This window comes from Vipera berus (genome assembly GCF_964194415.1).
Source record: "Vipera berus genome assembly, chromosome: Z".
Lineage (NCBI taxonomy): Eukaryota > Metazoa > Chordata > Lepidosauria > Squamata > Viperidae > Vipera > Vipera berus.
Window position 1 is genome coordinate 21,422,592 of NC_138205.1, and position 71,810 is coordinate 21,494,401.

At 42.3% G+C, this 71,810-nt stretch overlaps 2 protein-coding genes across 5 annotated transcripts; both read right to left on the bottom strand.

Annotated features, from left to right (window-relative positions):
- Positions 1-1,742: 1,742 nt before the first annotated feature.
- On the bottom strand, positions 1,743-33,074 carry LOC308678693 (uncharacterized protein). The gene is made up of 16 exons (XM_081345930.1): positions 32,913-33,074; positions 32,153-32,305; positions 27,690-27,815; positions 27,057-27,154; positions 26,776-26,902; positions 26,246-26,340; positions 24,520-24,700; positions 21,288-21,397; positions 17,508-17,586; positions 16,725-16,877; positions 13,251-13,376; positions 11,795-11,892; positions 6,190-6,316; positions 5,743-5,837; positions 4,220-4,400; positions 1,743-1,914 (listed from the first exon to the last, which is right to left on the bottom strand). The coding sequence occupies exons 2-16, from the start codon at positions 32,298-32,300 to the stop codon at positions 1,802-1,804; spliced, it is 1,857 nt and encodes a 618-aa protein (XP_081202056.1). The 5' UTR covers positions 32,301-32,305; positions 32,913-33,074; the 3' UTR covers positions 1,743-1,801.
- A 9,191-nt stretch (positions 33,075-42,265) lies between these two features.
- Positions 42,266-67,425, bottom strand: LOC308678367 (uncharacterized protein). 4 transcript variants are annotated; one of them, XR_014028645.1, is made up of 6 exons: positions 67,168-67,252; positions 59,202-60,470; positions 53,015-53,141; positions 48,217-48,279; positions 43,571-45,818; positions 42,266-42,519 (listed from the first exon to the last, which is right to left on the bottom strand). XR_014028645.1 is itself a non-coding variant. In XM_081345510.1 (5 exons), the coding sequence occupies exons 2-5, from the start codon at positions 60,294-60,296 to the stop codon at positions 44,491-44,493; spliced, it is 2,613 nt and encodes an 870-aa protein (XP_081201636.1). In that variant the 5' UTR covers positions 60,297-60,470; positions 67,325-67,425; the 3' UTR covers positions 43,542-44,490. The 4 variants fall into 4 exon arrangements, 3 of the variants coding, with proteins under 3 accessions (XP_081201636.1, XP_081201635.1, XP_081201637.1); XM_081345510.1 differs by lacking the exons at positions 42,266-42,519; positions 67,168-67,252 and adding an exon at positions 67,325-67,425 and having other exon boundaries at positions 43,542-45,818; XM_081345509.1 differs by lacking the exon at positions 42,266-42,519 and having other exon boundaries at positions 43,542-45,818.
- Positions 67,426-71,810: the final 4,385 nt, after the last annotated feature.

Here is a 71,810-nt window from a genome sequence, read left to right on the forward strand (position 1 = left end):
ACCTACGATGTCTTTAGGGAAACGCCCAAAAGGGAACACTTTTAGCTACTTCTGCTTTCTCCCTTCTTATCTACAGTGTGGGAGACTTACTGGGTGAAATCTTTATCTTATGTGCGTCAGCTTTGCTGGGTGGATTGCTTATGTAATCAGAAAGAATAAATACAAGGATTTCTTGTCATTCGGGGCTTCTCTCTTTTAGAGGGGCCTGTCCTTGTTCAGCTGAATCAAAACGTAAAGCTTAAAGGCAACTTCTGGTTTCCTGTTATTTTTTTTATCAAGCGAAACCTCAGAACCTGCACAGCAAATGTTTTTCACAATGGTGGTGTGTGATGTCCAGAAAATAAGGAAAAGAGACACTTGAGGAGTGGGGGGGTCATCTGCTTGGAGTAGGAAGAGATGCCCTGTTGGAGCTCTACCTGAAGTATGCATTTCCCTAGAAGACTGTGATTACTATGACAAATACCATTTCTTTAGGAGGTGCTAGCAGCTGTGATATTGGGGGTCATAAGCCCTGCTCCAAAGCAGTTGTCCCGTATTTTCAGCATCTCTCTCTCTCTCTCTCTCAACTGTAATGTCCTTTTAACGACCCTGTAATCCCTTAATTCTGGATAGAGTTGGGGCAACTGAATGGAGCTGAGCATTTACTGGCCGGATGCCCTCCCTGACTCCACAGGAAGTTTGTAGCAAGTTTTTTTTTTCTTTGTGCCCTAGGAGATAAATATCTGCCACTACCTAGGATTGGGGTCTCAAACATCCTAGTAGGAGGCAAGCTTCTTCACCACTAGGCCACCATGCTGCTTCCCCCCCCCCTCAACCATCTCGTTTTCTGTTTGAATCCAAAGCACGGCAAATCCCTGCTCTTTACAACGCATGATCAAAACTCCTCACTGTGCAGTATTTCCTTCATAATGGTATTCACTTTTGTATTCCGTCCATATTCATTCAGCACTTATTTACTCTTACTTCAATCATGTTCACAGCCATTTTGTCTTCTTTCAACCAATATATCTTGCTCACAACAAATCACAAGCTACCCAGTACTCTTCTACCAGCGTCTGTCTGAACATTTCTCCATTGGTTTTCCATATATAGTAAGGTAAACCATTTCATTTACTTGCTCTTGTTTTTAACTTCTATCATAGGTTTGGTCAATTAAGACTTTCACTTGATGTGTCTGGCCAAAATGTGCAGCCAAAATTTTTCCAAACGTGCTATTCTCCAAGCATGCTGACAGTGAGAACAGTCAACCATTGGAACAACTTACCCCCAGAAATCATGGGTGCTGCATCGCTGGAAGTGTTTAAAAAGGGACTGGATAATCACCTGTCTGAGATGGTATAGGTCAGGGGTAGGCAACCTCGGCTCTTTTATGACTCATGGACTTCAACTCCCAGAATTCCTGAGTCAGCATAGCTGACTGAGGAATTCTGGGAGTTGAAGTCCATGAGTCTTAAAAGAGCCGAGGTTGCCTACCCCTGGTATAGGTCCTCCTGCTTGAACAGGAGGCTGGAGTAGAAGACCTCCAAGGTCCTATTCTATTCTATTCTATTCTATTCTATTCTATTCTATTCTATTCTATTCTATTCTATTCTATTCTATTCTATTCTATTCTATTCTATTCTATTCTATTCTCTACAATTTAGAGATTACCTTGACAGCCTGTACTGTTGGACATATCTTATTAACTAGGAGGCATGTGCAGTGTGCTGACCTACATTCCAGGCACATATACAAAATGTGTAGGATTATTTTAATTCTGAGTAAGAAAATGGAAAGTCAAGGAGAGGGGGGACAACAACAATCATATATCTGTTCGAAACTGCAATGTAGTTCCTTTCATTTGCATCTTGTAATTCTCGTTGAAATGTTCATTTTGTGCCACTGTGAACTGGTTTTTCCAGTCGCCAGCAACTCCTAAGTTGAGGGGAAAATGATAGTCAACATAACTGTGAGGTCCTTAGTACTTGCTGAGCTTGCTTGCTTGCTTGCAGGTATTTCATCAGTCAACTGGGTAACAGGTTAAACGTAGTGATGTTGCAATAGAAAACAGTATATGGTATGCAACTCACGGTTCAATTGTGGAACCTTTGATGGTCTTTGGCCTTGGTTGTTTGCTTGCAGACCTTTCATTACCCAATTAAATAACATATATTATCTTCCATTTCAACATCACCATATTTAAAACTGGATAAAATAAAGTTGGGTCCGTAACATACAGTATGTTCCCTGGAGAGAAAAATTATCGGAAAATGGGCAGAGGGGGAAATAAAAGGCTGATGTACAACATTACTGTGTATTTGGGAGAATGCAGAAGCTAGCACAAGGCAGGCACAATTACAGTTTCTCTCTCCATATGTTTTTCCCCCCATCTTGATTAGGATTGTTTCCTTCTTGGAGATCCCTGTAGAAGCAGTGAAATCCCAGGAAAAGGATAATAATAATAATAATAATAATAATAATAATAATAATAATAATAATAATAATAATAATAATAGAAGAAGAAGAACCATCTAGTTGCTAAAGACTTCAGCCACAACCTTCTCTGAGAATGGCCCATGTTAATCTTTCCCAAGCCATTGTACTGCATTGTTAATCATGGTCATTCTTGCTGGAAAGTCATGAAGCCCCCCCATATCTGCAGGCTGCCCAGGTTGGTGAAGATTGTTGTACCTGTAACATGTATAAAAAGGACCCTATTTGCCTGCAACAACATTACATTTCCATGCTGCAATTATTGACCTTTATTCCAGCTTCCCTCGGGTGCTGATATTAGAAGCAGAAACTTTGACCCTTGGAGAGCTGTATGCAATGAAATTTCATTTTGTTGTATGCCGATTGGTGTACATTCTAAGTGACAATAAAGTTGTTGTTGTTATTATTATTATTGTTATTATTATTGTTATTATCACTGTTGATCAGGGAATATGGAATTATTATTATTATTATTATTATTATTATTATTATTATTATTATTATTATTATTATTATTATTCTAATAATAATAACAACAAACAATAATAATATTGAGGGGAAAATATTATTGTTTGTTGTAGTAATAATAATAATAATAATAATAATAATAATAATAATAATAATAATAATAATAATAATAATAATTCCATATTCCCTGATCAGCACAGTGATTAGCCCTGATAGCTGGGAATTGTAAATCTAACACATACGGAGCTAGTCAGGCAGGAGAAGGCAGTACTATTATTTAATTTAATTTAATTTAATTTAATAATATTTATATACCGCCCTTCTCCCTGAGGACTCAGGGCGGTTCACAGGGCAGAATAAAATACTAAATACAAACGTTAAAACAAGATTAAATAATTGCCCATATTAAAACAGTTGGAATCAAGTTCTAAAACACCAAGTTAAAATTAAAACACAAGACTAAAAACCCCACCAATCCCCATCAGGCTAGGCCGGCTTGAACAAACAGAAACGTCTTGAGATCGCGACGAAAGGAGCGAAGATCGGGCGCCATCCGGAGCTCTACCGGTAGCTGATTCCACAGCTCCGGAGCGCCCACAGAGAAGGATCTCCCCCTGGGGACCACCAATCGACATTCTCTGATCGGTGGCACCCTGAGGAGGCCCTCTCTGTGGGAACGCACAGGGCGCAGGGAGCTTGATGCCGGCAGCAGATGTTCCCTAAGGTACTCCGGCCCCATGCCATGAAGGGCTTTAAACACTGTTACCAGTACCTTGAATCTCACCCGGAAGACAACTGGCAACCAATGCAGCTCACGGAGCAGCGGTGTAACGTGGGAGTATCGGGAGACTCCCAACACAACTCTCGCGGCTGCATTCTGTACCAGTTGGAGCTTCCGGGTGGTCCTCAAGGGCAGCCCCATGTAGAGAGCGTTGCAGTAGTCTAGACGAGAGGACACGAGCGCATGAGTGACCGTGCACAAATCATCCCGGCTAAGATAGGGCCGCAACTGGCGCACCAGGCGAACCTGGGCGAAGGCCCCCCTAGTCACAGCTCCTATATGGTCTTCCAGGGTGAGCCGTGAATCTAGGAGGACTCCCAAGTTGCGAGCCCTATCTACGGGGGGTAATAGTTCACCCCCCATAGCCAGAGGTGGAACATCCGAATAAACCCGGGATGAAGGTATGCAGAGCCACTCAGTCTTGTCGGGGTTGAGCATTTCCTCCTATGAGCATTAGAAACCTCATCCAACCCCAGTTTGGTTATTTTAAAGGCTTACCTTTCCTCATGAAAGGAGAGATGGTGTGATCCATAAATGAAATGGGAACGCCTGTATAATTAGCCATTGGGTTCTGGCTCATCTCTTTGAAGGAGGTGTGGTGTGCAATTTTCTTGACTAAGTTTTCATCAGCTGGCCTCTCTAGGAACTCCATTATCTTCCGAATCTCTTGTTCTGGATCCTGTGTACAAAGCAATAATCAAGTACTGAAAGCCAGGACTTTTACTACAGGTAAAAGTCTTACAACAGTTCACTTAGTAATCGTTCAAAATTACAACGGCCCTGAAAAAAGTGACATATAACCATTTTTCACACTTATAACAGTTGCACCATCCCCAGGGTCACGTGATTTACATTCGGATGCTTGACAAATGACTTATACTTATGACAGTTGCAGTGTCCCAGGCCCATGCGATCACCTTTTGCAACCTTCTGAGAAGCAAAGTCAATGGGAAAACGAGATTTACTTAACAACCATGTTACTAATTTAACAACTGCAGCGATTCACTTAAGAACTGTGGCAAGAAAAATCATAAAACGGGGTAAAACTCACTTAACAAACGTCTCACTTAGCAACATAACATTTGGGCTCAATTGTGGTTGTAACTTGAGGACTAACTGTATTAGGAAGAATGGTGGAGTACAGGTAGTCCTCGACTTACGACCGCAATTAAGCCCAAAATATCTGTTGCTAAGCGAGACAACCGTTAAATGAATTTTGTCCCTCTCTACAACCTTTCTTGCCACAGTTGTTGAGTGAATCACTGCAGTTAGGTTAGTAACATAGTTTTAAATGAATCTGGCTTCTCCATTGACTTTGCTTGTCCGAAGGTTGCAAAAAGGGAATCACATGATCCCAGCACATGGCAACTGTCATAAATACATGCCAGTTGTCAAGCATTCAAATTTTGATCATGTGACCATGGGGATGCTGCAACAATCGTAAGTGTGAAAAGTGGTCATAAGTCCCTTTTTTCAGTATTGTTATATCTTTGAACAGTCACTAAATGAAGTGTTACAAGTCGAGGATTACCTGTACAGCGAGATTGTAAATGAATTAAAATATGCTATCCTTTGCACAGAAGGCATGTAGTCAAAACCTCACATTATCTCTCATCCAGAAGGGAGTAATCGTAGAGGATATCTTTTTCCTTTCTCATTGTCCCGAAGGCATCTTCTGCCATTTAGCCATAAAGTTGGTTTGGAGATGTAATCAACTTAAGCCTTTCACAATCTTCCGCCTACAAGGCTCTTTTTCCAACTTGCCTGAGCATAACTGGAATTGTTCTCCACATAATTAGAAGGAATTTAGCTCGAGGACAGCTGCCATGGCTGCTATGGCATGTTTTGCAGCATTTTGTGATCGGTCCTCATGTGTATCTTTGATTAATGGAGGTTGAAAATGTATGCAAGACTTAGACTAGGTCTAGACTTCATATCTAATTCTTAAGGTGGGGAGAAGAAGTGGACAGTGGAGTAGCAGAGAATAACAATGTTAATAGAAGGAGCAGAAAGAGTCTTGCCTCTTTCATATCTTCATAAAAGAGGTACAGAATCCTGTATTTTTCCCTGATGTCCCACCAACCTTTGACATGATCGTACCAGGATCCAAAAGACACTGAAAAGAGAAATAATGCTTGTGAATGATGGGAATTTTAGTGCAAGAACATGGAGAAAACTACAGTTTTCTTACTACTTACTTTGGTTCGGTCATCCACTAAAAAGGAATGGGTAAGGAGAAGAAGGCCCAGATCAGACCTTCCCATTCACAGAACTTCAAGCTGTGAAACCCATCAGTAGTAGAAGACCTCAAGCAGCTTCCCCCACAATGGTGCCCTAAGAAGCGTTAAGCCATCCCCATAATTTGCTCTGCTAGCTGCAGGTAATAGGATCGCTATTATATTGTACCTTGAACTGAGGAGGGCTAATATCCAGGCTCAATGCCTTTGAAGGGTTTACTACCCACTTACCATTCCCATCCATAAATTTCTCCAGAAATTCCTCCCATGTTCCAGGCTCCGGGTGCAGTTTTGCCATTTTGTAGAAGTAATAAAACGAGACAGCCACATCTTTTGCATTTCTGGCTACATAGATAATCTGTTGAGAGAGAAGGAGTGTGGATACAGTGAAAGGGGAAATGGACGAGCAACACCAAAATTTATGTGTATGTATTTATTTTATTAAGAGCATCTGATAAATAAGTGTATGTTAATGCTTGATAAAATATTACTGTATATTTGTTGATATGTTTGGGGGAGAGTTGGGAAAATAAAAAATGTGTGTGTGTGTGTGTGTGTGTGTGTGTGTGTGTGTGTGTGTATTCCTTGATGAGATTAAAAATGCGAATCCCAGGCATATTAAAATTAACAAACTAAGCGAACACTGGGATGAAATAAGAAAAACTAAAACAGTTTTTATTGCTAAAAGATCAAGCTTTCGTTGAATGGAAACACTGGGGTGGGGAGATCACGTTTATGCTGTTGGTGTTTGCACTCTGCTCATGGAGTGCGTCACCGGTCTGTTTGTTGAGGTCGGCCGTATTTCTTTTGAGTTGTCACGCATCCGTTTTGGGGGGATGTAGTTGTCTCTGAGTGTCTGTTGTCAAAAGTGGATTGCTGATAGTTCCATGTGTTGTAGCCATAGCTCTAGTCATTGCCCGTGTTCTCATACCAGAAGTTCTAAATAGTTGTTGCTCTTCTTCCCTGTGTTCTACAATGCAGGGTGGTTCTGTGTTTGTGCAATGTTCATTTTGATACACTGAGGCGCTCTGTGAATGCTTGCGCTGTTCGTCTTCATATCGCGCACGTCGTTCCTCTTCCCAATTCCTTAGTGCCTGGTATGCAGGGGGGAGGTCTATGTGCCGGTTGAGAGGAGTGGTTTGAAAACCAAGCTTCCTTAAACAAGCAGCCGCATTTAGAGTTGTCACTGGCAATTGCCTCGGTCCCTGTTAGATTAAAGACGTGGTTGTGTGTAGCCATGTGTGCCCACACCTGTGAATGTTGTTCTTGTCTTCTAATAGCGTGTTTGTGTTCATGCTATTAGAATTTTTCTTGACTAAGGATTTTTCTTCATTGGGGAGTGGTTCTTTAGGGCGCATGACACAAGCTCGTAAAGTCCGATCAGGTCTGTGGGCAACACCGACCTTGTGAGGGGCTAGTATGAGCGCTGTGGCCTCGGATACACTGTGGATATAAGGCAGTGTTATCCATGATGTTAATGTGTTTTCACATTGATGGCGGGTAGGTTCACCTGGCCTGCTGTGTTGTCTAATGAAGTTAGGTGGGTACCCGTTGTTTCTGCAGACACGATTAAAGGCGGGGTCTTTCTTCCCTTTTTGCCTTATTCGTGCTGCAATGCATGTCTATACGTCTAAAGAGGGTCCTAATACAGCTGGCCTTATGGGTTGTGGGGTGATTACTTTCGTAATGAAGTATCCTGTCCGTATGGGTGGATTTACGGTAGACCAATGTGTGTAACGAGCCGTCAGGTTGACGTCTAACCAACATATCTAAAAAGGCCAAAGCCCCATTGGTTTCTTCTTCTGCAGTGAAGCGGATATGACGATAGATGGAATTGAGCTTCCTCATCAACCTGTCCTTGTCCTGCCTTTTGACGATCACAAAGGTGTCGTCCACGTATCTCACCCAAAACTTGGGGCAATACATGGACATCACCCGGGTCTCTAACTGTTGCAGGACTGCCTCTGCAATGAGACCAGAGATGGGGGACCCCATAGGGGTACCCTTCACCTGTTCATAAATGGTGCCTTGAAACGTAAAAAACGTTTTCAGGCATAGGGACATGAGCTGAAGCAGATCTTCGTTGCTAAGTGAAACTTGATGTTGCCCCGCTCCCTGCTGTTGCAAGCGGTCCCCAATTGCAGCAAGTGCTAAGTCTTGTGGAATTGAGGTGAATAGGGAGGTGACATTGTAGGAAACCATGATCTCTTCCTCCTCTATGCTGACAGATCTAATTTTCTCTAAAAAATTCACTAGAGGAGTTCACAGTGGTATCATTGTTCATTACTAGATTTCTTAACCTGCCATATAGCCATTTGGCCAGCCCCGAGGTTGGAGTTCCACTAAATGACACAATGGGTCTTAGGGGAGCTCATTCCTTATGGATCTTGGGGGGTCCATAAAATCTGGCAGTAGGTACGTCTTTGGGGTGCATAGTTCTTAAAGCCTCCTCCCCTGTTTTCCCTTGTCGTTTTAAACTATCCAGTACCTTGGATATTTGGTTCCTGAGGGTTGTCATAGGGTCTTTTTTGACAGTCCGGTAGGCGCTGGTGTCATTGAGCAGTGTGAGGGCTTTGTGGATATAATCAGGTCGGTCCATTACGACCGTTGCTCTGCCTTTGTCAGCTGGGAGGATGACGATGGATGTGTCATCCTGTAATTGCTTTAGGGCCTCTTTTTCAGTAACTGATAATGTTTGGCAGCGTCTGTGAGTCATAAGTAGGCTTGTGATGCGGTGCCTGATAGAGCCCTTGGTCTCTTCATTAATATTCACTTGTTGGATAGCTGATTCAAAGGCTGCCCCAAAGCCCACAGGGCATGCATTCGTTAGGTTGTAACCTGCATCATGTTGTAACAATTTGAGTTGTTTGTAAGAAAGCGTCTTAGATGATAAATTGTGCACCAAACCATTGTTAGAACCAGGGTTGCTTATTGTGCGCAGGCACTGCATTTTGCGATGCAGGACCTCAGTCCTGAGTTGCTTGGTCTTTTCTGTAGCTTCGCTAATATGGCAAACGAGAAGCTGGTAATGCTGGTGTGCAAGGATTTGTTGGTAACATTCCTGGTATTCACGGGCTGCCATCGTCATAGTATGGATGTTTCTATGATGGTCGTTAATCAATGCACGTGTAGTACAGCGTTGGAATCAACGAAAGGCAAGTCAGCACTCCATGGAATCCACAAGCGGTTTCTTCCAGAGCGACCTCGGAGGTAGATCGTTACATAGGCAGTTGTGTAGAAAGGCTAGTTTGCAATAAACGCAAGTAACCTTTCGTGCAAGTCTCTCCCATCTCCTGGCTGTGAGCAATACAGCTCTCAGGTAGTATTCCTTGATAAAATTAAAGTTGCCAAGGTTGAGAAACTCTGGACTATAGGGCACCAACATGCAGAAGCCTACTGTAGCCTGGGAGGCCTCCATGGGTTACAGTGCCCAGCACTGCACAGTAACCTGTTGCAGCTTGGGATGCCAGGGCCTGGTCCCCACCCCACCAATTACAGGAGGCCTCAACTCTTATAGGGCCACCAGTGCAGGCAAATTGCTCCACTTATCTCTGCAATTTTTCTGTAACTGTTGACAGGCATGCCCAGCATCTACAAGAGACAGCCTTCCCACCGAGGAAGCATATGCAAGCATGTGCTATTCTCTCAATATTTTGGAAGGATTCCGAATGATTGCAAAAATGGTGCCTGCCCTCACAGTGTTTTTGGAAGCCTTCTTCTGAGAAGAAGAAACCCAGTAGGAAGACTTCTGCTTTGTAAGGCTTCCAAACCATTGTGAAAATGGCACATACTTGCAAAATGTCACAAGTGACATGGATAGGAAGGCTGTGCCTTGTGGGCATGCCTCTCAATAGCTGCAGAGACATTATAAAGGTAAGTGAGCAAATTTGAATATGCTGGTGGGCACTGTAACTCAGAAGGCTTCCCAAGCCTGATGGGGGCAAGGAGCAGACTAAGGTTTCTAGGACCGTGTCAGTTCTGAATGCACAGTGGAATAGGTGGGGGGCTGAGATGTGCAGAGAGATAGGATACAAAAACAGTAACTGTGAGAGGGATCTTGGACTTCCAGTGGACAATCATTTAAAAATGAGCCAGCAGTGTGCAGCAGCAGGCAAAAAAGCTAACACAATCCTTGGTTGTATAAACAAAAGCACAGAATCAAAAGCACGTGAAGTATTAGTACCGCCTTATAAAGCCTTAGTAAGTCCACACCTGGAATACTGCATCCAGTTTTGGCCATCATGTTATAAAAAAGATGTTGAGACTTTGGGAAAAGTGCAAAGAACAGCAACTAAGATGATTAAGGGCCTGGAGACAAAAATATACAAAGAATGTTGCATGAATTGAGTCTGGCTAGTAAAGAGAAAAGAAAAACTGGGTGACATGATAGCAGTATTCCAGTATTTAAGGGGCTGCCACAAAGAAGAGGGGGTCAACTATGAGAGGGATCTTGGACTTCTAGGGGACAGTCATTTAAAAATGAGCCAGCAGTGTGCAGCAGCAGGCAAAAAAGCTAACACAATCCTTGGTTGTATAAACAGAAGCACAGAATCAAAACCATGTGAAGTATTAGTACTGGTGGCTCAGTGGGTTAGGATGCTGAGCTTGTTGATCAGAAGGTCGGCAGTTTGGCGGGTCGAATACCGAGTGCCGCGTAGCAGAGTGAGCGCCTGTTACTCGTCCCAGCTTCTGCCAACCTAGCAGTTCGAAAGCACATAAAAATGCAAGTAGAAAAATAGGAACCACTACGGTGGGAAGGTAACAGTGTTCCGTGCGCCTTTGGCGTCTAGTCATGCCGGCCACATGACCACGGAGACGTCCTCGGACAAGCGCTGGCTCTTCGGCTTTGAAACGGAGATGAGCACCGGCCCCTAGAGTCGGAAACGACTAGCACGCATGTGCGGGGGAACCTTTACCTTTACCTTTTATAAAGCCTTAGTAAGTCCATACCTGGAATACTGCATCCAGTTTTGGCCATCATATTATAAAAAAGATGTTGAGATTTTGGAAAAAGTGCAAAGAAGAGCAACTAAGATGATTAAGGGCCTGGAGACAAAAATATACGAAGAACGTTGCATGAATTGAGTCTGGGTAGTCTAGAGAAAAGAAGGACATGATAGCAGTATTCCAGTATCTGAGGGGCTGCCACAAAGAGGTGGGGGGGGGGGTCAACTTATTTTCCATTGCACCAGAAGGCAAAACAAGAAACAATGAATGGAAACTAATCAAGGAGAGAAGCAACTTGGAATTAAAGAGAAACTTCCTAACAGAAAGAACAATTAACCAGTGGAACAGCTTGCCTTCAGAAGTTGTGGGTGCTTCATCACTGGAGGTTTTCAAGAAGAGACTGGACAGCCATCTGTCTGAAATGGTATAGGGTCTCCTGCTTGAGCAGGGAATTGGACTAGAACAGGGGTAGGCAACCTGGGCTCTTTTATGAATTGTGGACTTGCAACAGCCAGAATTCCTCAACCAGCCATGTTGACTCAGAAATTCTTGAAGTCCACAAGTCATAAAAGAGCCAAGGTTGCCTGCCCTTGGACTAGAAGACCTCCAAGATCCCTTCCAGTTGTATTCTGATTGATAAGCAAGTTGGGGCATTTGCAGTGTTTCTGCATTTGAAAGATAAGTGGACCACAAGGCCCAAATTTCCATCACATGATCATGGGGTTGCAGCAACAGTGATAACTTCAGGCAAAGCAAGTCTCTCTGTTCAGCACCATCTTAATTTTGAAAAGTCATTAAAGGTATGGCTGTAAGACCAGGACTACCTGTCTGTTCTTGCATTCAGCTTATTGGTTCTTCGTGTATTAACAGTCACATCTTTTTTCCTCACCTTGCAATTCTTTTCCCAGAAAGATTTGGGGAGCAGATGGACAGGAAGGTGGGTTTTAATTAGACATGGGCGTGGTGCTTCCTTGAGCAATTCAAGGCCTGGAAAGGAAAAAAGAATAACTGAAGTGACATTTCCATCCTGCCTCTATCATTAGCCTATCCCAGGGATAGGCAACCTCGGCTCTTTTATGACTCATGGACTTCAACTCCCAGAATTCCTGAGTCAGCTATGCTGAAGTTGAAGTCCATGAGTCATAAAAGAGCCGAGGTTGCCTACCCCTGGCCTATCCAAACCAGATGCATTCTGGATGAATTAGCCTGCAGATCCCCTAATATAGATATTTATTTATTTGTATCCCACCTTTATTATTTTTATAGTTAACTCAAGGCGGTGAACATATCCAACACACCTTTCTCCTATTTTCCCCACAACAACAACCTTGAGAGGTGAGTTGGGCTGAGAGAGAGTGACTGGCCCAAAGTCACTAGGCTGGCTTTCATGGCTAAGGCAAGACTTGAACTCATCTGTGCCCTTTCCCCACCTCTCTCTCTGGCCTCTGCACCCAATCAGATGCTGGCAAGGCTAGATAGGTGAGCAGCATTTGACTGTTTTGAAACCGAGGCTGAAATTTGAAATCTCTTATTGTCTGGCTGGCAAGGGAAGGATGAGGGCATGACTCAAATGCCTGCTGGCAAAGTAGGCCTATCTGGGGGAGGGGGGTGCTGGCAGTTGATGGGTGAACCCTCTTCCTCCATGGAGGGAGGGGTGGCTCTTGGGAACATGCTGCAACAGGGAGCAGAAATGCAATTTACCTTACAATCTGCAGCTCCTTTTTCTCCCCCTACCCCAGTAAAACGGCAGCCAGTCTATGTAGAGGAGGAGGAGAAGGAGGAGAAGGAGGAGACAGCTTCATCGGAGCTCTTCTATGGTTATAAGAGAAGAGGAAGTCTGTATTATATGTGGAAAGAAAGATGACCCCAGGTATCATGAGTTCATCAGCTAGCATTAGGAAAAGCTTCCAAAGTTGTCTGCAGGCAAATTGCCCAGATTATATGGTTTGCATCCTCCCTCATCTCCACAGTTGGCATTTCTATTCCAATGTCATGTGTGAAAGACTAGGACCACACATGAAGTTCCAATTAAACTGATTTATTACTCATGCATCGATGCACAGGAAACTAATAGCACTATATTGGCTCAGCCAATCTCAATGTATACATGACTGTACTTTGACAATAAAGGTTCATTCACTAGATAAAAGTCAACAGAATTCAAGAAGGTTTGGACTTAGTTCATTTGTGGCTATGTAGAGATGCTAGGCTGATTCCTCTTTTGACTCCGCCCCCAGGTTATGCTACTCATTCTCCTACCTACATCCACGTCATAAAGGGTAGATTTCCACTTCTATCCCCCCTAGCAAATAGCTTTCTAGAGAGGAGGATTCCTATGATTTTACCTGTAGGGAGACAAGGCAAAGCAAATTCCAAGAAAGGGACTCGGACGTAGATGGGTTCAAGTGTACATTTTTCAACACTGCCTTCTTTATAGATCATGTCCATAATCTCACTGATCCAGGTAGTTCCTGAAACAGCATAAGAAGTTTGGATGAAATGTATTGCCTAAACAAAACAGGATTTTTCATATAGCTACCCTAAGAGGTAGAGGGAGGTTTTCCATTCAAGAACACTTCATTCTTGAATTGCCGGAAGTTGTCAGAAAACTAAACTGGAATGAAATTTTCTGCTCCAGGTGCCAATCAGGAATGGGGGGATATCCCATCCACATAAAATGGCCAATAAATACCTTCTGATCCACCTTTGGTGATCACCAAAATTGCTTCCAGTGTTAGGAGTGGTGAAGCAAAATAGATTTTTTGCTTCTGCAGGCAAATGTGGTTCTCTTGCTATATAATTTACAATGGAGACAAAGGAGTTGACGCAAAGGAAGTGGTGGGATTCAGCTGGTTCACACCACTTCAGCAGAACCGGTAGCTAATTTTTTGTTGCCCAGGCCCAGAATGGACTCCGGAAGTGGCGTCCACACAGAGAACCATTTGTTCACATATTTGAATCCCACCACTCAGCGAAGGCAATAGAAGACAGAGTTGCCAGTGGGATTTCCTAAACACAATCTGTTTTGCTCAAATAAAGTCAGATTCTACCCCAAAACACCAGATAATAAACAAAACAAAAAAACTACCACAAAAGTTTTAAACTAAATTATTTTACCTGTTTAATCAGAGTTTCACATTCAGATGAACCCAGATTCTACACAAAAATCTCAAATAACAATGCCCACAATAAATCAGGTTCAAACTAAATTATTTTTACCTACATAATGCATACAATATAAAATAATGTGTAGCAAAGCTTAGATTTTACAATAAAAAATGTAGAAACCCAGTTAGTGATCCAAAAAACCAGATGTGGGCTTAAAACCCAGCATTGGCAACCCTGATGGAGAAGGATAAAGATCAGTAACTTCAGAATAGAATAGAGCTGGAAGGGACCTTGGAGGTCTTCTAGTCCAGCCCCCTGCTCAAGCAGGAGGACCTATACCATCTCATACAAGTGACTGTCTAGCCTCTTCTTAAAAATCTTCAGTGATGGAGCGCTCACAATTTCTCGAAGCAAGCTGTTCCACTGGTTAATTGTCCTCACTGTCAGGAAGTTTCTCCTTAATTCCAGGTTGCTTCTCTCTTTGATCAGTTTCCAACCATTGTTTCTTGTCCTGCCCTCTGGTGCTTTGGTGAATAATGTGACCCCCTCTTCTTGGTGGCAGCCCCTCAAATACTGGAATACTGCCATCACGTCTCCCCTATTTCTTCTTTTCTTTAGACTAGCCAAATTCAAGTCCTGCAGCCGTGATCAGGGGGGCCTTTGCACAGGTTCGCCTAGTGCGCCAGTTGCGCCCCTTTTTGGACTGAGATGCCCTATGCACGGTTACCCACGCCCTTGTCACTTCTCGCCTGGATTACTGCAATGCTCTCTACATGGGGCTGCCCTTGAAGTGCACCCGGAAGCTTCAACTGGTGCAAAATGGGGCCGCACGGGTGCTTATGGGAATATCTTGATACTCCCATGTTATACTACTTCTGCGCAAGCTGCATTGGCTTCCAGTTACCCTCCGGGTGCGATTTAAGGTGCTGGTAATAACCTTTAAAGCTCTACATGGCTTAGGCCCAGGGTACTTGCGAGACCACCTGCTGCCATTGTCAACCTCCCATCGCCCGGTTCACTCCCACAGAGTCGGCCTCCTCAGGGTGCCGTTGGCCAGGCTATGCCGGCCAGCGACCCCCAGGGGGAGAGCCTTCTCTGTTGGCGCACCAACCCTCTGGAATGAATTGCCCCCGGAGCTGCAGACGACCCCTGACCTTCAGTCCTTCCGCTGTGACCTGAAGACCTGGTTATTTCAACAAGCGGGTCTGGACTGATTATGGTTTAAATTAGGCTTTTATTGGGTTAAATTGTCATGTATTTATCATATTTATTGTTTAATTCTTTTTTAATTTTTGTACTTTATGTTTCTTAATTTTTTATTGTTGTGAGCCACCCTGAGTCCTTAGGGAGAAGGGCGGCATATAAATTTAATCAATCAATCAATCAATCAATCAATCAATCAATTCTTCATATGTTTTAGTCTCCAAGCCTTTAATCATCTTAGTTGCTCTTCTCTGAATTTTTTTCCAAACTCTCAACATCTTTTTTATGATATGGTGACCAAAATTGGCTGTAGTATTCCAGGTGTGGTCTTACTAGGGTTTTATAAAGTAATACTAATACTTCATGTGATTTTGATTCTATGCCACTGTTTATACAACCCAGGATTTATTAGGTTTTTTTTGGCAGCTGCTGCACACTGCTGGCTCATAGTCAAGTGATCGTCCACTAGGACTCCAAGGTCCCTCTCACAATTACTGTTTTTGAGCCAGGTCTCACCAAATCTATACTTCTACCTTTGATTTTTCCTGCCTAAATGTAAAACTTCACTTTTCTCCACATTGAAACTCATTTTGTTGGATAGGGCCCATTGTTCAAGTTTGTTAAAATATTTTTGGATCCTGAGCTTGTCTTCTGGGTGTTGGCTATTCCTGCCAGTTTAGTGTCATCTGCAAATTTGATGAGTTCCCCTTCTATTCCCTCATGTAAGTCATTTATGAAAATATTGAAGAGTACTGGGCCTAAGACGGAACCTTGTGGTACCCCACTGCTTACTTCTCTCCATGTGGATAACTAAGGCAGAATATCAGCAAATAGCCCGAACCTGCAAAGATGAAGTGAGGAAAGCTAAGGCTCAAAATGAACTAAGGCTTGCGACCAAAGTCATAAATTACAAAAAAAGCTTTTTTCAACATGTAAAAAAAAAGAAAAAAGTTAAGGAAATGATTGGTCCATTAGTGGGGGACCAGCATGCCTTCATATCTAGCACACTCCAACTTTCCCACTACCATCTCATTGGTGGAGTAAAGAGATTGGTAGGTTCATTTCCAATGAGGTCTTCTAAGGCTAAATGTTTCCATACCACTCCTCCCAGACTCTGTCTTTGAGATAGCAACCAGAAGATTTCTACCGTTGGCATGGCTAATTGCTGGAAAAGAATGCTAAAAAACCCGCACTATTTCTTTTCAAAGCAGTACTTAAGACTACATTGATCCTCCCCCTAAACCTACTCACAATTCACAATATTCATAGTGACATAAATATTAATATTCCTGTGTTTTGCGTTATTCAATACAGTTTTAGAATACTATATTTCTTTTCAGGCATATATAATCAGTCTCTCAAAGAAAAAATTGCTTTCCAGATGCCTGGAATGTATTGTCTTGTGTGTTGATAGAACAAAGGGAAAGTAGAGTTAGAAACTGTCCATACATGAATGCCCAGAACTTTTATTTTCTGTTTAAGAAAATGCAGCCAAAGGCATCACTCACCAGACTTGGGATACGTAGAGATCAGTAGATCATCTGGATGTGCTTGGAATCTTTCCACTTCATCATAAATTTCTGCAAAATACTTTATCAAAGGGGTACCCTTAACAGAGACCAATGGAGGGCGCGCCTCTTCTTGTTCTGGTTTCATTTTGGCTGTGAAAGGATTAAAGGGGAGGATGGCATTCTGAGGAAATACAACTCTTTTCGCCCAGTCAAGAGATTTGCAACCCAACCCAGCAGCTATCCTGGATTCAGAATCTAATGTGAGTGGCAGCTGATAGTAGCACCCCCAAATGTTTGAGAACATCTCATATATGTAGATAATCAAGTCACCCTGGACACAGGGTTGAATTATCCCCTGAAGGAAGTGGATAGTCAGGAAGACATAGGAAGGAACATAGACATAGACGGAACAGAAAAATATATCACGTCTCTAATCCTGTTGTCCAAATTTGTTACATTTTCAAATGCTCTACTAAGAAGCTGCTAGCCTGGCTTCTATTTACTCTTGTTGGAATCAGCAGGTATGAGAAAAAAATTGCTTAAGGGATAATCAACGCAACTTTACTTTTTAAATGCTTGTCCCTCCTTCAAAGAAAACAACACTAATCACCCAATATGTACTTCAAATATTTGGTGGGGGGTTGTATCTTTAAGACTTCCCCTTCCCAAAGAACTCACAAGTCCTGGTTCAAAATCTCTACCCTTCCTTCCTTTTGCAGAATGCAACAAAGCAAGCTGTATCTCAGCAGTCCTGAAGTATTTATTTTGGTTTGAAGATACCTGGCTGGCCTGCTGGCTGTTTGTGGCTCAGGAACTGGAGCAAAATTAAGTCCGGTACATTAGCAGCAACAAACCTTTGCTGGAAATGGGAGGAGCCTCAAGTATTTAAGAGGAATGGAATTTAGCCCTTCTGAACAAACAATTTAGTTTAACCTATTACTATCTTGCATTTCAACAAAAGAGCTTTTCTTCCCAAATCTCATCTCTGTAAACAAGTTATAAAGCTTCATCATTCAGTCCCAATCAGCAAAAGACCATTAAAAGTTACCAACTGTTAAGTCGTGTGCTCTGGTGAGCAGGAATGAAGACACAGAGTTGAACAGAGAGTAACTCATTCTTTATTCTTGTTATTACTGAGCTTGGCGTGGGCTGCACCCAGACACAATATATATAGTCAACCCATACAGGAGCAACCAGTAGGATTAAGCCCTTGCTTGCCACCTAGGGCTGACCAATTGCAGGACCGGAGACGGCCTGTCTAGATTTCTGGGGAGCTGTTAGTCCACGTGGTGTGGTACCACAAGCTCAATACATAACACTCCTCCCTCCTAAGATCAGACTATAATTTCCCCAACCAGCTTGACAACAGTCAAGACTATGAATCACTCTAACAACCAAAATAACATAACAAAAATATAAATAATAAGTAATAATGCTTATACATTCAATGAGTCCATTACGCGACCTTTACAGACATACCATTGTAATAGGACTACAAAAAGATTAAACGTCTCAGTGAAAATGCTTGCACCCAGACAGTTCAAATTGCCCCCCTATTTCTGTAGGTAATGGTACACTTGTCACAACATTGTACAACACTTATTTTACTAGGGTTCCCCCCACTTTGTGGTCTACCAGCTTACCCAGCGGGCTGGGTAGACCCATGTCCCCTTGTGCTCCATTGTCCAGGGGAAGTGACACGCTCTGGCTGGCCTCAGCAGGTTGGTCCACCCCAGAGTCAGTCTGTTCTGCAGAGTAGGCACAGCGATTGCTGAGATTCGGCTGGCTCGCCTGGTCAGGGGTTCCATGTTGCACTTCCGAGCTTCCTGGTTTTTCCTCGGAATCAACTTCTGCTGAGGAGGGAAAGCCCTGGTGGTCCTGGTGTGGGCTGGTTTGGGTACCAGTGTGAGGACCTCGGGAGGGACTTATGCCACGGTCCTTACTTAGTGACCGTTCAGGAAACCTCTTCCTGAGTTGGTCAATGTGTCTTCTGACCAGTCGACCTCCCTCCAACCCCACTACATAAGATAGGGGTCTAGATGCCTTGGTTACTTGACCAGGAACCCACAAATTCCCTGGCCCATAGTTTCTGGCCCAAACCCAATCACCCATTTACCACCCCCTCGGGGGTTTTGGTCTGGAGGCTTCTGCTCCCACTCTGTCCGGATGCAACCTGTCCAGTTTAGTAATTAAACATCTCCCCCAACGTAGCTCAGCAGGACTTTTACCTGTAGCTGTTCAGGGAGTAGAATGCTGGCAGAGCAGAAAATCTGCCAATCTGTGATGCCAGTCACCTGTAATGATATGCCTGAGTGCGTCCTTTGTAGTCCTCACCATGCGTTTGGCTTGTCCGTTCGAAGAGGGATGAAATGGTGCAGATGTAGCATGTCTGATGAGGTTAGCCCTACGAAAAGCCTGAAACTCAGCAGCAGTGAATTGAGCCCTACTCTTTATAATGTATGATCTAAATACCTTACTGTACAGTATGTCTTCTACACTGTATTAGTATTCACTTTTGTATTCAATACATATTCATTCAGTACCCATTCACTCTTGATTTTATCAGGCTGGAACTATCACTCCTTATCCTACCATGCACATTCAGAAATATCCTACTCCCACTTCACTGCCAGTTCCCATTTTCATATAACAAAGAGGGCAGAAGCCCACTCTAATTCATAGCCATTCTGGCTTTCTTTAAAATATATATAGAATAGAATAGAATAGAATAGAATAGAATAGAATAGAATAGAATAGAATAGAATAGAATAGAATAGAATAGAATAGAATAGAATAGAATAGAATAGAATAGAATAGAATAGAATAGAATAGAATAGAATCCGGAAGGGACCTTGGAGGTCTTCTAGTCCAGCCCCCTGCTCAAGCAGGAGACCCTATACCATTTCAAACAAGTGACTGTCCAATCTCTTCTTAAAACCCAGTGATGAAGCACCCATAATTTCTGAAAGCAAGCTGTTCTACTGATGAATTGTTCTAACTGTCAGGAAGTTTCTCCTTAATTCCAGGTTGCTTCTCTCCTTGATTAGTTCCCATCCATTGTTTCTTATCTTGCCTTCTGCTACTTTGGAAAATCAGTTGACCCCCTCTTCTTTGTGGCAGCCCCTCAAATACTGGAATACTGCTATCATGTCACCCTAGTCCAGGGGTAGGCAACCTCGGCTGTTTTATGACTCGTGGACTTCAACTCCCAGAATTCCTGAGCCAGCTGGCTCAGGAATTCTGGGAGTTGAAGTCCACGAGTCATAAAAGAGCCAAGGTTGCCTACCCCTGCCTTAGTCCTTCTTTTCTCTAGACTAGCCAAACCCAAATCCTGCAACCATTCATCATGTTTTAGCCTCCAGGCCTTTAATCATCTTAGTTGCTCTTCTCTGCACTTTTTCCAAAGTCTCAACATCTTTTTTGTAGTGTACTGGCCAAAACTGGATGCAATATTCCAGGTGTGGTCTTATTAAGGTTTTATAAAGTACTGATTCTTCACGTGATTTTGATTCTATGCCTCTGTTTATACAACCAAGGATTGTATTACTGTAGCTTTTTTGGTGGCTGCCACACACTGTTGGCTTCCCACTGTTTTTCTACCAGCATCTGTCTTAAAATTTCCCCATTGTTTTTCCATCTTTAGTAAGCACTCTGTGAAAGTACAGAAATTCACCTGTAGTTTTTTTTTAAAAAAAAAATCTCTGCTATCCATTATGGGTTTGGTCAGTTAAGATTTTCACTTAATATGTTTTACTAAGAGAGAAAGCCGATATTAGGGTTATCCCACTTGGATGTGTACCTGTGCCACATTTCCTGCTCATGGGAAGTACAGTAATTGTCAGGACCCACCCCAATCCACGTCTTAGGAAAACAAAAACTCTTGGAGTCAGTTCTAGTCCAAAAGGAATTTTTACTAGGACATGCTTGGTTGTGGAAATACAAGACAGGACTTGGTATTGTTTTACAAATTGAAGCTTTATAAAGAGTTCCCGGTTCAACCCCCCTTCCCTCAACCCCACTTGGTCAGCCCCCCCATCATTTTACTTCGTGTCATCCCTTTCGTGGGGAAAAGGGAACTTTGAATCTTTATGGTTATTGCCTTCTTCCTTTACAGATTCAAATGGAGACACAGGCCAGATGCCTTCTTCCCTAACCCTCCCTTTTGTTCCCCCAGTTCAAAAGGTTTCCCTTGGTCTTTGAAATAACCTAAGGCAGGCTGAATCCATATGCGCTCCTCCTTCCTCGGGAGATGGCAGAATCTATGGGGGGGATAATGTTTTAAACATACATTTATGAATGTGATATAAATGGATTCTGACAGTAATGATTAGTTTAGGCACATTTTGGCCAGGATACCACATGAGGAGCCAAAATTATTGCAAGCCTGCTATGCACACTACATTTTGACAGCCCACATACTGATGGATCATCATACGCTCCAAGAGATATATGCAGTGTACTGACATATACTCAGGACACATAGAAATATATCTATAGAACATGTTGGGTTATTTTAATGTGGGTGAAAGAATGCATAGCCAAGTAGAAAAAGAACAATTATATCTCTGTTCGAAACTGCAGTGTAGTTCCTTTCATTTGCATCTTGTAATTCTCATCGAAACGCTCGTTTTGTGCCACTGTGAATTGGTTCTTCCAGTCACCAGCAACTCCTAAATTGAAGGGAAAGTAATAGCCAACATTAGTTTCCTTGGTGTTCTCTGAGCCTGGTGGTTGCTTGCAGACATTTCATTACCCAAATAGGTAACATTTTATAGGTCATTATTTTGCAAGAGAAGACAATATATGCAGGTAAGGGTTGAACTCAAGTCCTTGGTGTTCTCTAAGCTTGGTTGTTTGCTTACAGACATTTCATTACCCAATTAAGTAACATATATTATATTCTATTGCAACATAACCATACTTAAAACTGGGTAAGCTAAAGTTGAATCCCAGCATGGGATGCATACATAGCAAAGCATTTGTTGGACCTCAGAAAGGCCCTGCCCACATTAAAGAACTCAGATTTCACTGATGGGATTGCCAACATCTCTTGAAATGTTGGTAGTTTCTCATGAACTTTGGGATGGTTTTATACGTAGGTTTGCATGAGATTTTTGGTGAACCCTTTTGAGACTGTTGCAGATCTCTATCTGTATTTAAAGTATACCTGGGGGATTTTTTGATTATATGATCACCTATATTACCAGGAAATGTTCATTTTTTCATTTCATTTCATTTCATTTATTATATTTGTATACCGCCCTTCTCCCGAAGGACTCAGGGCGGTGAACAGGGCACATATGTTGATAATTTCTGAGTTATAGGTGTAATTAATCATTGCCTAAAACATGTAATATATGATGGCTGGAAGAGTAATAAGAATTTTTCTTCTCTCTCATCTATTCTTTCTGTCTCCTTTATAGTCAAGGCTGCTTTCTTGGACACAGCTGGAGTTGGGGTAAGGCCTGTTTCTCCAATCCAGTCCTTTCTTTTTTGCCTCTAACCTGAGTGGTTGTCTCTAAAATGCTAAGTCAGAGTTCTCCAACCAGCGGAGTGCGTATGGCCTACTGGGTGGGCGTGGCCAGCTCTACATCGTTCGCATCAAGGGTGCCTATGGGGGCCTGGGCAGGAGTAGGACAGATCTGAGGGTCTCTGGCAGAAGGAGGGTCTCTGGGCCAGGGCCAAGGCAGTGGGGGCCGTTCCCTCACTGTTTCCAGGATGGCTTTGCGGGCCACATGAAAAAACTTCACGGGCCGGATCCGGCCCCCGGACCTTGTGTTTGACATGTCTGCTCTAGAGAGAAAAATAAGGGGGGAAATGGGAAAAGGGTAAATGGAAGACTAATGTACAACACACTGTACATTTGGAAGAATAGGGAAGCAAGCATGAGACATCTATCAGCCTTACCAGGAATACCAGATAGAAATATGACCAGATAGCCTAATTCCACTTTATTGTAAAACTACATTAAAAGAATCTTGCAAGTCTGAAAGTACAGTTCCCCATGCCATCTCATTTACAACCTGAGAAACTAGGCAGGGGCCCTTCTAAGCCTATTTCTTCCTCCTCCTTTCCAGCTGCAGGCTAGGCTGTCTCTTATTTGACCATTCCCTTGACAGCATCCCTTTGTCCCGTTTCCCAAGATCTATCCCACACGCCATTACACAATCTCAGTTTCTCAAGCCATATTTTCTTCATGTGGATTAGGGTCGTCAGAGCTCAAGATCTAACTTGCCTGTTTCCTACTTGAGCTTTTGGTAGAAGCAGTGAAATCCCCAGGAAAAGGATCAAAAATAAAAGAGACGTTTAGTGCTTCAAGAGCCCAGCTAGAACCGTCTCTGACAATGACACATGTTAGTCTTCCCCAAGCCATTGCATTGCATTATCAACCATGGTCATTCTTTCTGGAAAATCTTGGAGTTGAATCCCATACATCTATATAGGTGCCCAGCTTGGTTGTATATGTACCGTCACAAAGAATAGCCTATTTGCCTACAATAATAATATTACATCCCCCACAGTACAATTATTGTTGACCTCTAACCCTGCAGTAACCTCCCCATCACAAGGCCCATCACAAGCCTCTCACTGGTGACTCACACCTGACCTGTCACAAGATCCTCCCTTGACACATCCACACCTGAATCCCTTCTAAACAGAACAACACCGACACTGATGTCCCCTAAACTCCACTGAAGATGTTACCTAGCCTGGTAACGAAACGTTCAGAAACCATCCTACAAGCTCGGAGAATGAACCTCCACCCTCATCCTACACCCGAGCATCAGATATTCACCACTATTGCAAATCTCATTTTCTCTCAAGTAGTTCAAGGCCTTATTAGGAGCAGAAAGCTTGACTTCAAATTCCACAATCCCTGAGCAGCAGAGCTAGTACAGGTAGTCCTCGACTTATGACCACAACTGAGCCCAAAAGTTCTGTCGCTAAGTCAGACATAGTTTAAGTGAGTTTTTTTCCCATTTTATGACCTTTCGTGCCAGAGCTGTTAAGTGAATCGTTGCAGGTATTACGTTAGTCACACGATTGTTCGGTGAATCTGGCTTCCCCATTGACTTTGCTCGTCAGAAGGTCGCAAAAGGGGATCGCGTGACCCCGGGACACTGCAATTGTCATAAATATGAGTCAGTTGCCAATCGTCTGAATTTTGATCCCATGACCATGGGGATGCTGCAATGGTCCTAAGTGTGAAAAATGGTCATAAGCCACTTTTCTCAGTGTCATTGTAACTTTGAACAGTCACTAAATGAACTGTTGTAAGGACTACCTGTAATCCTGGTGGCTGCAAAATCTAAAACATTTGGAGCATCTCAGTGTCAGCAAGGCAGCGCTACCTTTTTATCAGGGACACGGTGGCTAAGTGGGTTAGGACGCTGAGCTTGTCGAACAGAAGATCAGCAGTTTGGCGGGTCGAATCCCGAGTGCCACGTGGCAGAGTGAGCACCTGTTACTCATCCCAGCTTCTGCCAACCTAGCAGTTTGAAAGCACATAATAATGCAAGTAGAAAAATAGGGACCACTCTGGTGGGACGGTAACAGCGTTCCTTGCGCCTTTGGCATCCAGTCATGCAGGGCACATGACCACGGAGACGTCCTCGGACAAACGCTGGCTCTTCGGCTTTGAAACGGAGATGAGCACCGGCCCCTAGCATTGGAAATGACTAGCACAGATGTGTGGGGGAACCTTTACCTTTTACCTTTTTATCCCATTATGCGGATTAGAAATATAACTCGCGCTCCGTTCAATCCCAGTTTGGTTATTTGAGAGACTCACCTTTCCTCATGAAAGGAGAGATGGTGTGATCCATAACTGAAGTGGGAATGCTTTTGTAATTGGCCATTTGGTTCTGGCTCATCTCTTTGAAGGAGGTGTGGTGTGCAATCTTCTTGACTAAGTTTTCATCAGCTGGCCTCTCTAGGAACTCCATTACCTTCCGAATCTCCCGTTCTGGATCCTACATATAAAGCAATGATCAACTATCAAGCACTGAAAGTCAGGAATTTTGGATTAGGAAGAATGCCGTGGTATATTGTGTTATGTTAAATAAAATAAATTAAAAGACGCTATCTTTTGCAATTTCACAGCTATTTATTACCTATCTGCAGGGCTTTTTTTCTCATAGAACGCTCAGAACGGAGTTCCAGCACCTTTTTTGGATGGAACCTTGTAGGGTAGGCAAGGCGGGTTGTATGATGTATGTGAGTTCCGGCACCTTTTTCTTTTACAAAAAAAGCACTGCCTATCTGCTGTCTAGTTATAATCCAGCCAAGAATGCTTCTTATTTCCTTATGATGCTTTGCAGTTATATATACATGTGCACACAATTTTTAGCCCTGAGTTTCCATTATCAGCCAGTATTATTCTAATGCCATGTGTGGGTAACCAAATTTTAGTCTGGAAGCAAAACCAAGCTATCCTGAGGGGATGATTAGCGTGGAGGAAATGAGAAGAGAGATTTAATTTAATTTAATTATGGGACTTATATGCCGCCCTATCTCCCGAAGGACTCAGGGCAGCTAACAACAATAAAACAACAATAATACAAATATTGAAAGAGATTAAATTTACAAAGCCCCACTAAAAACCAATAATTAAAACAAAATTAAAACCCCCGTCTTCAGTCCAGGTTGGCCAGTTGGAAAAGGTATGTCTTTAGGTCGCGACGAAAGGACCGGAGATCCGGGGCCATCCGAAGTTCTCGGGGGAGCTGGTTCCAAAGGGCAGGCACCCCGACAGAGAAGGCCCTCCCCCTGGGGGTCGCCAGCCGGCATTGTCTGGCCGACGGCACCCTGAGGAGACCCTCTCTGTGTGAGCGCACAGGGCAATGGGAAGTTGTTCCTGGCAGCAGACGGTCCTGTAAATATCCCGGGCCTAAGCCATGTAGGGCTTTATAGGTAAGGAGGACCAGCACCTTGAACCTCACCCGAAGGGCAACCGGCAACCAATGCAGCCCACACAGGAGGGGTGTAATATGGGAGTATCGGGATGGGAGGAACTGTCTCCTATTCAGCTTTGGGATGGTTCTGATTTAGATAAAGAAGGCCTATTGAAATTAATGAAATAAGCCATGGCTTAGTTTCTGTGGGTCTATTCTCAGGCGTGTATAAATGTAGATCCAGTTCCAGGCCTATCTTTCTACGGATATATAATTAGGAAAAGAACCTGAGAAATGTCTTGCTGGACAAACACAAAGTAGAGTAATTATATGGAAATAAAAGAAAACAAGTTTGAATGGATGAGAGCAGTTTTGCCCTCTTCCTCTCCTACTTGTAGGTTTTCTGGAGCATCTAATTATCATCAGAATGTTACAATAAGGGATGTATTTGAGGAATTAGGAATTTTTGGCCCTGGAGTTGCTACCAAAGTCCCATCCTACCCCTCCCTATTAGCCATGTAGAACATGAGATCTATGCCCCGTTCCTAACTCTTAACGTGGGGAAGTGAAAATTAGAGTAGTAGAGAATAAGAAGGTTAATAAAAGGAGCAGAAAGAATCTTGCCTCTTTCATGTCTTCATAGAAGAGGTACAGAATCCTGTATTTCTTTGTGATGTCCCACCAATCTTTGACATGATCATACCAGGATCCAAAAGACACTGAGAAGAGAAACAGAATGCTTGTGAATGATGGGAATTTTAGTGCAACATGGAGAAAGCTACAGTTTCCTTACTACTTATTTTGGTTTGATCATCAGGGGTATGAAACAGGACTAGAAACCTTAGTAGAAGTTGATAGTCAAACTAAAGAACCATATATGTACATGGACATATCTGCCCACTCATACAGAAAGGGTAACAAGAAGAAGAAGGCCTGACCTGACCTTCCCATTCACAGAATTTCTGTGAAACATCTCACTAATTCCAACAGCTTCTACAAGGTCTTAAGAGGCTTCCCCCAAAATGGCGCCCAGCCACCCCCATTATTTGCTTTGCTAGCTGGAGGTAATAGGATCAGTATCATATTTCGAGGTTACCATATCAAGAAGGGCTAAGATCAAGCTCAATACTTGGAAGGGTTTATTATCCACTTACCAGTCCCGTCCATAAACTTCTCCAGAAATTCCTCCCATGTTCCAGGGTTTGGGTGCACTTTTGCCATTTGGTAAAAGTAATAGTATGAGACAGCCACATCTTTGGCATTTCTGGCCACATAGATAACCTGTTGAGTGACAAACAAGAAACTTAATTAAGCTGATGATGTATTTCATTTCTGAAGTCACAATGTGTAATGATTTGCGGAAAATCTTTATCCAACATGTTGTTGCATTCAATTGACCAGTACTTCATGCATTAACGGTCACATTTTTTCTCACCTTGCAATTCTTTTCCAAGAAGGATTTGGGGAGCATTTGGACAGGAAGGTGGGTTTTAATTAGACATGGACGGGGTACTTCCTTGAGCAGTTCAATGCCTGGAAGGGGAAAAAGAATAATTGAAGAGATTTCTTCCATACTCCCTTCCCCCTCCATGAACCTATCCATACCAGATACATTCTGACAAATTTGCTTGCAGATTTCTCAAATAACATTAGGAAAAGCTATGGAGATGTCTGCAGGCAAATCTACCATATTATATGGTTATCTTCACAGATATACTGTATATGGTATCTTCACAGTTGGCATTTCTATTTCAATGCGAAGTGCAAAAGACCAGGACTACATGTGAAGTTCAAATTAAACTGATTTATTACTCTTACCTATGCAAAGGAATCTACTCAAGTAACAGTTAGCACTATAATGGCACTAGATAAAGGTCCACAGAATTCAAGAAAGAATAGACTTAATCTATTTGTGGCTATGCAGAAACTGTAGGCTGAGACCTCTGTTGAGTCTGCCCCCAGGTTCTCCACTCCTTGCCCTACTTTCACCACATAGACTAGACTTCCACCTCCATCCCTCTCCTAACCAAACTGCTCTCTGGAAAGGAAGACACCTGGGATGTTTTACCTGAAGGGACATCAGGTACAGCAAATTCCAAGAAAGGGACTCGCATATAGATGGGTTGAACTCTGCATTTGTCCACACTGCCTTCTTTGTAAATCAGGTCTACAATCTCACTGACCCAGGTGGTACCTGAAAGAGCACAAGAAGGTTGGACATGGTGAACCAAGATCACGTTACATGAAAAAAACAAGTTAGTACCTAAAACAAAACATGATTCTTCTTACTAGCTACTACAAGTATACAATGGCTATAGAAAGTCTACAAACACCCCTTTCTAATGCCAGGTTTTTGAGATGTAAAAAAAATCAGACTCAAAGATAAATCACTTCAGAATTTTTCCATCTTTAATATAATACATACCGTAAGCTGTACAATTCAATTGAAAAACAAGCTGAAATCTTTCAGGAGAAAAAATAAATAAAAACTTAGAATAATGTGGCTGTATAAGTGTTGAAACCCTCCTATGAGTAAGGATCTGGGTATGTTCAGAATTAACCAATCATATTCAAACTATGTCAAATAGTAGTCAGTACATATCTGCCATCAATTAAAGTGACTCTGATCAAGCCCATATGAAATTCAAATGTTCTAGTGGGATTTTTCTGGAATGTGCTCAGTTGCCTTTTACAGCAAAAGCTAAAATCTGCAAAGAGCTTGTAAAGCATTAAAAAGATCTCATTGTTGGAAGGTATCAGTCAGGGTTAGAGTACAATTTTTTTCCAGAGCAGAAAACTGGTTCAAGAGGCTGCTAAGAGGCCTACAACAACATTAAAGGAGATGCAGGGAAGTCTGGCAAGTATTGGTTGCGTACTACTTGTGACAAAGATCTCTCATATTCTTCATATGTCTGGGTTGTGGGTAGGGTGGCAAGACAGAAGGAAAACATCCAAGCCTTCGTACATTTTGCAAAAATGAACATCAAGTCTGACAAAAACTCATGGGAAAATCTGTTATGGTCTGATGAGACCCAGGTTAAACTTTCGGCTCCACTGTAATTCCAAAAAGTATGGTTGGCGCAAACACAACACTGCGCATCATCAGAAATACACCATACCCATAGTGATGCATGGTGGTGGCAGCGTTATGGTTTGGGATTGCTTTTCTTCAGCTGAAATTGGGGCTTTAAACAAGGTGAAGGGAATTATGAATGGTTCCAAATATTGGTCAGTTTTGGCACTTAACCTTCAGACCTGCGAAAAATGAAGAGGAATTTCACCTTTCATTATGATATACCATACCTTCAAATCAACAAAATAGCTTCACCAGGAGAAGCTCAAAATTTTGGAATGGCCCAGAATCCAACTGAAAATCTGTGAAGTGGCAAGAAAGATCATAAAATGAAGCGCTCACTAAACAATTGTCTTTTTAACAACGGACATTTTGGGCTCCATTATGTTCATTAATTGAGGACTATCTGTACTAAAGGTAGTAAAACTTACAAAGTGATTTATCTGGGTATGATTTTTTTAGTATATCTTAAAACCTGGCATTTTAACAGGGGTGCATGGATTTTCTATATCCACTTTATTTCCTGAGGGTGTTTCTCCACTCAACATTTCATTCTTGAATTGTCATAAAATTATATTGGAGCAAAGTTTCCGGTCTGAGTGCCAATCAGGAGTGGCAGGATAGCCCTGTCCAAGATGGCCCCTAAATGCTTCTCTGCTCCTGCCCTTTAGTGATCACCAATCTTCACTTCCAGTGTTACAAGTGGAGAAGCAAAATAGATTTTTTTTTGCTACCACAGGTTAACCTGGCTCTCTTCATACAAATCTGTTATGGCTGCAAATGAGATGAAACAAAAGCAATAGAGGAGGATAGAGATTGGGCACCAGGCAGAGCAAATTTCAAGCTGATTCAGTTTTCTTCCAAGTCAAGGATGGCAGATAGCAGTTCAGTTCAACAGAAGGCAAAGAGTTTATTATTGTCAGGCTCAAGCCTTAAGACCACCCAGTGAAATCCAATTGGGTCCAATCCTGTATTTGCTTACAGCTAATGGGCAGAATCTTGTCAAACTAAAGCAATAACTTTCTAACTTACTACATCTATCCTGAAAAAATTTAGTGTGTTGCTACCCTGAACATTTGAAACTCAAATACTTTGGCCACCTAATGAGAAGGAAGGACTCACTGGAGAAGAGCCTAAGGCTGGGAAAGGTGGAGGGCAAGAGAAGAAGGGGATGACAGAGAATGAGGTGGCTGGATGGAGTCACTGAAGCAGTAGGCGTGAGCTTAAATGGACTCCAGAAGATGGTAGAGGACAGGAAGGCCTGGAGGAACGTTGTCTATGGGGTCGCGATGGGTCGGACACGACTTCGCAACTAATAACAACAACACCCTGAACATCTTCCACACATCCTAAGCCATTTTGGGACTGAATAACAGAATAATGAAATAACAGAATGGAAAGGGACCTTGGAGGTCTTCTAGTCCAACCTCTTGCTCAGGCAGGCGACCCCATACCATTCCAGATAAGTGGCTATCCAGTCTCTTCTTAAAAACCTCCAGGAATGGAGCAACCACAACTTCCAAAGGCAAGCTGTTACACTGGTTGATTGTTCTCACTGTTAGGGAAGTTTCTCCTTAATTCTAGGTTGCTTCTCTTCTTGATTACTTTCCATCCATGGTTTCTTGTTTTCTGGCACTTTCTGGTCTTTGTGGCAGCCCCTCAAATATTGAAACACTGCTATCATGTCATTCCTATAGAGGCCCAGAAAAACCGAAATTAAGAGCCTGCACAGTCTCTTAATCTGGGTCTTTGTCTGGGAAAGTTCTGCTTTACCAAAATTCATATCCACTGATTCTCCATGTGTACATTCCATCTTTCACCTTCAAAACTAGAGCTTGTCCTACTCCAATTCTGTGAGGTGGAAGACAAAATATTCAGATTGCCTCATCTTAAATAATGAGAAAATTTATTTACACATTCCAATTCATGACATATTAAGGTAACAAGTGTACCTGATTTAATGTTTGAGGGAAAGTGTTATTGGTTTAATCAGCCGGTTTAACATATTAGGGAAGTTTTTATCAGTTTAAACACATTATTACAGTTATGTTTAGAACTGGCTGCTCCACTTTGCATCTGTCCTTAGTACAGCTAGAGTAATCTTGGCTGCTTGTTCTCCCAAATTCTGGCCTGAGCAGAAGAATAATCTAAAACCTAAGATTTTCCTCAAGGCAAAGAAGGATGATGTTGATAAAGCTAGGGAAATATCCTTTTAATGAGTTTCCTGAGTTGCAAAGAAAGTGACCTATAAAAGTGCCAACAATGACAGAATGTATTTGGAAATGAAAAATGCCTTTGGAAAATATATTTTTCAGCCAAGAATTGAAGTTAGGGAAGAGAACAGATGGTTCATCTGTCTAGGACTATCTGCTTTTCTGGACAGTCATGAGCAGAAGCAGCTTTCCTCCTATTAGAAATGCAATTTTTATGTCCCATGCACAGGAAGGAAACTTAGAAGGGGGGATGGACAAACAGGCAGTGTTAGAATGCATATTAAACACTGTTCTCCCTCATACACACCACTTAAAAGGGCAGCCTCCAGTATCTAACAACAGCATATCAAATGAAACATTTCACCCACTTTTCTTATCAAATGAGAGTTCTGCTAATAAATATTTGGCAGTTATCCAGAGGTGTCCTGCTGTGCAGTTTTGCCTGCAATTTCATGCTGATTGTGTCTCTTTTAGCAAAAATGTATTTTAAGTGACAGATGAAATTACCTTCATAATATATCATAAAATAGCTTTGTTTTATATTAAATTGCAGGTTGGCTATGCTGAATGCACTTTGATCTGATTAACAGTAAACGAGGCCAAGGAGATTTATAATTCAAGATTAAAAGATAAAAAAACATTAACAAGAAAATTGGACTCCAGCCCATGCATATTTGCAGATGAGGTTTTTCAATGGGAAATTTAATTGTTCCATTTCTGAACTTTCACTGAGAATATGCACCTATGGACAGTCTCCTTTTTTTATCCAACATTCTTTGTCTCACTTTTCTTTGCAAAGTAAACTAGGAAAAACAGAAAGTTGGAACAGCATCCATTTATTATACTACAGCGTCGTGATGAATCTTTTCAAGCAACATTGATATTTCTTCTTGTAAAATCTAACGCTTAGCAAACTGGTAAGAGTATGCTGTAATTCAGGAAACAAGACAGAATATGTTTTTGCAAAAAAGAAAATTTAGTAGAAAGAAAAATATCTTTATGATGCAAAACTACGGGCAATAAATCATTAGGGTGCAGATCAGATGTAACATAAGAAGATAGTTCTCTATTCAGCCATATATAACCAGCCTCTCAAAGAAAAAGTTGCTTTTCAGCTGCCTGGAATGTATCATCTTGTGTGTTGTTATAACAAACGGAAAGTAGAGAGTTAGAAATTTTCCACACATGAATGCCCAGAACATTTTATTCTCCATTTATGAAAATGCAGCCAAAGGCATCACTCACCAGACTTGGGGTACGTAGAGATCAGTAAATCATCTGGATGTGCTTGAAATCTTTCCACTTCATCGTAGACTTCTGCAAAATACTTTACCATGGGGATCCCCTTAACCGGGACCAATGGAGGGCGCGCTTCTTCTTGTTCTGGCTTCATTTTGGCTGAGAAAAGTTTAAAGGGGAGGATGGCATTCTGAGGAAATGCAGCTCTTTTTACCCAGAGTCAAGAGATTTGCAATCCAACTCAGCAGCTATCCTGGATTCAGAGCCTAGTGAGAGTGGCAGCTGATAGTAGCACCCCAAAATGTTTGAAAACATCTGACATATAGAGATAGACCGTCCTGTCATCCTGGACACAGGATTGAAAAGTCAGCTGGAGGAGATAGATAGTGGGGAAGACACGGAGAAGGAATAGAAACAAATAAAGCACACCTCTAACCTTCTTGTCCAAATATGCTATATTTTCAAATGTTTTCTTTAGAAGCTGCTAGTTTGGCATCTATTTATCCTTAACAGAGTCACGGGAGGTGTGAAAAAAAATGGTTCAAGAGATAATCAAAGCAGCTTTACTCTTCACATGCTTTCCCCTCCTTTAAAAGAAAACAGCAATACTCGCCAATTTGTATCCACAAATGTTGGGTCTTGAGACAGCCCCTTCACAAAAGAACCCACAAGTCCTGGTTCAAAACCATTTACATGACCCGTATTGCTCCTTCCTTTTGCAAAATGCAGCTAAGCAGGAGGCGTATCAGCTGTCTGGAATACTTACCTTAGCTTGGATGGAGCTGGCTGGGCTCCTGCTGCGTTCTAGCTTGGGAAATGGAGCAGAAGCAAATCAGTGGAGCACCAGAGAAGCTTCAGCCTGTATTGAGAGGGATTGTGAGTATTCAAGAGGAACTGAATTTAGCCTTTCTGTTCCAGCCAAATAGGGAGGGCCTTGCCTTTTGAAATACATGTTTTGTAACACTTGGCACAATCTTTTATATTGGGTTGGGTGGAAATCAAACTCTTAAAAAAAAAACTTGCTGGCATTCAAACCAGTCTGAACTTGTTTTTCCTCTCAAAGATATGCCATTAATACTGGCTTTGTAAAGTTTTAAATTATACACTATCCTTATTAAGTCCAGCTTAGTCTTTCTAAACCCCCCCCTCTTCCTTTTACTTAGGGAGGAAAACATTACCCCGCAGTCCTGCCTTCAAACGATGTTTTCTGGACCTTGATTAACAAAGCAGTTCATTTCAGTAACTTGCACAAAACCCCGAATGTCATCATTATGATTTCGTAGATTTGGACTTGCAACTTTGCATAGAACAAGTACATCACACCATCAGAAGCTCAGATGCATATTACTTATTTATTGGAGGGCAATTGTATTTATTAGTATATTGGAGGGCAGAACTCTAGCATTAAAATGAAACCGTTTTCTTTGATGAATTTGGACTGGAATTCAGATTTGGTTCTTGGTGCCATACAGTCCACTTCCATTGATATATTTTTTTCTAAATTTCAGAGAAAGGACTTGGAGAACTGAAGGCAGGTACTTGGATTTACTCCCATTGAGCATAGCCAGACACTCAAAGGCTAAGACAATCTTAGGAAAACGCTAACTTTTTTGACTGTCTTTGATACATGCATTGAATAGACCTATTCAACCTGTATATTAATAAATAACCAGATGTTCCAAGAACACCACAGGTCCCTGTATCTTCTTGTTAGTAGAAAATTGTTCTGGTATCTAAAATATTGAAAATGTTGTCACAGTAAGAGCACTTTTTATTGCAGGATTTACATTGTAAAATTAGGTAGTATTAATTTGTATTATAAGGGACGCGGTGGCTCAGTGGGTTAGGACGCTGAGCTTGTCGATCAGAAGGTCGGCAGTTTGGCGGGTTGAATCCCAAGTGCCGTGTAACAGAGTGAGCGCCTGTTACTCGTCCCAGCTTCTGCCAACCTAGCAGTTCGAAAGCACATAAAAATGCAAGTAGAAAAATAGGGACCACTACGGTGGGAAGGTAACAGCGCTCCATGCACCTTTGGCATCTAGTCATGCCGGCCACATGACCACAGAGACATCCTCGGACAAGCGCTGGCTCTTCGGCTTTGAAATGGAGATGAGCAACGACTAGCACGCATGTGCGGGGGAACCTTTACCTTTACCTTTAATTTGTATTAACTACAGATATACCTTAGAAATATTGGAATTCACTTCCAGCCCACCACGATAAAGTGAATATTGCAAATAAGTGAGTCACATTTTTATTTTATTTTTTGTTTCCCAATGAATTATTTTTTCCCCAGTACATATAACCGGCATATTTATACCACACTGTAGTCTATTAAGAGTGCAATAGCATTTTGTGTAAAAAGAAAAAAACCCAATGTACAGTACATCCTTAATTAAAACTACTTTATTGCTAAAAAGGCTAAACATCTGAGCCTTCAGTGAGTGATAACCTTTTTGCTGATGGAAGGTCTTGTAAAAAACACAATATTTGCAAAGCACTATAAAATGAGCTACTATATGGCTAACCTATAACAGAGTTGGGTCACATAGTCATAGTATGTTTACACTTTAACCAAATAGCCAAATATAAGACGTGGGTAGACTCGCTCACAAACGTTTTGGAGGGTACCGGATCCATAGAATCCCTTTACAAGTAGTTCTCAACTTATGACCACAATTGAGCCCAAAATGTCTGTTAAGTGAGACAGTTGTTAAGTGAATCACCACAATTCTGACTGGAGTTGTTACATTAGCAATGTAAGTGAATCTGGCTTCCCCATTAACTTTGCTTAACAGGTGGTTGCAAAAGACCCCAGGATACCACAACCACTATAAATACATGCCAGTTGCCAAGTGTCCGAATTTTGATCACATGACCATGGGGATTCTGCGACGGTCATAAGTGTGAACAACTGTCATGTCATTTTTTCCAGCTCCGTTGTAACTTCAAAAATCACTAAATGAATGGTTGTAAATTGAGGACTGCCTGTATCTTATTTTAAGGGTAATTAAAGTGCAATGACAAAAAGCAGTCATCTGGAAAGGAAAAAAAGCAGGGAGAGAATGACAAATAAGACAAAAAATCCATTATATTGACTACCAGGATGCATGCAGTACATGATCAGTTTCAACATATTTGGCACTCTTCAGAACAGGCAAAACAAAATGTTATATGCACAACCAAATCAAGCTTGAAGATTTTAGTAGAATTTCATTTAGCAGTGATGGGATAATATGGCACTGCGTCTTATGATTAAACATTATGGATAAACACTATGGTTATATGTACTCTGTTTAAATTAAGAGTATAAAAAGAACTGCTTCAATGAGCAGAAAACTGTTCTTTTGGTTTACACCACTTGGCATGTATGGCCATGTTTCCTTCAAAATTTATTTGAAAGGAGGGCTTTTGACTTCACCAGGACAATAACTGCTCTGCATTAAAGCAATCACTTTCTTGTGGCTTCTTTAAAAGCTATATTCACTTCTCCAGTGAAAGGCAAAGTGATTCTGTGCTTGAGTATTTCCAAGATCTTATTTACTTCTTCTTAATCATATTCAAAGCTTTCAAATGTCTTCTTGGAGCTGTAGATGGGCCTAATCTGTATTTGGGAGGGAATAACTGGGGGTTGAAGATAGAAAGCTAAAGGTCCTGGAAATAAGATTCTTGGCTTTGGTCTCCACAAATAAATTATATATTCTAAAAGATCAAAGATAGTATTGTATCCTGGTTTTACCTTTAAAGCAGACATGTCAAACACAAGGCCCGGGGGCCGGATCCGGCCCGCGAAGTGGTTTCATGTGGCCCGCGAAGCCATCCTGGAAACAGTGAGGGAACGGCCCCCACTGCCTTGGCCCTGGCCCAGAGACCCTCCTTCTGCCAGAGACCCTCAGATCTGTCCCACTCCTGCCCAGGCCCCCATAGGCACCCTTGATGCAAACTATGTAGAGCTGGCCGTGCCCACCCAGTAGGCCATATGCACTCTAGCCACGCCCACCCAGTAGGCCACGCCCACCCAGGCCATACCCACCCGGCCCCCTGAGGGCAACCGCAATGCTGATGTGGCCCTCAATGAAATTGAGTTTGACACCCCTGCTTTAAAGCATCAATTTTGAGATATCTAAGACTATAAACTGAGAATAGTTTGTGGAAAATGTCCTTACTGGGTAGAGTAAATGGATATTTGAACTGGAAATTAAGGGGCAAAAATGGTTGCACCAAAGTTTGTTCCAGCCTCACTTTTCTAAACAGGCAGGAGGCATGCCTGGAGAATGGCTGGATCCTGTGAAAATACCTGCAAAGTGTAACCATAGTTGACTGTCAGAAATGGTGATCTCCAAATATGTTGGACCAAGGAATTCTGAAATTCTCAGCCACCTTGTATGCCTTTCTGGCTGGCGGTCCTGGATATTGTTCTTTCCATATAGTGTTATGTGCTGCAAAATTCTGGGTGACCCCTGAACATGTTCAAGTCTACATTGTGTGAATAAAACTTGCAAAATGAAATGTTTCTCAGCTCACTGCATTCATTAAGTATCCTTTTTAAGGTGACTCAGCTGGCATTAAGTAAAGATCTGACAGAAGAATATTTGCTGAGTCACTGTGAGAAATGTCTAGGTACAAGTAGTCCTCAATTATGACCACAATTGAGCTCCAAATTTCTGCTGCTAAGCAAGACAGTTGTTAAGTTAGTTTTGCTCCATTTTATGTCCTTTCTTGCCGCAGTTCTTAAGTGAATCACTGCAGCTGTTAAGTTGGTATAATATGGTTTTTAAGTGAATCTAGCTTCCTCATTGACTTTGCTTCTCAGAAGGTCGCAAAGGGGGATCACATGACCCAGGGACACTGCAATCGTCATAAATATGACAGTTGTCACGCGGCTGAATTTTGATCACATGACCATGGGGATTCTGCAATAGTCCTAAGTATGAAAAATGGTCATAAGTTGCTTTTCTTAGTGCTGTTGTAACTTCAGTCATTAAATGAGCTGTTGTAAGTCGAGGATTACCTGTACTTAGAAAAGTTCTTCAATAATTAATTTCTATCTTTAAATGAACCTGGTCCTGGAAAGGAGGCCTTTATTCAAATTTTAGTTTGACTGACTGAGGCTGAAACTATGTTATGACATATTAATGATGTTTTAAAAAGTGTAATTATGAGAAGGAAGGACTCACTGGAGAAGAGCCTAATGCTGGGAAAGATTGAGGGCAAGAGAAGAAGGGGACAACAGAGAATGAGGTGGCTGGATGGAGTCACTGAAGCAGTAGGCGTGAGCTTAAATTATTATTATTATTATTTGGATTTATATACCGCCCTTTCCTGAAGGACTCAGGGCGGTTTACAGGGTATTTAAAAGAAAAATCAATACAAAAGTTAAAAACAATTTAAAAAGATTAAATCAATCCCTGAGAGAAAAATAAAAACCCCAGTTAAAGTTAAAATGGACTCCAGAAGATGGTAGAGGACAGGAAGGCCTGGAGGAACGTTGTCCATGGGGTCGCGATGGGTCGGACACGACTTCTCAGCTAACAACAACAGCAACAAAAATGTAAGTAAAGCATCTACTTTTCTATGTGACCATGGGGTTGCTGCAACAGTCATGTGAAAAACGGTCATAAGTCACTGTTTTCAGTGCCACTGTAACTTTGAATAGTTGCTATGTGAACTATTGCAAGTCGAGGACTACCTGTATTTGGTAGATAAAATGATTACTGGGGTTCTCACTGCTGTGTTTACTTTTTAATTCTTATTTTTTTTATTAAAATGTGTAAGCTGCAGAGAGCGACTTCTGTAACTGAGACATCCAATAAGCTAGTTAAATACTGTAAATATATAAAATCAGTTAGATCCTCTTGGAAATGGATGCCAGCTGGGCAAGTCCTAATGAGGTGCCTGAGACCCCAGATTGTGAATTCCTTCACAGGGACAGATGGTTATGAAGGTTTGATACCCTGGTCCATCAAAGTAGCATTTGCTGCATGGCATTATGCAATACTAGCAAGGATGATGTTTGCAAGAATAATCTTTCACAATCCTTTTCCTTTCACATCTAAATTAGTTCCAGTCACTTTCCTTCTCAGGAACAGAATTATAGGTTTGGATGACTGGATGAAGTCATCCAGTACACAAAAGGGTGTAATCTGAGCCAAAATTCATTGTTACACATTGTTATCGTTTTCTCTCCTAGCCATGAAAACATGTACTGTGGTAAAGAAAGGTGAGAGCTATTCTGTTCATTTAAGCATTTGATATTAAATATGCAAAAATAAATCATGTTTGAGGATTTTAATAAGATTTTATTTTGCAGTGATATGATTCTGGAGCTGTTGGTTAAACTGTTACTTATGGGCAAACATTATATTTTCTCTATTATGTGGCGATTATTAAGTTCTGATATTGTTGAGGTATTTAATCAGGACTTTTGATTAACCATTCTGTCATGTTGCACAGATTTTGAATAAAGCAGTATTTCTGAACCTTAACAACATTAAGATGTGAGGACTTTATGGCTGGCTGGGTAATGCTGGGAATTAAAGTCCACACATCTTAAAATTACTGAGGTTGAAAGTTGCTGAGGTTTACTACTGTAAACTAACCCCATCTTCATCTGCTGTAACTGTTACAGGGAATTATAGAGAGGGGAAGAAGCAAGAAGTAGATAAACTGATTTAAAATATCTTTTTGTTGACTACAAATGTTATGTGTAGACTTGAGAATTCCTTGTTTCGCTGATACAAAACATTGCTTGTCTTGCCAACAAATCCAGTGTTCCTGAAATAAAAAATATTCCTGGGACTACAATGTCATATAAGCCAACAAACTAGCATTTTTGGGGAAAGGAGGTTATTATGCAGTGCTAGAGCAAGGATGATGTTTGCAAAATGATTGGGATTAGGAAAAGAATCCATCATGACCATTAAAGTGCTTATCTGTTGCCCAAGATGTGTTTGCCTAGTTGGGCAATAAGTTAGATGAACCAAGTCATTTTGTATATTTCTAATGAACCTGGGGGGGGGGGGAGAAACCCACTTCATGGTTACTTGCAGGGCTTTTTTTGTCATAGAACGCTCATAACAGAGTTCCGGCACCTTTTTTGGATGGAACCTTGTAGGGTAGGCAAGGCGGGCTGTACGACATGCGTGAGTTCCGGCACCTTTTTCTTTTACAAAAAAAGCACTGGTTACTTGTAATTTGTATGTTGACCTTTGAACAATAATTGCTCAGTGTGGAGGCTGAAAAAATTAGGATCTGATTGACAAGGAGAGTTTTCATGAACTGTTGCGACTACTTGCAAACCATGCTCCCAGAAGAATTCAGTCTATAAAACTATTACTTTGCAATACATCCAGTTCAAGATGAATTAGTAATCATCATAAGCACTTGGCTTTAGAATTTTGCATTCACTAATTTTGCTGAAGCAGGTACTTATGCTTGCCGTTAACAACAGGTTAACATTTGATGTCTGCGCAAAACATTTATCTTGCTGAAAACATCTTTACTTTTCAGCTACATGTTTGTATTACATTCCTTTATTTAGTTGTTTCATGGGAAAATTAAAAAAAATATTTCCCTAAAGTTGTTGCAAGTGGAAGCTTGCTGAACGTGTCAAGTTGCATCATGTTTAGCTGTTAAATTGTCTTTCTGTAATCATTGCTACTAAACATAAACCAGCAATTAACTGAATTCTGTGCTAATTATACAGGCCCATGGTATTCTGTGCCAGACTTTTGCTTTGTTTTTTGCTTGCTGAAATCACATTGTGATGTGACTGAACAGTGCCTCTGCAATAATTTTTTGACTGATAAAATTGCAATATCTGAGTAACTGTGAGGAAAAAAATGGTCAAAGTGTTATGTAAAAAGTACTGCAGAAGAAAATTCCATCAAAATGCAAACAACTGTAGAAGAGAATCTGCTAGAAATTCCATCCATTCCCTTCAGTGTTTTGTTATTATTGAATTCAACTAAACAGGAAGATGTCTCTTGAGATTCTGAGTCATCCAGGTCATGGTTGTCCCAAAGGTATTTTTTCAAGAGGCAATTTGGTTTGGTACAGAAAGTGAGAAAGGGGTGGGTGAAAAGAAGAGGCCTTTTCCAGCCACGATTTTTTTTTCATGCTTTAAATCAAGAACCGACAAATTGCTGTCTTCTCAATTTACTCTGGCTTGGATCTCTTTTGAGATTTAGCAACTGAAATCAGGTGTTTACATAATGACTCAGTGTGGCTGACATAAAGAAGATCAAAGCATACTCATATTTTGGTTTATATGCTAATATTATACTGTACACCCCAGACCCGCTCCTTGAGGGACGTAGGCAATCTAAATACATACTATAAATAAATTGCCAAATGTTATTAACCTCTCCATATAAAAATCCTCTGATTTCTCCTCTCTATTCCAAGTTTTCATTTCAGCAGAGACAGGTTTTTAATTAGTGTTATTGTAGACGAATGATAATCATTGGTCTTCCCTAATTTCTAAAATTGTAAGCTGCCCAATGTCACTTGGTTGAGTTGGACTGCTGTAGAAATTGAATGAATAAATGTTTCAAGTTACCTTGAATAATGGCTGGATTTTACTATAGATTGGTACATTTAGAATATGTTTAGTAGTATTTAATACACATTGACTTACAAGAAAACAGGCAATGAAATAATGCAGCTTTCTCTAACTCAACACTTCTAGGTATATATGATTATAAAGCCTATCATGCTCAGCCAGGATGTGGTGAAATCTGGTTTGGACAAGGGCCTGGTTAGGAAGATTGGAATAGGAAATTTTATTTCAAGGTCATCAAAATTCACCCAGCCTTAGGATATGTGTCTTTGCTATATCACATATTGTACATGAAGCCGTATGGTTTTGATTTGAATGAGCTTTGTGAACCCAGTAGTGCCAGTGATTCAGAGCTAAATGTAACGTTAACCCAACCAATTTTGACAGTCAATAAACCAAGGTTTAGATGCTTTATCATGTGTGAATCTAGTCATACTAATGATAGAAATGTCTTGGCTAGAATTCAGTTTACTTCAGGACATACTTATTCTGTACAGCTTAACAGATATGGCTAGGAGGCAGGGCCTTCTGACTTTTGGCCCAGCCAAATAATTAAAATTTTAAAAAATTCTTTACTACTTAATTACAATTAAATTAAACCTAAATTTTATTATCACTCAAATATATTTTAAAGTATTTTTTAGTTTAGCATTTTTTAGGTTAAGGATTTAGGTATGCTGTCTAATATGATGTACTGTAGTAGTGCATGAAGTTGTTGCATCAGAAGCCTGGAGATTTTGAGTGCTAGTCCTGTCAATGACCTTGATCCAGTCCAATCATTTTCTCTCAGCCTTAAGAAGGCAGTAGCAAACCACTTCTAAAAATCAAGACTGCAGGGATGTAAATCCTTTAGCCACCAGGAACCAGATTGCCTCAATGGACCATAACAACTCTGCATCCAGTGTGATTTTAATGTTGTAATGGAATGCTTAACGATAGTTTCTAGCATTTTACCTGACGCTTATTGCTGTTGTAAAAGTTGCTGTGTTGAAAGGAAGTATAGGGGATATTTTAAAAAGTAATATTAAACTAATGCATGACTGCCTAAAATTGTGATAAAGCAGTTTCTTTTGAAAATCTTGAGCTCCCTCTAATGGTATAGTGTATGAACTATTGTGTGAGGTAAATATATTTCAAGATTTTTTCTTAATTTGGTATCCTCTAGAAATATTAAATTATAATCTCATAATTTCCACTTTGGGTAATGTTTTTCTACAAATTATGGGTGTTCCAGTGCAGGACCGTACTAGTCCAAGTAATCTCCTGCATAAATAACCCCTCTAAGCATCCTTAGAAACATACAGGATTACTTTAAAAAAAAGGGATTTGGAATTACGGATTACAGATCAGTTGTTATGCAAACCAGAGCTGTTTGTTAGGATTAGGATTCAATGTATTGTGAAAACTCCCCAACTGAGTTAAGTCAGTAACCAGGTTAAATGCTTAATAGGTTAAATACAGTCAATGACAGCAGGAACACCACACTTCAATTTCAATTAAATCCAAGAAGAGAATTTCTCTGCAAGCAAGCAAACTCTCTTTCAGCAAACCAAATGAGTGCCAATAGAAAATGCAGAATTGGTATGAAAAAGCACAGCTTGGAGTAAAGGTATTCTCGGGTTTATGAACCATTCCAAAGCAAGGGCCACAGCCTGAAGTTGGTCTTCAGAAACTGCACACAAAGCACTAATTGTAGAAAGCTCTTTATTCTGAAGTTATTTCCAAAAGGATGTTCATTCTTCAGGAATTCCAGTTTCAAAGGTGGATCAAAAAAAAGTGGTGGTGCTGGTGGTGGAGATTTAAGTCTCCCTTACTATTACAAAAACAATACAAAGGGGGAAAAAAGATCTTAGAACCAAAACTCAAAGTATGGCCTTCCCTCACATCTCCAACACTCCTGAGGTTACCCTTTTCATTTGTTTCAAATCTCCTTCTCTGTTCACATTTGATAACAGTTACTAAAAATGTATTCTTTGCTCCAATCTGGAGACCAAATCTTTTACTTTCTTAGTTTTATGTCCAAATAGTTTTTAGGGAGTAAATCCCCCTGAAAGATATAATTCTAAGTAAATATACATAGGACTGCACTATTTCAGAAATGCAGAGCTAGGAGGTTAAGGCAACATCTGTTTTCCAACCCTTCACATCTCTACTCGTTCCCTCTACCAAGAGGCTATTTTGGAGGGAATTTTTCCCCCATAGAACCATCGCTCTGGATCTCCTTCCAGAGGAGGCTGTGTTGATATTGTCATTCCTCACATTTTAGAAATACTGTGGTGGTTAGTTTGTAAAATCATCCCTGATGATTTTAATATTACTTGGTTATGAAACAACAGCTTGGTCCTGCTGTTATTTTGTAGTGATTTCACTGTGCTGCAATGTGGTTTGTTTTAATTCAAAGCCTTACTGGATTAAAAAAAAATCCCAGATAAATACTTTCAAAAAATAATAATAAATAATAGTGCAGCCTTACAACTCACATCACCCCAACAGCATGACTGTGGTGGATAAGGGTAAAACAAAATGCAGAACTAGACATCTGCAGAGTCCCACATGGGGGGGAAACTATAGCATTACAGTGAAAGTGGATGTGCTCTTTTAAAGTGGGGTTTCCTCAAACTTGGTGAATTTGATATGTGGACTTCAACTCCCAGAATTCCCCAGCCATCATGCCAACATTCTGGGAGTTGAAGTCCACATATCTGAAAGTTGCCAGGGTGGAGAACCACTGCTCTAAAGACCCAAACACTGCCATATTTCTTTAAAAAAAATAAATAATTTGGCCCCAGGGAAGGAAATTTCTCCCAAAATTTCCCAAGAAAAGAGGAAAGGAAAAACAGAAGTGCCACGGAGAGTAAAAGTACCTCATTGAAAGTATCTTTGGAGAGCCAGCCATGTTGTCTTCCAAAATCTAGATTGATTAGCTGATTTCTTTGCCTTGGGAGGATTGGTAGAAGAATTGCCACCAGTGCGGGTTCGCTGGTGAGCAGCCAGCTCTGAAGGCCATATGAAATAATAGGTTGTATTTCGTTCCAAATCAGATTCTTGCAACATAAGAGATTTTTATTATTATTATTATTATTATTTTAAAAGTGGGAAAGGTCAGTTTTCCCCACTGCAACAGCACATGTGGGAAAAGTGTTACTGATTTCTTTCTACATACGAACAGTGTAAATGCAAAGAGTGCCCTGTCCTGCAAGGAACAACATGATGGCCCCACAGAGTCCTCTCATCGCAACAATCCCGACCTGACCCACATATGTGCCACAGAAAGAAAAAGTGAAGAAAGTGAGGAAAGCAGATTCTGTCCAACACCCCATCACAACCATGTGTTCCAGGGAAACAAACACTGCTCTGTCTGCTAGCGTAGCAAGGGGAGACCCATCCTGGTTATCAAATGTTTCTTTCCCGCCACAAAAGCTTTGCAGCAGCCAAATCTAAAATTAGGACCACGGGGCTAACCTGGCCACCAAGTTACTAGACCTGTTTCTGGGGGCAACCCTGTTTTTCAGCCCAACTACAAAGCAACACTTTTTCAGAAGTGTGGGCATCTTGTCACAGAATCCTTTACATGGTTTGCACAATTCACAGCCCCTGTGCTAGCATTCTCTTAACAGACCGTATGCAATCCTGAAACATGTGCCTCTTGGACCCTGCCTGTGATACAGACTCTCCAGGTGGTGAAATAATACATCACGAGAATCTCTTCCAGATGTTGTGATCAAGCTGTCCCACTCACACATCCCATGTTCCTTCCGAAATTACTTCCCTACCACTCAACGTGTCAAATTGTGACATGGATAGGACTCTGGAGAGGATCAGCAAGGCTTTCTGCGTTAGCAGGGTTTATCATGTCCAGACCTCCACTGGACTCTCTCAAGTGGATCCGCTGATGGTACATCATGCTGTGTCTCCGCCTAAACCTCACTCCGCAGTCACCACACTGATAGGGCCTTTCTCCCGTGTGGATTCTCAGATGCCGAGTGAGGTGTGACTGCCGTCCAAACCGTTTTCCACATTCGATACAAGGGTAAGGTCTCTCGCCAGTGTGAGTGATCCGATGTCGAGTCAGATGGGATTGCCGACTAAAGGTTTTCCCACACTCCGCGCAAGGATAGACCTTGGTTCCCAAGTGGGTCTTCTGGTGTCTTGTGAGACCGTAGAGATCATGGAATATTTTCCCACACTCCAGACACTGGTAAGCTTGCTTCTCAGTGTGGGTTCGCTGGTGAGCGGCCAGCTCTGAAGGCCATATGAACCCCTTCCCACACTCTGTGCAGAAGTACCGCTTTTCTCCTGTGTGGATGCGCTGATGTGTGGCAAGTTCTGACGGCCATCGGAACGCCTTGCCACATTCTCCACAAAGATGGCGTTTCTCTGCCATGCCAGCCCCCAGGTAGGGAGGGTGATGAGGTGGCTGGCTGTTGCTGTTCTCATAATCAGCAATGAGAGGCAAACCGTTGCCTGCGTGGGTCCTCTGATGGGCCGCCAGCTCCGAGGGCCACTGGAATCCTTTCCCACACTCAGGACAGAGGTAGTGTTTGTTCTTGTTGTGAGTTTTCTGATGAGCAGCGAGTTCAGAGGGCCACCGGAACCCTTTCCCACACTCAGGACAGAGGTGAGGCTTCTTGACTGCATGAGGTTTTACCATATCACCACTGGGAGGGGCTTTTTCACCCATAAAAATATTCTGGGGCATATTGAACTCGGGGGGCCACTGAAGCAAAGTGTCAGCATCGATAGTGTAGTGCGGCTGTTCAACAGCATGGATCCTCTGGTGGATGACAAGCTCCGTTGACCAACGGAATCGCTTGCCACATTCGATGCAGACATGGCATTCCTCACCCATGTGGGTTTTCTGGTGCCTGGTGAGATGTGAGGATCGACCAAACTGTTTCCCACACTCAGCGCAGTGATAGGATTTGGGCCGGGTGTGGACCTTCTGGTGCAAGGCCAGCTCTGACTGACAACGGAACCGTTTCCCACATTCAATGCAAGGGTGGCGTTTCTCTCTTATCCGTATCCTCTTTGGAGCCAAATGCTGTACTGCTCCATTGTGTCTCTCTCCAAATCCCAGCTGAGGATCTGCTCTATTGGGAGTCCGGGCACCTGCTTTGATGTGGGAAAAGGAGAGAATTCAAATAGTTTATAGACATCATCTAGCTTTGCTGACTCAATAAACCCTTGACCAGCCAAGTTACTATATTCATTTTACAAAACTGACTGGATTAATTACACAGATTTTCTTAGCTAGCCCTCCTCAACCTGAAACCGTCTTGGTGACTTGAGACTACGTCTTCCCCAGGACAGGAGTTATGGCAGCACCTGGCTCATCTGCTCTAGATGTGAAAGCTAGGAGAGGGGTGACGCTTGGTTAGTATTTAGATGGGAACTGTAAGCTAGACTAAGCAATCAAAAGTCATCACGGAAGGAGGCAATGGTGGGCCATTTATACATGAAATCACCAGGAGTCAAGCTCTGCTTGAAGCCTTCGCCTTATTTCCCTTTGGTCATATTGTCAGAAACTCTAGGGAGTTGTAATCTCAACATATTTGGGATTACACAGTGGCTCAGTGGGTTAGGACGCTGAGCTTGTCGATCAGATGGTCAGCAGTTTGGCGGGTCGAATCCCGAGTGCCGCATAACAGAGTGAGCGCCTGTTAAACATCCCAGCTTCTGCCAACCTAGCAGTTCAAAAACACGTAAAAATGCAAGTAGAAAAATAGGGACCAGTACGGTGGGAAGGTAACAGCATTCCGTGCGCCTTTGGTGTCGATCAGAAGGTCAGCAGTTTGGCAGGTCGAATCCCGAGTGCTGCGTAACAGAGTGAGCGCCTGTTACTTGTCCCAGCTTCTGCCAACCTAGCAGTTCAAAAGCCCGGGGTATTTGCGGGACCACCTGCTGCCATTGTCAACCTCCCATCGCCCAGTTCGCTCCCACAGGGTCGGCCTACTCAGTTGGTTAAGCAATGCCGGCTGGCGACCCCTAGGGGGAGAGCCTTCTCTGTGGGTGCGCCGACCCTCTGGAATGAGCTGCCTCTGGAGCTGCGGATGGTCCCCGACCTTCGGTCCTTTCGCTGTGACCTGAAGATGTGGATGTTTCAACAATCGGGCCTGGACTGACTATGGTTTTAAATTTGGTTTTATGGGGTTAAATTACTATGTATCTAACATATCTACTGTTTAATTCTTTTTAAAATTTTGTATTTTCATGTTCTTTTTTAGTTTTTATTGTTGTGAGCCGCCCTGAGTACTTAGGGAGAAGAGCGGCATATAAATATAATCAATCAATCAAAAATGCAAGTAGAAGAATAGGGACCACTACGGTGGGAAGGTAACAGTGTTCCGTGCGCCTTTGGTGTCGATCAGAACGTCGACAGTTTGGCGGGTCGAATCCCGTGTGCTGTGTAACAGAGTGAGCGCCTGTTACTTGTCCCAGCTTCTGCCAACCTAGCAGTTTGAAAGCCCGGGGTATTTGTGAGACCACCTGCTGCCATTGTCAACCTCCCATCGCCCGGTTCGCTCCCACAGGGTCGGCCTACTCAGAGTTCTGTCGGTTAAGCAATGCCGGCTGGCGACCCCTAGGGGGAGAGCCTTCTCTGTGGGCGCACCGACCCTCTGGAATGAGCTGCCTCCGGAGCTGCGGATGGCCCCCGACCTTCGGTCCTTTCGCTGTGACCTGAAGACATGGATGTTTCAACAATCGGGCCTGGACTGACTATGGTTTTAAATTTGGTTTTATGGAGTTAAATTACTATGTATCTAACATATCTATTGTTTAATTCTTTTTTAAATTTTGTATTTTCATGTTCTTTTTTAGTTTTTATTGTTGTGAGCCGCCCTGAGTACTTAGGGAGAAGAGCGGCATATAAATATAATCAATCAATCAATCAATCAAAAATGCAAGTAGAAGAATAGGGACCACTACGGTGGGAAGGCAACAGCGTTCCGTGCGCCTTTGGCGTCTAGTCATGCCGGCCACATGACCACGGAGACTTCCTCGGACAAGCGCTGGCTCTTTGGCTTTGAAACGGAGATGAGCACTGGCCCCTAGAGTTGGAAACGACTAGCACGCATGTGCAGGGGAACCTTTACCTTTACCTTGTGCATTAAAAAGAAAGGATACTCTATTTGCCTGGTACACAATAATCAAAATAAGATAAGATTATCTGGATGCAGAAGAGAATCTGAATTCATCTGCTTCACTGGTGAGTACTAAATGAGCTCGAGTGCCATTAAGGACAGCAGCCTTCAGGCAATTACCAAAAATCAATGCCTTTTACTAATGAGAGACGGTGTTTTTGGAGTTCAAAGAACTGTAAAGATTTTTCATTGTTAAAGCCAGAGTGGCCAGCCTTTTGATAGCTGAGGGCTGCACTCAGATTGAGGTAATGTTACAGCGGTTCAAAATAAGTGGGGTCAGGAGGCATTATTCTGAAGTAGGAAGACTCATCCTACTTACAGAATTTCCTCCTACACATTGCTGCAGAAGATCTTGGCCTGAACCTCACCTGAACCTCTTCCTTCTCCTTCATCAGCAGAAGAATCCCAGGTAGCTTCTGTGTCAGAAGATCCTACGCAAGAAAGAAAAAAAGCCAAACCTAAAGCTTACTTGAAAATGTGCCTCAAGATATGTAAAGAATACTCACCCAGATGTTTTTTTTAGATCTTTTAAAAGGAAAGCTGGCAAATCAAATATTTATTATGGTCAAAGACCGGCATAAAAGAAAGCTGGCAGGTTTCTGCCTGACAATACTGGTTAGTAATTGTCCATATATTTTTTTAAAGCGTTATTAAATTTTTCAGAATTACAATCTTTAGAGCTTAGTAAACAACATGTTGTCTGGGTTCACATATTTAACATTAACTTCTTCAACATAAGTCTATTCACTACTGCACAGTCCAGTATTTTTTCCCTTATCCTCCTTTCTTCCCCATATTTTTTCCATTTTCCCCTCATGACACAATTACAACTCTTGGTACTATTGATGTAGACAGAGTTAAATATAAACATCTTCATCATATTTTACTAATATTATACAAATAACAATAATATCAATTCATTAATCAATATCCTGCTTTTCGTGCTCGTTAAGGTTTAATTTCCCATCAACATTTACAGTATCTTTGTTAGTTATGATTTTCTCAATATTAATTACATTTATATAGCTAAAAATTTTGTTCATACCAATCCTCCTCTTAATTTTCATATTTCCCATATCAAAAGAAGAGGAAAAAATGCTATTTTAATTCTAAATCATATTTCATTATAAAAGTCTAATTATAGTTAAGGGTTATCTGTTCTTTTAACCATATTCAAACAAGTACTGAAACGTATGATGCCCACTCTAATAGGTCAAATTTTCTATTTTTTTAAATCTAACTCTAGCTTTCTTTCTTTGCCAAGTAGCTTTCCAAGCCAAGGCAATGAAATCGCCCAGGAATTTTCTATTTTTGTGAAAGTTGCTTGGCATTAGAAAGACAATTTAGGTAGGGTATTTTTGAGGGGAATTCCACTCATTTATGTTTCTTAAGCAATTCCCACCTTCCTTCTCCCGCAATTTCTCCCCTCATCTTTTGTCTCCCAAACTGTAACATTTCCCCTGATAGCTCTATGTTCCATCCCCCCAAATCTTCTTCCTTGTCATCAGGTGCATCTTGCAATCTTAAAGGGTAAAGGGTCTTTTGCAATTTCATTGTTATGGGTAAGTCTTGTAGTATTTTATTTGTGTATGGTAGTTTATATTTCCCTTCTTTCATCTCTTCTGTCTCTAGATCCATTTCCTCTGCTTCATTTTCCGACCTCTGGTTTATTTGTTCATACTTTGTAGTTGTTGTCTGGGAGCTTTCTAGTTGCAGATTTAATTTGGAGATTTGCTCATTTATATTATATAAATTATTTTTAGTCTCATTGTGGTTCCTTTTTATGTCCTCTTTGTATGCAACAATTGTTTGGTGAATTAGTTGTAATGTAGAGTATATTTCCTTCTGAAAGTTATTTGTTTTTTCTTGAGGCATCATTCCTGGAGATCCTCTAATATCACCAGACTCAGTTAGAGTAGAACAAAGTTTCCTCTAGCTTTCTGGTCTTTATATGCAGCCTTTATAATCCAATAGGTTTTAGAATACAAGTCCAGTCCCAAAAGCAATATTTTATAGTGATCCTTTGTCTCAGGCATCCAAAAACTGTCAGTCAGGCAAGCTTATAATCCACAATGTTAAAGTGTTCAACCTCCCTGAAAACATCTCAAAAGTCTTTCCCAGCCAGACGTAATCAAAGGTAAAGTTCTTCTTTCTCTTCCACTAGCTCTTGAGATTAAAAGTCCAAGCTCAGTGAGTGTTTATAGTCCAACAAGGTCAGGGTGATAAGTATGCCAAAATATTTTCCTTTATTACCAGCTCTTCTCCCTTAGGCTAGGAATCACCAAGCAGGCAGGAAGCTAGTTATAGTGCTATACTCAGATCCACCACTAGATGACATTCAAAATACATTTGCTACTCTTAAAACAAAGGATTGATTTCTTATGTTTCACCTCAATGTTTTTTTTTCAAAGAGAGAATCTTAACAATTATCTCAGTTCTCAAATTTCAAAACTGTAGCTTTATGTTACTTCCACTTAAATATTGTGTATTTCTGTCCCCCATAGAAATTAAAACTCCTCTTCCATTCACATTCGGAAGTTTTTAGCTTCTAGGGAGCCTTTCCCAGGAAATTCAGTTGTAAAATAGTAAAGAAAGGATCAATATTCTCACCCAGTTCCAAACATGCTGTTTACGATGTGTTAATTGGTGCTTTTCTTCTTCGGTTGTCAGCAGCTAATGGCTGGTCATAGGAATGTAGCCAGTCTTTCCCCTGGCAATTTGGAGGGCTTTTCTCAGATCAAACGGAAAGACCCCATCTCTCTGTGATCGACAAGACACCCCTCCTTCTTCATCGCCTCTTTGGGGCGACTTTAGGCCCTTTTTAGGGGCCCCAGCAGGGCAAAATTGGACACGGAAGGCAGAGCCCTGCCTTCCTATGTCCGTCTCCCCGTGACACAAAACTGGAAGTCAGTAATTGTCCATATTTTTCAAAGACCCTGATAAGGTTGTGGAATTCAATGCCAAGGCAGCACAGAAATGGATTGCATTATCCACAGAAAATGAACACACACAGTTCCAAATTCACTTCACTGGAGTTTCGTGAAAAAAAAGGCTCTATGTTGTTTAATGGTAGCCCAGTTGAAAAAGAAAATTGCAGGGATATAACTTGGTTGCTACCTGCAAACCATAGGCTTCACAAATTACCTCTGCATGTGCCTGTTCCTGGCTTGGTATGCATCTACCATAGTTTAATCCCCAACCATAATCAGCTTTCACTTCTGTTTTAATAATTCTATTGTTTATATGAAACAGTTTATTATACTTGAGAAGGATGTCTATGGAGATTCTCAATCATCCAGGTCATGGTTGTCTCAAAGAGGCTTTTTAAAAAGGCAATTAGACTATGTTTTTTTCCTTTGCAGAATAAGACGTTTCACTTCTGATCCAAGAAGCTTCATCAGTTCTGATTGGATGGGGGGGAATGAAAAAATTAGTTCTGACAGGATGTTGGTGGGGGAGGGAGTAGTAGGATTATATTTCTTTGCAGTCATCTGGTCTTTAGCACTCTCTCTGAGAGCTGTTGAAGCCATTTGGGGGTTTATCTGTGCCCTCATGGTCAGAATGCAAATGGGTGTGGAATCTTCTTGGAACTGCTGAAAGAAATGCATTGTAGACAGGAGATGGATGGTGTCGTATTCCTCCCCCTCTGTTGATGGAGAGCTGTTCAATTCATTCATAGATGGCCTGTTTTACCCCTATTTCAAACCAATAGTCCTCTCTATCCAGAATGTCATAGAGGCCATCTATGTTAGAATTGAACAGCCCCCTCTTAGCAGAGGTGGAGGGATACAACTGTTCTGTACCAGCCTGCTACCGGCCCTGCAGAAAAGGCAGGGACAACCCCTTTTACAAGAAGGCAAGAGGCTGGAACTAAGCCTGCCAAATTTATGGATACAAAAGCAAACAGAACAAGACACGAACCATGAAACAGGAGCTATTCAAGCGGTTGCCTTCAGCAAACCAGCCCTCCCACGCATTCCCCTTTTATACAGTTCAGGGCGTGGCTTCTCTCTGCCTCCTTCCGAGGTGCCCCATTGCCTTCCTCTGTTTACTCCTGATTGACTGCCTCCTGCGTCGGGCATCCTTGAACAGGGCCAGCTGTGGGTCATCTTCATCCACGCTGTCAGGTTCACACAGCTGGGTCTGCGTCGTGACCAGGTGGGAGGGGCCTGGTTGAGGGCTCTCATCAGCAAGCTCTCCAACCCCCTCAGCAACCTCTCCAACACCCCCCCTCCTCCAAGCTCTCCAACCCCCTCAGCAACCTCTCCAACACCCCCCTCCTCCTCCTCCTCTGAATCATCCGACCCAACTGCCGAACCCACAGGCTGACCCTGAATCACAACAACAACAGCCATCTATCTCCTGTCTACAATGTAGTCCTTTCGGCAGTTTCAAGAAGATTCCACACCCATTCTGGATAGAGAGGACTATTGGTTTGAAATAGGGGTAAAACAGGCCATCTATGAATGAATTGAACAGCCCTCCCTCAACAGAGGGGGAGGAATACGACACCATCCATCCTGTCTACAACACAGTTCTTTCAGCAGTTCCAAGAAGATTCCACACCTATTTGCATTCTGACCCTGAGGGCACAGATAAACCCCCCAAGTAGCCTCAACAGGTCTCAGAGAAAGTGCTAATCACCAGATGATTGCAAAGAAATATATAACCATCCCATCAGAACTAATTCTTCCATTTCCCCCCACCCACCCCCAATCATCCAGCCAAAACTGATGAAGTTTCTTGGATGAGAAGCGAAATGACTTCTTCCTCCTCACAGGAAAAAAAAACACAGTCCAGTTGCCTTTTGAAAAAGCACCTTTGAGATGTGAGGCTATCACAGCAGACCATGATTTGGTCATATAAGAGGAAAAAGAATGGAATTTAAGGCTCATTGCATTGACAGGTCTTCAGAACTATGGCTATGAATGATGGCATCTGGAGGACACTAGATTGGAGAAGCTGAATTGAGCTATTCTTAAAAGTATTCCTAGTCATCTGTTAGGATTTATATTACTGTATACATTTTAGGTCCTAGGTGTTTCCCATTTTATATACAGTAATCCTAGCATGGTGGGAATGCATACATCAATAATAATTTTAAAATGCATTTAGAGAAAGAGAAGCAATTCAAGGCACTAAATAGGTGGGTCAAAGGTTCCTTACCAAGCAAACATATGTCTACATCAGCCTGCTGTCCAGCTTCCATGCATATATCTCCATGCTCAGTATCTGAAGGAACTTGGTCTTCATCAGGAAATGTCACCACCACCTCCTCAAATAAGTCAGAATCCTGAAGATTGATCAAAGAGGCACAATTAACAAAGAAGCCAAAAACTGTTTAATACTAAGCTAAGCACACTTAGAAAAATCAAAATAAACATTTCCTCTCTGAAAAAGAAAATAAAAGGAGATACTAAATTTGGGCCCAGCTCTCCCATAGGGGGGGTCTCTATTTCCCATACAGACTTGGTAGTTTGGGGGAGAGGGAGGGGGGAATATTTACATTTTATTTTAAAACTCCATATTCCTGGGTGGGTTTAAGTAGAAGGTAGTTGCCATCTGCAAAGGATGATGTAGTAGATTTCTGTTCTGAACAAGGGTTGGATTAGATCAGGGGTGTCAAACTCAATTTCATTGAGGGCCACATCAGCATTGTGCTTGCCCTCGGGGGGCCAGGTGGGTATGGCCAGGGTGGGCGCGGCCTACTGGGTGGGCGCAGGTGGAGTGCGTATGGCCTACTGGGTGGGCATGGCCAGCTCTACATCATTGGCATCAAGGGTGCCTATGGGGGCCTGGGCAGGACAGATCTGGGGGTCCCTGGCAGAAGGAGGGTCTCTGGGCCAGGGCCAAGGCAGCAGGGACCATTTCCTCACTGTTTCCAGGATGGCTTCGGGGGCCACATGAAACCGGGCCTTGTGTTTGCCATGTCTGGATTAGATGTTCTCCAACCTTACTTTCTATGAAACTAGGGAGAATTTTTTTAAACAGTCTACCCCACAAGGTTGTTGTTCTAAGAAATAGAAGAAGCATTACTATATGCATGTCAGCTTGAATTGTACAAAGTAAGCGAGGGATATCATCATAATCATAATATAGAATCTCCCCATCTCACAGTATTCTGCCTTTGTTGCTATTCAGAATGTGGACTGCTTTATCTGCATTTTAGTATCATTCATAGCAAGCAAATTTTTATTCAGTGCAGTCTCAGCACATGAAATCTTCTCCGCTGGAGAACCAAAGGCATACATGGTTTTTCTTCTGCTTTTCCGCTGTATTAATTTTCGGTTTCAATATTTTCTACAAACCTCTAAACCTTTTCCCTAAAGCTGGAGCCCACAGCAAAAATCAGAGAACCCCATGAATCAGTTCCCATTTGGATCCTTCCACTTCCCTTTTCAAACAGGGAAATCACAATTAAAATCTCTCTGGAAAAAAAAGACTTTCAGAAGGCAGCATCATTTCCTAGCGATTATACTTTATGCAACTCTGCTCAATTGTAATTGTATATCCATCCAGTCTTTTTGAAAACTTTGCTTTTTTATGTGCTTTCTAGCATGTAAAAATTTTCAAATTGGCTTTCAATACCTAAACGCACTTCTGAGTCTGTTCCAGCCAACACAGAATCTGTAATGTCCCTATTAAATTAAGTGAAATAGTAAAAATCTCAGATGAACACTACAATCTCCTGAAACTTTTAGCCTTTGAACATAAATTCGATAAATTTAATTTTTTTTAAAGATTTGTGATTTGAGGGTCAATTGGGCTCATTGTGGATTTTTATGACTTTTTGGTAACTATTTCTTTCGGTTGATCCTTTTAAGACAAAGGTGCACAACACTAAACTGTTGGGCAGCCTAACTTTGTCCTTTTATTGGCATTTTAGAAGCTGAGGTCAAAGCAAAAACTAAATTTCAATAAGTAAAATCAAATTTCAAACTAATTAATTATAATTGCAGCTTCCACAAATAATAAAGCCTGAGGTTCTAGAAATGCTACAAGAATTAAGAGAAACTGTATAACTGCATGGATTCTAGAATTCGGGAAAGATGATACAGAAGAGCTGCCAGGCTGGGGATGATGGGGGACCGCGTTTGTTGTATAGCATGAAAACTACATTAAACACTTCCTCAACTGCTTCTGATTTCCATAAGCATATTCCAATTTAAAAAAAAAGATCACGGGTTGTGACTTTCTGCTCCATTATCACAATTTATATCAATGCCTACTTTCTGATTACAGTTTACATTTCTGCAGAAAGGATCTCTTAGAGAATAAACCTAATCTAACTTTTTAGCAGAAACCCGTTGCTTCCAGACTTGTAGGACTACAGCTCCCAGCATCCTTTGTGTAGTATTCTGGAAATCTACTGAAGGCAGCTGATTCAACCCTCTTTGTGGAAGACCAGCACAACAAAGAGGAAATAAAGGGAGGGGGGGGGGGGTTAGATGTTGAAATGTTTTAATTTAAAGATCCGTAAAGCCTACCATGAGATTTCAGTGGACAGCCGTCCAGACTTGAGGAGCCAAGAAAAGAAATGAAAAGGAGGTTCAAAACAGTTTGGTTCTTACAAATTATAAGCATGATGATGGTTTAGAGCAGGGGTAGGCAACCTCGGCTCTTTTATGACTCATGGACTTCCAACTCCCAGAATTCCTGAGCCAGCTATGCTGGCTCAGGAATTCTGGGAGTTGAAGTCCATGAGTCATAAAAGAGCCAGCACCATCTCTGAGGCAATCTCTAAAAACATCCTGGGGATAAAAACAAAATGCAACCCATTCCTGATGGGCATAATTTTGCCCAAACTCATTCCAGCTGAGGTGCCTCAGCTTTGGCATCCCAACTATTTATAATTGCTCAGATGTTAAAAGAGACAGCCTAATTGCCTCTGAAAACTACAGCCTCTACTTCTTTCTTTATGTTGTCTGCAGGGACATCCAAGAATGTAACCTATATCTGATGTGACCCTTTCCTGCACTCTCAAGGGGGGCGGGGGAGGGGAGGGGGAGGGGGAGGGGGAGAGAAAGGAATTCAGAGCTATGTGATGTCCTGACATGTGAACCGTTTCAATCTATTACCAAAGTGGCAGAGAACATTTCAAATAATAGGGCACTTTTCCTAAGATGTCAGCCATTCTTCAGAACAATACCTGTTGGCTTCTGGAGAAAAAGTTAACAATTCTGTTTCATGTATATTGAAAACCAAACTCTGAATATTTAGAATTTCTCTGAATTTCTCTAGCTTGAATGTAAGGGAAAAGATTTTTTTTGCACTGCTGGAAAGAAAGGATCACTTCAGAATTTAAATCCTAGAATATTAAATATATGTATTTTAGATTGTGACTTATATTTATAAACATAGAATTTATTATACTAAAATGCTCTTGAGCACTGAGCTTGCTCTTTTATCAATGCAATCTAAATGTTGATCAATAAGATTTGGTGTGGTCAAAATTTAATCTGCAGTTTTAAAAGTGAGTTGTTTTACGTGGGTGACCATGTATTTTGGTCAGTTTTTCTCCAGCAGCTTTTTCTTAATGTTTAATTTTTTTCTTCATCTCTTTTGTCGGAAATTTTCACTCTTTTTATATAAAAGAACATCAAAAATTAACAAATACCAATTAGCAATTGTTATAAGGCTAACAAAATGCTTATGTACCATTCAAAATCACATCAGCCAAAAGTAAATACAGGAAATAATTTATACTGCGCAGTAATTCAAATACAGGTAGTCCTCGACTTACAACAGCACTGAAAAAAGTGACATGATGGTTTTTCACCCTTACGACCTTTGCGACTCCATGATTACCTGACCTTTGTGACCCTTATGATCCCATGATCAAAATTCAGATGCTTGGCAACCGACTCATATTTATGACGCTTGCAGTGTCCCAAAGTCATGTGATCACCTTTTGTGACCTTGTGACAAGCAGCCAATGGGGAAGCCAAATTCACTTAACAACTGTGTTATTAACTTAACAATTGCAGTGATTCACTTAACAAATGTGGCAAGAAAGTTCATGAAATGGGGCAAAACCCACTTAACAAGTGTCTTGCTTAGCAACAGAAATATTGAGCTCAAATGAGGTTATAAGTTGAGGACCACCTGTAGAACTTTTTTAAAAAATAGTAAAAATAAGAGTAGAATTAAGCAGGTATCTGGCTTGTCACTAGAGCAGTTTACCATCATTCATTTTTGACCGTCAGGGACTGTAGCTCATTGACAAAGATATCTGTTTCGTTTATAGAAACTCTTCAGGCCTCTCCATAAAAATTAAATAGCAAATCTGCAAGCTGGTCTAGACTATATAGACAAGGAGTGGGCAACCAGCTGCCTGCCAGATCTTACGGACTACAGTTCCCACATTTTTTGCCATTGGCCATGCTGCCTAGAGACTTGAGATCCAAACATCTGAAAATGTCCTTGGCCTCACAACACAGTAGAAGATTTTTGGTGGTTCATTATTTTTAATAAAAGTTTGCAGCTCAGCAGCAGAGAACCTGCACTGAATTAAAAAGGTCCCAGGCTCCATATCTAAATAAAAGGATCAGACAACAGGAGTGAGAAAGTCTTCTGACAGTAACTTTAGAGAGCTGATAAAATAGCCTATAACCATCCAGCCTGCAGGCCTCCCGATACATGGGTATTTGTCTACCATTATGTCAAGGAACATTATTATTATTATTATGGTTTGTTGCACAGTGAGCCAAAGGTTCAGACTGGATTTGTCATATGTCGGGTTCTTGTCGAGTACCAGGACATTACTATTCATATCCAATCATTATTTTTTAAAATAATTCAGGGTAGTGGACATACGTAATACTTCCTCCTCCCACAGTTATTTTTTCCACAATAACCAGAGACTGGCCTAAAGTCACCTAGTCATGCCAAGGTGGGAGTAGAACTCATGATCTCCTGGTTTCTAACCCGGTGCCTTAACACTAGACCAAACCCACCCTCATGCAACCTATCTCAATATCTGCACCTGGTTATACTGCTATTTCAACTCTCAAACATTTCAAGTTCAGAACTTGGCTTCCAGTGTTGCTACAATGGAGGCAGAAGCATCCATGAGTCATTTTAAAACCAGGCTCACAATTAGTACACACTTGTAGGATATGACAAAGTTCTAAAGGGCTAAATAGTTCCAGAAATGTCATTTTAATCTCAGTATGAATCAGGTGCTTCAACCAAGAGAAAAGTTTCTTCAGATGGGAACTTCTGATTGGTCTCATCTCCCTGTTTAAGAGATGGGGATACTATGTCCGTAGCAAACTTTCTAACAAAGACAGACAGAAAGCCAGTGAACCTCCACAGGCTGTCACTCTCAACAGACCCATCAACCTGGCGGATGAAAAGAAAACAGTGAGTTGTAAATTCAGCCACACTGGGGTGGGGTCAGTTTCCACACTGCTAGAAATCTCAGATGGTGCTGAGGATCAACCCAAGGCTATACACACATTTTTATGACAACAGCAATCTGATCCAAGAGTTGTCTCTGCCACTGGTTTGCATCCCTGTAGGAAATCGGGTAACAGCTTGCAAGGAATCAAAAACTCCAGCTCATTCAGCCATTGCCAGAATTTTTTTTTCCCCTATGCATATTTCTTCCCCATTTTTTGCACAGGGGCTTGACTGTCTGCTGTTACCCCCTGACCTTCCAAGCTCATGGATTAAAAGCAGCAAGACGTGAGGCGAGCATATGGAATCAGCAGGCTACAGTTGGCTAAGGACAGCTGGCATTGCCAATAGATTGCAGTGTGATAGGGCTGCTAAGGAGACAGTGGATTGTATTTCAGACTGCAGATGAGTGATCACACTTTTGGGTGCTCCCCACAATTCTGCAAGTAAAACAAGCCAAGGAAGAAATAAGAATAATCTCAAATACTAGGTGTGGTTTGGTGTGGTTGTCTAAAGCTTCTTATAGGAGGAAATATTTAAAAATGACATTCACCTTGCTAATTTGGAGTACCCATAAACCTACTGGAACCTCCTCGGTCTACATACTGGAAATAGTATGAAATATATACTTTATTTTATGGCTCTGTGATGTTTTATGGGGCAGTCATTGAGATTTGTATGCTTTGAAAGGTAGTTAGAAGGTAGTATCATTAGTCTTCATGAATAATAATTGTGTAATTACCACCAGCCAGGTGTGAATATCTTTTGTTCCAAAAACAAAACATTTTGACTCTCCGCCCTAAAGTCCCATTTCATTTACCTCCCATACCTGCTGCAGGTGTCCTGTCACAGGTGTTTGCCTATGCCAAAGTCTTTCCCCCAAATAAATATAGCCCAACAATGAACCTTAAGAATATACGTGAGGAAAGGAAGGGGGAATGAACCATCTTACCTCCTCTTCTGGTCTTTCTGCTTCATTTTGCTTGGCTAGGAACTCCTCAGCTAGGGCCACTGCCCGTGCACAGGTCTCTGGGCTACATTCCCATACCCGACTTCGGATTCCAGGAGGGAGAACAGCTAGGAACTGCTCCAAAATTAGGACATCAAGAATCTGTTCCTTGGTGCGGTTCTTTGGCTTCAGCCAGTGGTTGCAAAGCTCCCAGAGCTGACCACATGCCTTTCGTGGACCCTCAGCATCCTGGTAACAGAACTGCCGGAAGCGCCGGCGTGCAGTCTCTAGGCTGAAACTGCCTCCTCCGGATATAGGTGTCCGTACTTTGCCAATACTCCCTCTATCTGCACTAGCTGGGGAGCGTTGAAGGTCCTGGTGGCTCTCTTCAATGAAAGATGCTCCCCATGAGGATGAAGTATTCCCTAGTTGCTCCAAAGTGGTCGGGAAGGCCTCTGGTTCTATCTCTACTGCAGCAACTTCCACTACCTGAGTGATATTTGAGGTGGCTGCTTCTGGTGATATTAATGGTGGTTCTATAACTTCAGGGAGGAGAGGCTGTGAAGTTTGGGACACTTCCTCCCACTGGACCTCCCAGCGCTGAGGTTGTGGTGCCTCTTCTAGCTGCATTGATTCAGCAGTTGGTGATGCCTCTAAGCCTAGCAGCTCTTCAACTGTTCCAGTACACACCACAAGCAGGGAGTCATCTCCATCAACTGTTCCCATTGCCTCTTGTTGAGGGCCCTGTGGATGTGCCTCCTCCTCTTCATCCTCCTCCACATCCCCTTCGCCCTCTTCCTCTTCCTCTTCTTCTTCTTCCTCCTCCTCTTCCTCCTCCTCCTCTCCCCTCTCTTCTTCCTCTTCTTCCTCTTCATCTGCCTCCCCTTCAGCGTCTACTTCTACTTCTTCAGGCTCTTCCTCTTCCTCCTCAATTGTGATCTCTGGATACATCTCCTGCTCAAGCAGCACCTTAAAATGGAGATCCAGCTCCCCTGATCCCTGCATGGACTCCATTTTGTCTTCTAAGAGGTACACAGACTTGTCCCAATTGTAGACCGAGGTCTGGCCAGTGATACCCCAAGTCTCACAGGCAAACATGGTGGGAAGAGTCTTCTTCTTCCTCAAACTTTGACCATAAGCTTAGGCCAAAGTTGGCCAACAATTTCCAGGAAGCAGAGAGACTGTTGTCAAGGAAACTGCTCTGTCACAGGATTCTGCCATACATTAAGGGGACTTGGTTTTTCCAAATGTATTTACATGAGTATTTTCTCCCTAAAAAGACAAAAAAAGTAAGCAATCACCTAAGCAGTCAACAAAATGAAATTAATCATATTTACAGAATTCATCTCCATATAAAGAATGGTATTTCTGAGGAAAAGTTTTTTTGGTAAGGCTTGCTTTGGTTTACTTTAGGACAGGCATGTCAAACTCACAATTATTATTATTATTATTACTATTATTATTATTATTATTATTATTATTATTATTATTATTATTATTATTATTTATTGAATTTTTATACCGCCCTTCTCCCGAAGGACTCAGGGCGGTGAACAGGGCATATAAATAGACATACAAAAGTTAAAAAAGGATTAAATAATTGCCCAATTAAAACAATCAGAATATAAAACCCATTAAAACCCTTACATTCCCCCATCAGGCCAGGCCAGCTTGTTCGAATAAATGGGTCTTTAACCCACGCCGGAAGGAGCGAAGATCCGGTGCCATCCGGAGCTCAACCGGCAGTTGGTTCCATAAAGCTGGGGCGCCCACAGAGAAGGCCCTCCCCCTGGGGGCCACCAGCCGGCATTCTCTGACCGGAGGCACCCTGAGGAGGCCCTCTCTGTGGGAACGCAAAGGGCGGAGGGGAGTCGACGCCGGCAGCAGGTGGTCCCCGAGGTATTCCGGACCCATGCCATGTAAGGACTTAAAAACCATCACCAAGACCTTGAACCTCACCCGGTTCATCATCATGTGATGTCGTGACACGTATCGCAACTTTTCCCCCATGACACGTCTTCGAAGGCAGCCTTTTAGACCAACATTGCCGAGCCTTTTTCTGAGCAATGTCAGATCCCTCGTCCATAAAATTGACGAATTACAGCTGCAGTTAGCAGAAAGCAGGCTTCTTCAGGAATGTTGTGTGATAGTTGTCACGGAGACCTGGCTACATTCAGAGATACCGAACGCTCTGGGAAGGGTAAAGGAGGAGGACTGTGTGTGTATATACACTGTGAATAGTGTGTTAACAGCAGATTGGTATATACGTATTGCTCCCCAGATGTGGAACTGATGACTGTTATATGTAGGCCTTTCTATCTGCCTAGAGAAATTACTGTGGTAATTATTATAGCTGTTTATATTCCACCTGATGCCAATGTCAACATGGCACTTTCTAAGCTGTATGACGTCATCACCAGGCAGCAGCAAACTCACCCAGAGGGCGCTCTTGTCGTGGCTGGGGACTTCAATCAAGCTTGTCTGAAGACAGTTCTCCCTAAGTTTGTACAGTATGTGCAAGTTTCCACCAGAGGGAAGAACACTTTGGACCACGTGTATTCCAATCTGAAGCAGGCATACAAAGCTTTTCCTCTTCCCCACCTGGGTACATCTGACCATCTTTCACTCCTGTTGTGCCCAAAGTATGTTCCTCTCAGGAAAAGGACTCAGGCAGTCACAAAAAGGGTCAGAACCTGGCCAGTCGGTGCTCTCAGTCAGTTGCAGGACTGCTTTGAAACCACTGACTGGAGTGTATTTGAAGAACAAGATCTAAATTCATATACAGATGCCGTACTCTCTTATATTAGAACATGCACTGACAGTGTAACAACGGATAAGTGCATTAGAGTTTATGGGAACTGTAAACCCTGGATGACTGCAGAGATACGAACACTCCTGAGAGCCCGGGATTCTGCCTTTAAGGCGGGGGACAGGGACAGATACAGAGAGGCCAGGGCAAATCTCAGAAGAGGCATTAGGATGGCAAAACAACAATACAAACAAAAGGTGGAGAACCATTTAGCGAACAACGATCCGAGGCAAGTATGGCAGGGACTGCAGCACTTAACCAACTATAAGGGCAGCACGAGGAGCATGGCAAACACCGATGCCTCGTTGGCTGAGGAGCTGAATATCTTCTTCGCCCGCTACGAGGTTAAAAGACCAGACCCCGTAGCCTTTGCTGGCCGGCCTTCTGACTCTCAGCCACTCACCCTGTGTGAACACCAAGTGAGAGCTGTATTGAAGGCTGTGAATCCCAGCAAAGCCGCAGGCCCAGATGGGGTGCTGGGGATAGTGGTCAGGAATTGTGCCGATCAATTAGCAGGGGTCCTGACAAGGATTTTTAACATCTCCTTGCAAACGGCATGTGTACCATCATGCTTGAAGGCAGCTACCATTGTCCCAGTCCCCAAGAAAACTGCAGTTGAGTGCCTGAATGACTACAGACCTATTGCATTAACGTCTGTAGTCATGAAATGCTTCGAAAGATTGGTTCTCCAACATCTTAGGACATGCCTCCCACTGGACTTTGATAAACATCAATTTGCCTACAGGGGAAATAGGTCGACAGACGATGCCATAGCTACTGCCTTACACTCTGTAGCAAGTCATCTCGAGAAACCTGGAAGTTACGTCAGGATGCTTTTTGTTGACTACAGCTCGGCTTTCAACACCATTTTGCCGAGCATTCTCATCGAGAAGCTGACTGACTTGAAATTCTCCCCCGCTATCTGCGATTGGATTCAAGACTTTCTTAGGGATCGGGTACAAACAGTGAGGGTCGGGTCTGCTTTGTCCACCCCCCTGAAGCTTTGCACCGGCACGCCACAGGGCTGTGTGCTTAGCCCCTACCTGTACTCTTTATACACTTATGATTGTGTATCATCTGACCCATCCACTGCGATAATCAAGTTCGCAGATGATACAACTGTGGTGGGTCTTATTACAGGTGGGGATGAGACAGCATATAGGGCGGAGGTACAAAAACTATCCATATGGTGTAGTAACAACAACTTGCACCTGAACATCGGCAAGACGAAAGAGATGGTGTTAGACTTCCGGAGAAAAAGGGAGGAACCTGCCCCACTTTACATCGGGGAGGACTGTGTAGAGAGAGTTTCCTCCTTTAAATTTCTGGGAGTCTACCTCTGTGAAGATCTGACCTGGAAAGTTAACACAACCCAGGTGGCTAGAAAGGCCCAACAGTGGCTTCACGTTCTTAGGATCTTGCGGAAGAACAGGGTAGAACAACAGCTAATGACCCTCTTTTACTGGTCTACCATAGAGAGCGTCCTCTCGTATGGTATTGTGGTTTGGTATGCTGGTCTGACAGCCGCGGATAGGAAAGTATTACAGAGGGTAGTGAGCACAGCACAAGACATTGTGGGCTGTTCCCTGACACCACTGGATGACATCGCCAGGGCTCGCTGCCTTGGAAGAGTGAAGAAGATTCTCAGGGATGACTCACACCCTGGACGGTATCTCTTTACTCTCCTACCATTCGGTAGGAGATATAGGAATATAGCCAGCCGTACCAACAGGCTGAAAAATAGCTTTTATCCGTGGGCTGTTAGGCTTTTAAATGGGACATAGTCTTATGCAGAATTGACTTGGGAGGCCGGTGTGTGGTGTAGTTGGTTCACATAGTGTGGTGGGATGGAGGGTTTGTTGTCACTGTGTGTTGAGGGGAGAGAGCACGGGGGGGGGAGGCTCAGCTAATCTCAATGTACACATGTTGTACTTTGACAATAAAGGTTTATTTATTTATTTATTTATTTATTATTGCCGGCAATGAAATGGGCGTGGTTTCGGCATGACACATCCGGCCCACGGGCCGGCAGTTTGACATGGCTGGTTTAGGACGATGGATATGTGTATCCAGTGGCAGAAACTATTTTAAGAAAAAAAATTACCGTACCCTGAAATGTAAAAAAAATAAAATACAAAAAAGACTTTACTTTTAAGGGCAGGAAAGTTACCCCTGGGTTTCATATATTGCAATTATAACTCAATCATGCATCAACCATTTAAACCTGTTTTCATTCACTAGAGCAGTTCTCATCAGTCAGAAAGCTTGAGTGCCTAAAAAAAAAACACCAGGCAAATTAAAGACTGGAAAAGTTTAAGATAAGAGTCAATGTCAAAGAAAAACAACCTCCCCCATAACAGCTAACAACTCCTTCACAAAGGCAATGGGGAAAAAGGAGCAATGCTACAGTGATTATTCTGTGCCCAATCTATTTTCAGAATGGAGGGGGGGGGAGAAAGAGCAGAGGATGATGGTTTCAGCTCTCTCCCTGAATCTACACATTCAGAATAATCACTCTTTGTGAATTCTACCACTTCAGCATCTGGAGGTGGGATGAAGGTGCTGGCCTAAAAATCAGGAGATGGTGAGTTCTATTCCCATCTAGCCAACTTGGTAACTTTGGGCAAGTCACTCTCTCTCAGTCCAACTCACCTTCACAGGGTTGTTTGTTCTGGGGAAAATAGGAGGAGGAAGGAGTATTAGGTATATCTGCCACCTTGAGTTACTTATAAAGTAATAAAGGTGGGATAAAAATCTAATAAATAAATAGATCAAATTACAGTAAGTTTGTCTCCTCACTCAAGTCCTTCACCATGCTGGAAACCAGAGTTTAGAACTAACCTCTTTCCAACAGGACAATGTTTCTGGACTAGATGTTCTGATTGCAAAAATCACCTGATATATTATATCCATCTCATGTTTTGAAATGCTAGAGCTCACCCAGCATTGCTCCATCTCCCCAGAAAACAGCAAACCTGTTCCACAATAGTGGAACAGCACCTTCTTTTGCTGCTGTTCAAGTCTCTGTTTGTTTGCACAATACCACACACAGCTGGTGATAAAATGAATAATTTACCAAATCTATACAGTAAAACAAAATGGCACAGCAGCCAGGATAATTTTAAAGTATTCATTGTTAACCAACAGAAAAAAGTCAGGAATTTTCTCTCAAGTTTTCTAATTTCCAAACCAAGGCAAAAATAAGATTTGCAATTCCATTTAAAAATCATTTTTGCACAAAATCACAAGGATGCCTTGGTCCCTCCCACTTCTCCCCACTCATGAAGATGTAGCCAGTGGCATGAGATGCCACTTCAGGATCAGGACCATAGAAAAATAATTTATTTTTAATTTCTCTATACTTGAGCTGATTTCACTGTGTCACTTCACAATTGTGGCAATGGTATGCAGGAAAACAATTTCTCCATGTTGCTTTGGGGTGAATACTGTATATCAAATTCTAAAGAATCCCCCTCCCCTCAAAAAAAGAATTTGAAGCTATCTTCATTTTCAACTACAGTAGTAATGAATAAAATCTAAAAAAAAAATCCCTAATTTTTCATTTCAAAAACTGCATATCCTTTTTCCCTGTTGCTCCTTGTCACATTGCTAAAGTACTGATCTATAACTGGCTTCTCTGCTAAAGTTACTCAGTTAACATTAGAGAATAAGAATTTGAAAAGAAAATCTAGAGCAGGGCTCTCCAAGTTCCCAACTGAGGCATCATATATCAAACTAACTTTTTCAGTGCTCAAAATAATTATTAAGACATTTAATCTTTCTAAATAAAAAGAAGCCTCCTCTTTCAAAAAAATGCAAATGATCAAACAATACAAAGCTACTATCCATAAGAAAACCTATTATGAAAACAAGCAACAGTAACAGCAGGGGCACTTTTGTCTATTCATTTTTAGATTTACACATTTAGATGTATTGTACAAGGAAAGGTTTTTGGGTTTTTTTCAGAATCAACAATTGCTAGAATTGGTGTACTGATTCCAATTTACTGGATGCAACCTCTGTTTGGGACTTTTGACAAACAAGCAAAAACAGCGAAATGATTGTTTTCATTGGTTTATTTTGCCAACTCAATCATAGACTTTTGAGGCAAAGAAATTTTTCACAAAATATATATCTGAAAAATTCTATCCCTCATTTTCGAAACAACGCCCAGAGAGATCTCTGGATCACAAATGCATCCCTCCTAAAATATCCATAAAACCTTCTAAGGACAAGGTAAGGGAGCAGAAGACAAGGACTGTTCACCCATTGCCAACTTCCATCCATTGTGGATTTTTTTTAATGTACTTGTTGTAACAGCAACTTACAAGGAATTAAGCAACCACACAATCTTTCTAATCATTGGAATGAAGGTCCTGGTCGATCCATTACAGAATTCATTCAGAGTCACAGGATCAGAAAGCAGACAAGGCAAATAACAAGTTATCCCCAAATGAGCAAGTCATGTCACTTTTTCTCCAAAGGAGGGCTTGGGCACAACATCACCACCCCATTATTGAAAAGGAGAGTTTTCATAAAACGAATTCTCCTCTCTCTTCCCCCTCCCCCACTTCGGACGCTAAGATCCCCTTCCCCATTTTACGGTTTGCAAATTCCTCTTCCTGTTCTCCCCCCCCCTCAAAGCACAGCCAGCCCCTAACTTTCCCCTTCCAACTTCGCTCCTTGCATTCTCCACTTCCTGTCACCCGCTTTCCAGGAGAACGTTTTCTGCCCAGTTTTTTTTCTTCCCCCCCCCGCTTCTTCCTAAATCTCTGCCTCTCCCCCCCCTCCCCACACACCCGCAAAGGGTTTCTCCCCCTGCAAACACCGTTCGGACCCCCACCCCCTTTGCAAGAGACACGCGCGCACCCACGAAAAGGACCTTGAGCCATTCATTTCCCCCCCCAACCCCGCGCCCTCCCCGCTACGCCCACTCCTCTCCTGCAAAGCGGGGCTGTCGACTGCCCTACGCCCCACGGAGCAGAGCCTCTCGGGGCGCTTCCAGCCCATCCGTTCCCCCCACCCATAGGACACCAAGACAAGGGGAAATGCAGCCATTTTGCCTCTTTGATGTGGTTGGGGGTGGGAAGGGCAAAGAGATGGCTAAGCTTTCTCCCACCCACCCGCTCACTCCTTTCCGATCTTTAATATTATACCCACCTTGCATTGGGGGGGGGGAATAAAAGGAGCGCCCTCCCCACCTAATCCTTTACCCTGCCTCCTCCTCCTCCTCGTCGTCGTCGTCGTCTTGCACGTGTCTTTATTTTTTTTAAAAAAGGGGGGGGGGGTGAAGGCCCGCCGATGTCCTGTAACTCACCCTTGGCGGGGAAGAGCTGGTCTTCCCTCCCGCCCCCTTGCACCAGATGCGGCTGTTTTAGGGGGGGGGGAAGAGGTTTACAACCCCAAACCTTTTCCCCCCAACCCAAAGGCGGAGCAGGAAGGCGCCTCCTCCTCTTCCTTCTTTCCCACGTGGGCGCCAGGCCATTAACCCTTTCTCCGTCCAGAGATTTAGCGCCACCCTGTTTCCCCGTCTCCCACTCCGCCCACCTGGATGGGATTTTTTTCATTTTCGTGCCTTTCAGACCCGGGCACCAGCTTTAAGGTTGGAAGCGGAAGAGTTTTGGAAAACTGACTTTGTCTCCAGACATCTGGAATTAAGAAAAACAATAATCGTAATAGTAGAAATAGTAATAAATGACAGTCATTAACACCATGATCATGATAGTATGATCATGGGATATATACTGTCATGGGATGCACGCTATTCCCAGACGTGCTTCGTTTGGGGTTTTTCCCCTTTTCTTTTGAGATTACATTCAAACCGTGCTTTTTTTTTATTTCCATCTTCTAAACAGGAACAGACTTTATTGCATTGCTGTTCCTAAAAATAAAAAAAAATAACCCCCCCAAGCAAACAAGAAAAGGATTGTTTCGAGCTAAACCATTTATTATGCTTTCCCGGAGAACTCCAAACGGACATCTAATGTTTGTAATCTATGGATGTGCTGAAAGAAAAATCTTCATCAGGGTCCAGTCCAAGCTGGGAATACACAAAATGGAGACTGCTTTAGAAAGAAGATTGGAGTTTATTGAAGAGCAGAGCCAGACAGAGGTGTAGCTCTGGGAAAGCTGACCATGTGTTGCTGGGAATGATGGGTTTTTATGCCTTCTGGGGCTCTTGTTTGGAGTTGTTCCTGTGGTGTGAACTTTGACCTGAGTCTGAGTGTGCCTTTCTGGTATTCTGATGGTGGTGGGTTAATTTTATTGCATCCCAAAGGTCATAACCTGATTCCCTGGGGCTGGGGCTAATGATTACATCCTTTATTGGATTTTTTGGTGTGAGGGATTGTTGAGTCTAGGGATCTTTGTCTTCCTAATCTCTTCAGTTTCTAGCTGGAAGGCTCCAACCTTCCTGAATGGATTATTACATCTGCATTTCTAAAAACTGGTTTCTACTGAGTTTCTGCTTGGGGCTATTAAGAAAAACTGGGCTTGCTTTTCTGCCTTTAAGATCCTTTGGGGATATAAATTCTGCCTTTTTAATATTCCCCCAAATATTTCTTTCTCTGGATTCTTCCCACAGATAGCTTTTTTGTCATTAAAAGATGCTCTTTTGGTGGGGGGGGGGAGAGAAACAAACAGAAGGCCCCATTGGGAAAGTTCCTGAGAAGTACAATTGAAAAATGACTACTGTATTTTCCGGCGTATAAGACGACTTTTTAACCCATGAAAATCGTCTCAAAAGTTGGGGGTTGTCTTATACGCCGGGTCGTCTTATACGCCGGAAAATACTATTCACCTCTCTGATCTGCAGTCCCCGGCAATGCGCTCCGAAGCCACCTCCCAGCCAGCATGTCGCTGCCAAACTTCCCAGCCCACACCGCGTCTAGGCAGTGCAGCCCGGATGGGTCCGGTCCCGGTCAAGGATGCCGCGGAGCCTGCTGGCACCGGGCAAGACCTGGCAGAGTTGTCCTGTGCGCACGCACGCTGGCCAGCTGCCAGGAGATCTCCATGGCGGCGTCAGACGGTCGGAAGAAGCAGCCGACGTGTGGAAGGCAGGCTCACGACGAGTCGAGGTGGGCCTACGTCTGTGGCGTGCAGGGATGGGGGGGCTCCCGTAGCGAGGGAGGCGCGTCCATGGGGAGACGGGTGAGGCCCGTGCGGCGTGCTGCGAAGAGGGGCCCCGCTGAATGTCGCGCCCATAGGCCGCGACAGACAGTAGGAAGGGAGCACCTTTGCTCCTGCCGAGGCACAGCCTGACCCGCGCCGACCGGAAGAATCGCTTGCCTGGTAACGGAGTGCGGAACAGCGGTACTTGGCGCCCCTCTTGCCTGCAGACCATGCAGCGGCCCTCGTCAGCCGGCCTCGGCATGGCCGCCCCAAGCCCAGCTCTCTAGCGCATCTTCCGGGCCCGCCTGGCCAACCGTCTCCTGGGCGGGGCTTGGCTCCAGACGCGGCGGCTGCTCCATCTGCAAATGCTATCTCAAAGCCGAATTGCGCTTGGCTGTGCAGGCTGCCGAAAGGCGGGGACTCAGAGTTCCTGCGGTGGTTGCGGCTTCTGGCATGCTGTTTGCAGAGTCTGGCCTGGAAGAGCACGTGGCTTTGCACCATTTGCATCAGACGGGGCTGAATCTGAATCGGGCTAATGTCGGACATTTGGCAACTGGAATGTAAGTATTTTCCGGCGTATAAGACGAAAAACCTTAAAAATCTTCTCAAAATTCAGGGGTCGTCTTATACGCCGGGTCGTCTTATATGCCGGAAAATACGGTAGTCTGGAACTCACATAAAATTCTGGAAAATATGCTGGGAATCCTCAATAAGTCCCCTTCTGTCAATATTCTGAACCGGGATTAAATTTCTTTTTAGAAGTTTTGTATGGTCTGTTACAGCACAAACCAAAGTACTTGTAACCAAAAGATTTACATTTTTTCTTGGTAAACTCATGTAATAATAGAATATTGGGTTGAAGTTTTAGTTTCAGGCTGAGTTATGTCTCTTCCTGATTTTTACCTTGGTGATTATTTTTCTGTTGGTTTTTAACTGGTTTATTTTCTGTATATAATATAACTGATATTAACACTTCCAGAGAAATATAAACATCAGTCTCTGGGTGTCAGCTAGTTACCCTCTCCCACCTCAACCTATCTCACAGGGGCCCTGTTATTTGGAAAATGGAGGAGTTATCAGTAGTATAGGAATCTTGCTCTGAGTTTCTAGAACAGCAGCTCCCAATCCTTTCTATAACCCGCACCCCTAGAACGTTTCCAATATATTCTCGCACCCCTTATAAAAGTTTGAAATAACAGCAACGAATTATTCACATACACTATAATTTTGAAAAGCCAAGTTTTTGCACCCCCGGAATATTGTCTTGCACCCCCAGTTGGGAAGAACAGACGTCACGTGACATCGCGCAACGTATCAGAGCTTTTTCACCATTGCTGGCAATCAGGTGGGTGTGGTTTCCCGGTGATGCATCCGGCCGGCAGTTTGACACCCCTGTCCTAGAAGAAAGGTAGGTTATAGAGAGAAATAGGAGCAGTAGGCAGAAGCTTAGCAAAAGAACGTGAATTCTGCTGTGGAATGAAAAACCAGTTCCTGTTCCAAGTCAAGAATAAAAATGGAGGCTGCTTTTGAAAGAAGGTTCTTGTTTATTGAAGAGCAGAACAGCACGCAGTTCTGGGACAGCTAACTAAATGGAGTTGAGAGTAGATGGGTTTTTAATACCTTCTTTGGGGCTTTGTATTTGAGCTGCCTGTTCCTGTGCAATGTACTTTTTTTTTAATCCCATTTATATCCTGCCCTTCTCCGAAGACTCAGGGTGGCTTACAATCTAAAGCACAAATCAATGTGCCTAGCAACTTTGAGCTGTGCCCTTTTGGTATTCTAATTATTGTTGCCTGACTCCCATTGTGGCTTGGAGGTCATGTCCTGTCCTTGAAGCTGGGTGGGGGAATGTACTTTTTAGGGATCTTTGGTTTTTTAATCACCTCAGCTCCAGCCTTCCTGCCCCAGTCTTCCTGAATGGATTACCAAATCTACATTGGTCTACTCAGTTTCTGCTTGAGGCAGGGGGACTGGGGCTGTTTCTGCCTAAGATTTTTCTCCATTATTCCTTTGGGAAAATTCCACCTTTTTTTTTAATATCCCCCAAAATATTTCTGTAGGAGGGTGGGTGGGTGCTGACTTTCTACAATACCCCGCTTTGGGCTATATAAGTGTGGGTGACACACTTTTACTGGCCCAAAATTAAGAATTGATCTGATCAGGGAGATTTGATGGGTGCTTTTATTTTTATTCCCAGAATGCAGGGAAGCAAGTTCTCAAACTGTTAATGCAAGGGGGAAGGTACTGATAGAGGCAGCAGAAAAGGATCCCTGCAGTGGCTCCCAAAAAAGGAAGCTTTTAACTCATGAAGGTCTAGAAGTCAGGGCAAAAGTTCTGTTAGGTGGAAAAGAAATTTATAGTGTCCAATATTCTATGCCAATTCTCTTAGCTGTTTGATGTCACTTCCTGGATGCTTTCAGTCAGGTGTGAAGCAAGCACATGCCCCAAAATTCTTCACAGCCATGTTTTGCCTTGGTAAATAATTACTAGCTGCCCATTTTCAAGGGTTGCTTCTTGAGCCTGCCTTAGCTCTTACTTTAGTGCATCCAGGGTTTGTGATGTCAAATTGAGTTTAGCCAATGTGCAAGCCAGGCTATTACCGTTTTTCCCAGAAAATAAGGCGTACCCCAAAAATAAGCTCTAGCTTGATTTTTTTTACACGTGCCCAAATAAGCCCTACCCCCAAAATAAGC

Excerpts from the sequence above, each read along its gene's own strand:
- LOC308678367 (XM_081345510.1), bottom strand. The coding sequence starts at position 60,296 with ATGTTTGCCTGTGAGACTTGGGGTATCACTGGCCAGACCTCGGTCTAC. Across the intron at positions 53,142-59,201 it reads CAGAAAGACCAGAAGAGGAG|GATTCTGACTTATTTGAGGA; the intron begins GTAAGATGGTTC and ends ATCAATCTTCAG. Across the intron at positions 48,280-53,014 it reads TGTAGACATATGTTTGCTTG|GATCTTCTGACACAGAAGCT; the intron begins GTAAGGAACCTT and ends TTTCTTGCGTAG.
- LOC308678693 (XM_081345930.1), bottom strand. The coding sequence starts at position 32,300 with ATGAAGCCAGAACAAGAAGAAGCGCGCCCTCCATTGGTCCCGGTTAAG. Across the intron at positions 21,398-24,519 it reads CTCTCCTTTCATGAGGAAAG|GAGTTGCTGGTGACTGGAAG; the intron begins GTGAGTCTCTCA and ends CCTTCAATTTAG. Across the intron at positions 17,587-21,287 it reads TGCAGTTTCGAACAGAGATA|CAAAGGTTTGTTGCTGCTAA; the intron begins TAATTGTTCTTT and ends TCCCATTTCCAG.